We start from the raw sequence: 65,950 nt of genomic DNA, 5'->3' as shown, positions 1-65,950 counted from the left end.
CAGCAGCATGCCTCAGCTCCGCCTCTGCATAGTTCTTGTCCTTTTGCCCACCCCAGTGGCCAGGCAGGGTGACATCAGCAGCTCTTGGCTCACCTCTGTGGTCAGGAAAATGAGGATGCTTCTTGGAAGGACTCCAGAGGCAAGGGGAGAGCCTGGGGAGAGCCAAGCGCAGTCTGGATCATGCAACATCTTTACTAAGTAATCCACCTACCAGTTAATTGATTTTGAAGTACATTCTTTCTCGGCAGCCGGGCTGACCCTAGACCTGCAGTGCTGCTGGCCCTAGTCTCCCAAGTGCTGCGATTCTCCGTGTATTCCACCAGCTTCCTAGAGAATTAGGAAGTTTTAACTCTAAGCACGATTCAGCGTGCTTCAGGACTCTTAAGAAGTTTAGTCAAATGCTCCTCAGAAAGCCCCGTGGGACCCAGCTTCCATCAGAGGCTGTCTGTATTCTCTGTCGTGGCCCAGTCCCTGGCTGCAGCCCCTTCCCTGAACCTCACTGTGGTATAATAACGTTAAATAAAAGAGAAGAAAAACAAATATTTGGTCTCTGTCACCAATTCCCAGAAAGGTTCTCCAGGGACTGGCCACATTTACCGGTTGTCATATGCTAATGAGATGACTCAAAGCATGAACCCCGCAGAGCTTCAGATGTGGGCCGGCTTCAGAAAACCCCAGCCAGGTGATTAAAGCTTTAGCAATTTCAGCCCCACCCTCCATGATCTCCGGGCCAGTGGGTCCCTGAGATGAGTTCAGTTGCCAAGAGCCAATGAGGGACTCAGTCAAACTTACGTAACAAAATCTCAATAATGCTCCTAGCTTTCGGGACTGGAGACCATTCCTGTGGTAGGAGAGAGGCTCACCCGGAGATGGCGTGGGAACCCCTCCCTTGCCCATGCACCTTCTCCCTTGGGCTCTTTTAGAGCTGTGTCTACCAATCGTAATGGAGACAGTAAGCAAAGTGCCTTCCTAAATCCAGTGAGGAGATTATCAGCCTGAGACGGTTTACGGAACCTCAACTTTTAAATAACCAATAGGTCAAAACATCGAGCGGCCCTGAAAAACTCACAGCGCTACCTCATGAAGGATCCGGCTTCCCAGTGGCCCAGGTCTCATCACCCAAGGTGGCAGTGAGAGACCAAAAGATAAATTAGCAGCTATTATTAAGACCTGAAGTAGGTTCGTAAAGAAGTCTAGTAATACCCTGAGGGGAAGAGCCACCTCACTGCAGTCTTTCCCCACCCACTAGAGATACAGTTGCTAGGTAACTGGACCATCCCCCTAGGGAGGGACACCAGGTCATTAATGGTCATTAACCTTCCTATAGCCAATCGATTCATAATGTAGCATTTTAACCAATAGATGCTTGACAGGCAGGAATCGCCCCTGCCTTGGGCATGCTGGGATGGATGGAATCTTCAAATCACCCCACTAACCTGGGCACGGGGCGCTCAGCTCCCACCGCTTTGGCGGTGGGGCTGTGTAGGCCCAAGCTGCAGCTTGTAATTTACAATAAAAAGAACCTCATGTATTTACAGCGGAGTCTGTTTATTCCTGGTCTTTTGGGGTTCGTGAACTGGGCAGAACAGCAGAAGTGTGTGGCGGCCACTAAATCAGAGACTGGATAGCCTAGTGGTTTCTAAATGCTCCCTGAGGCCTTGGGGTGTGAGATGGGAGTAGCGGGAAGGGGCTAGTGAGCAGGCTGAGTATTCCATATCCAGGTCTTACCCAGAACAGTTCTCCTGGGTGTGACTTTATTTAAAAGAGAAAGCCTGATGATTACGAAAGGGCCAAAGCCACGTTCTCATAAATCACACGCATTTTAGTCCTTACAAAAGTAGGATGTCTTCACAGTGCGCCTCAGCCGTTTCCCAGTGGCAATAAACATGCCTGTAAACTTGGTCAATCTGCCACGGCTGTGTTGTGTTAAGTGTTCGCTTTTGAGAAACGTCTCACCCATGTGTACACGTGTGCACGCACGAGGTGAGTACGTGCACGCAGCACAACTCTGAAGACTCAACTTCCTCCTTTCACCGTGGGTCCTGGGGGTCCAACCCAAGCGGTTAGGCCTTTGTGGCAAGCCTCTTCACGCCCTGGGCCATCTTGTCTGCCATCTTTATTTAGTTTCGTGAGTTGCAAAAGGAACGCGCTTTGTGCAACCAGAGAAAGGACATAAAGCAGGAAGAAGGGCTGAGACTTCCTCCCAGGGTTCCACGACCCCGTCTCTTCCAGACAACCAAAGCGAGGAAGACAGGGTTTTCTCTCCTGCATGAAAGAGCGGCTCCTTCGGATTTCATCTTTCAAGTGGAGGGGTCTAAACGAAAGACAGCAAACAGTGTATCCCCGCGGCCGCCAGCTGCTTCTGCCTAAACCCTCCCTCCAGGTTCTTCGTGGAGGCCACCTCTGGACTCTGTGGGCCGTGCACATATGGGGATTGCAGAGGGAAGGAGGACCACTTCTGGGGGCGATGGGTGCTGGGGGGAGCAGGAGGTAAGGCTGGGAGTAGCTGGAGGGGAAGAGAGATGGAGTCTATCCACCCACAGTATTCACACTCAGACACCAAGTGAAGCTCTCCTGCCTTGGGAAGAGGAAGTGGTGTCATGTGGCCCGTGAAGTTATAAACTGTGGCAGCCAGGCAGGAGCCATCTTGAGATTTGATCAGAGCCATCTCATACTCCTTTACTGATGGGGCTATCTACAGGGGTTCTGCCGCGCTCCCAAGGCTTTACTGGCCAGAACTGGACTCCTCCATGTCAGCCCTGAGGGCCACAGGTGCTCATTTCTGGGATGGTCATGGACATCCTAGACTGATCTGATAGGCCTACAGGGTCCAGGGCAGGGGAGTTATGGTCACATGTTTCTTCCTTTTACAGAGACCTTGACATCTGTGCTGCCATAGATGCGGAAGTCCAAGGGCCCCAGGTCTGAGCTGTGGATGATTCCTGCAAGGTCCAGCCCTTCTCTGCCTTCTCCTCAAACTGTCCTTCATAGCAGACCCCACTTTTCTGATCACTCCAGAGTTCATTTGCTTCACATCATTTTATCCAGTCTATCACACACACCATGAGAACAAGAACTGCGAGCCTGTGTGTATATGTTGCATGTGTGTGTACAAATCCTCCTCCACGCATGTGCAGGTGCAGACTGGACTCAGATGGCATCCTTTTAGACAGTCCCTCACTGTCCTAGTTAGAGCTGTCAGCTTGACACAGCCTAGAGTCACCTGGGAAGGGAGTCTCAACTGGGGGCTAGCCCAGATCACATGGGTCGGTGGGCGTGTCTGGGAGGGATTGTCTTATTAGTTGATGGGGGAGTGTCTGGTCCCCTGTGGGCAGCACCATCCTTAGGCAGATGCTCCTGGGCTATGTAGTAAAGCTAGGTGACCATGAGCCTTTGAGCAAGATAGCAGGGTTGTTCCTCCATGATTTCTGCTTCAAGTTTCTGCCCTAACTTCCTTCAGTAATTGGCTGTAACCTGGAAGCGAAAGCCAAGTAAATCCTTTCCTCCCCAAAGTTGCTTTTGGTCAGAGAGCTAAGAAGACTGGCATGTCAGCCAGCCCCAGGGATCTACCTGTTGCTGACTCTCAGTCCACGGTTATAGGCACACAAACTACCACACAATGCTTTTACATGGGTGCTGGGAATCCAAACTTGAGTCCTAATGTTTGGGCACACAGCATTTTACCCAGACTCATCTTCCTAGCTCCGGGGTGGCTTTTTCTTCCTCTAAATCATTCCCCCCAGTGTAGTTTTAAGCACAACAAACAGTCCAAACACACACACACACACACACACACACACACACACACACACATTTTGGAGAGTGCATGCATAAGCTCACACACTCTACACAGGACTAGCTGCAGAATTAGGGGGTTGCAGCCAGGACCTTAGCTCCAGCACTCATCCTCACTTTTGTCCTCCATCTGTGCCCATGCAAAGCTGGCAGAGGTAGAGTCTCCGGGGTCCAGTACTGAGCATCAGCTGATGCCAAGAAACATAGGTGTTTCTCTGGACCTATGCAATCCCTCCTTTTCTACCTTCAGACTGAGCTCAGGCTGGCCTGGAACTTACCACAAAGAAGAGACCAATGTAGAACTTTCTATCTTCCTGTGTTCACTCCCCAACTGCTGTGGCAGTTCCTGGCTTGGACTCTAGTTTTTTGTTTGTTTGTTTGTTTGTTTGTTTTTAGATGGCGTCTCTACAATGCAGACTGAGCTTAAACTCCTGGGCTCAAGGAATGCTCCTGTTTCAGCTTCCCCACACTACATTTGGCTTCTCCTTTATTCTAAAGAAGAAAGGACGGAATGTGGGGCTCAGTTCACCCCGAGCCTCACTGACCACGCAGTAGGCCTTAAAGGGGAGACACCACTGCTCCTATTTTACAGAGGCATGTGTGGAGGCACGGGGATATCGCGTAGCTGGTGTACAGCGTCTCAGGACTTCCACAAAGGCGTTCTATTAACTGAGGGGCTTAAGCAATGGGAACTTGTTCTCTTGTGATTCTGGAGCCCAGGAGTCCGAGAGTAAGGCACTCAGATGGCCACGCTCCTTCATACAGCGTGTTCTAGCTCCATGTCTGCCGCTGTGGTAGAATATCCTGACAGAAAGCAACTTACAGATAGGGTTTATTTTAACCTAAAACTCGAGGTTGTAGCCCACCACTGGGGGGCAAGTCAGAGTGGCAGGATCTTGAAGCAGCTAATCAAGGCCACCCCAAGAATAGAGAGACACCAACGCATGCATGACACATGCTAGCTGGTGCTGAGCTTGGTCTCTCCACTCTTATACAGTTCGGGATCCCCTGCCTAGGGAATGGTGCTGCCCGCAGTGGGCGGGGTCTTCCCACAAAATTAACTGAAGACAATCTTCTACAGACACGCCCACAGGCCAACCAGGGGCAGACAGCCCCTCCCCAGGGCGCTCCTCCCAGATGAGTCTAGGCTGTGTGAGGTTGATGGCTGAAGCCCTTATACTGCTATAGAAGATTGTGTTTCAGGCTGTTCTCCTAGCTTCTCAGAGTCTGTCGATTCATAGCAACATAACTCGCCTTCACAGAGGTACCGTGTCTGTCTCCCAGCATAAAGGCAGGACTAGGGTTCACCTTTGTGAGATCATTGCGATTGTCTCAGTAAAACGCTTTTCCCCAAATAAGGTCACAATCTGATGTCCTAGAGATTAGGACTCTATCGGGTCCTTTTGGGGGCTTCAGGACACAACAGGTCACAGTAGCTGATAAAGGGAGAACCCAGGCCTATCTGACAGACTGAGGTCTTGGTCCTTTGGTGGAAGGAAGACTGGATGGCCCGGGAGCTCATTCTATGGGCATGGGGCAGGTGTCCAGTGTTCCGTCTGTCTTAACCTGGGATTCCCGAGAACAGAAGAACAAGGGCTGTGAGGTGGAGATGAGGGGTGAAGAAGGAGTGGGAAGGCAGCCCGCCACAGCTATACCTGGGGCTCGGCCTCTCAGGCATGCTGGGAGAGAAGCAAGACACCTGTAGGAGACATTCTCCTTTTTTTTTTTTTTTTTTTTTTTTTTTTGTAAAATAGAATCATGATACAGGCCCCAGGAAATTCACAGGCTTAGGTGACTTAAAGGTCTGTGTTGACTGTGAGCCAACACACTTTGAACACTGCAGGCCAAAGCACCCACTCCGAAAAAAAGCACACACTTTGATTCCTGGCATTTTTCTCATGTTGTCTATTACTAAAGAAATGGGAAAAGTCCCATTATTTTTTATGTCATCTCCTGGAAGTAGGCCAAGGAACCCCGCCCCCACACACCAGGCATGCTACACTCTCTCTACTGAATGTGGATTCCAGACTTCCTTGGGAAAGAAGAACCCTAACACCCTTTTGCTTATAGGATAGATGGCCTCACCTGGTCCAGGCCTGGAAACACACTGCCCTTATTTGACCCTCTAGCCAGAGTTGGCTTAAGAAAGGCTCAGCCTGCCCTCTGGTGGCAACAGAAGAAACTGGACCATTACTGTCATCTTCCCCTATCAAAGGGAAGTTTAACTTGTTGGATACCCTCTATTTTTGGACCCTCCCTTCCTCTCTCTGTCCTCGCGGACCCCCCTTCTTTTTTCTTTCCTTTCTTGTTATTCTTCAGTGCTGGGGATAGATTTCGATGCTTTCACATGTCAGTAGAGCCTTCTAGCCCAGAGGCAGCTTCCTAGCTCTTTATTCCTTTCTCTTGCCGAGAAAGCAAGTTTCTAAAACGCAAGCTAATACATTAATAATTAGCACAAATATTACGTCATCAATACCTGTAGTGAGCTAGCCAGACACAATTTCCTCTCTCAGGCAGTGCGCTCTCTCGAAGATACTGAGCATGTAGTTAACAACCAACACTCTGGCTGCCGGTTGCTGGGGAACAGGCCTGAGGGTCTGATGCAGACTCAACCAGGAGACCTGGCTTCTGAGGAGGTGGCAAGGCTCGCCTGAGGGCTTTGGCACTCATGAGACTTACCAAGCGTGATGGATGGAAAGCCATCCAAGAAGACGAAAAACGAAACAAAGCAACCCAAAGATGATTTGAGCAAGAGAAGTGGGTTCAAATGGGGAGCTGAGGCAGAATGACACCAGGCATGGAAGTGACAGATTGAGCCCCGTGGGGCAAGCTAAGGGTTTGGGGTGTTATCCTAAGAGCAAGGTAAGTGCCAGGATCGCTGGGAGGGAGTGAAGGGGGCAGGGCCTGAGGTGACCATGGCCAGGGCAACTGGCTAACTAGGAGAAGTCAGTATTCTTGGCTCACCAGAGAACCATTAGGGATGCTTCACTGTAGACGGCACATGGCAGTGAGGAAAAGGCGAAAGGCGGTTGGCTTTTCTGGCCTGAGCAATCAAGGGAGTGGGCAAGGAGCTTGTCTTTGTAGGAAAGGCCCAGAGTTCACGTTTGTAATGCTGAGACCAAGGCACCCAAGGAACATCAAGGTGAGGGGTTAGACAGACGCTGATTCAGCCACGCACATGCTTAGGGGCTGTTACTAGGAAGAGTATATCCGTGGAGGCGGAAAGCACAGCCAGGACGGTACGGTGGCACCCACCTGCGGACTAGCCACTCGGGAGGCTGACATTATAGGCTTATTTGGTCCTAAGTATTCAAGACCGGCATGTGCAGCATAGGGTCATCTCGGCGACAGACTCCAGCTTGACTGCCTGGCTTCTGAGGAGGTGGCAAGGCTCTGCTCCATTGTTCCCAACTCACTATAAAACGGAAGTGAGGATGAGAGTGCCGGCCTGTTCGGTCGGCAGTGAGGACCCCAGCCAACACTTTACAATCGAGCCTTCACCTGGCGGTACTCAGTGGCCATGATTCAGGCATGTGTGTCCCAGGCACTTGTAAATTCAGCTGGTCACCCAGTCTCCTGTCCCGCTGTCCCAGAGCCGATGGCCTAGCTAGGGCAAGATCATAAGTAAGTGAGAGAAAGATACAGGTTTTCAGATTGTGGTAGCTGCTATAAGGAAGATGTTGTAGGCTGCAGAGCAAAGAGGATCTAGGCACCTGTGTGTGGATGGAGGAGTATGATATCCAGCACGGGGGGGGAATAAAAACAATCAAACATGAAATTCTAGGAGGCTACCAGATAATATCAAATGAAATCAGATACTGAAACAAATGAAAGGCAAAGAAAACAAAACAGAGTGGTAGGAAGTTTCTAAAACTTATCTATCTATCTATCTATCTATCTATCTATCTATCTATCTATCTATCTCTTGATCTAGGGTTTTTGTGTGACCAGCCCAGCCTCACCCTTGCTTTGTAATGGTAGAGAATGACTTTGAACCCCAGGGCCCTGAGGATGAAGAAGAGTGAATACACAAGGCTTGGAAGTTCCTTATTCTTCAGTGTAAGAGAAAGCAGGCAAGAGCTAGATCCCAGGCCAGGCTCAATTTCAGATAAACCAAGACACCACTAAAGGGCCCGGAGGTCAAATGATATTGTTTATTTGTTCAAAGACCCTCCATTCCTGTGAAGGCAATGTGGCACTGGAGCGAATGGAAGGCCATCTGCAGAGGGCTGCCCATTCTTCCAAAGGACCCTGGTTCGATTCCCAGCACCCACATCAGGCAAATCACAACTGTCTGTAACTCCAGATCCAGGGAAGTCTGCTATCTCTGGCATCCACAGGCACCTGCTTTCATATGCCCAGGCCCACATACAGACATACACATAACTAAAAAACAATGATAGTAAATCTTAAAAGTGGAGAGAGAGAGAGAGAGAGAGAGAGGAAGAGGAGGAGGAGGAAGAGAGAGATCTGGAGTAAGGGCAAACAGAGATTCTTTCTTTCCCTTCTTCTTCTTCTTCTTCTTCTTCTTCTTCTTCTTCTTCTTCTTCTTCTTCTTTTTCTTCTTTTCTCAGTTCTAAAAATCTATCCCAGAGCCTCGGGGTAATCTAAGATGTCCCAGTAGACTGAATGTGCTGTAACAGGGGCAATTGCTTTGGTCCTGGGTTACATACAGAACAGCAACAGAGTAAGGACATCAAGGCTACCTTGGGTTCTCTTTCACAGTGGAGGTGGACATGATAACCCTTGTCGCCTCGTAGTAATGTAGTCCCATTGCCCTAAAGGCCCATTTTATATGTATGCCTCTCAGGTGCTCTTGAGAAACCACCCACAGTCTGCCCCAGCTGTATACTGCCCCAGGTGACAGAGCTGAGCTGCCTGCTCTCCCAATGCGTGAAGCCTTTTATGTTTCCTCTGTGATGTGCGGTTGATAAACTCTACTCTGCTCAGGGCTCTGAAGCGACAAGGAGAAGATAAATTTACAGGGGGTTATGTGGGAAGAAAGAGGATTTTATTTTTCTTTTTTACATAGATTTAAAAAAATAAATTTTGTATCTGGACAGCGGTGGCACACACCTTTAATTGCAGCACTTGGCAGGCAGAGGATCTCAGTGAGTTTAAGGCCAGGTCTAACATAGTGAGTTCTAGGATAGCCAGGGCTACAGAAAGACACCCTATCTCTGGTGCACCAAGATTAGTCCTCAGCTCTGCAAAAACCTGTAACTTCATCACTTGGAAGGCAGAGGCAGCAGGATCAGGAATAGGCCATCCTTGTCTGTGCCACAGCCCAGAGACCAGGCTAGGCCACAAAAGACCCTGTCTCAAAGGTGAAACGAGGGGCTGGAGAGAGGACACTCAGCTGAGAGCTCTCGTTGTTTCTCTTGCAGAGGATCCGAGTTCAGTTCCCAGAACCCACAGGGTTCACCATAGCCACGTGTAACTGAATTCCGCTGATCAAGTACCCTCTTCTGACCTCCATGGGCATCGGGGGAATCCATGATACACAGACATACATGCAAGCAAAACACTCATACACACTAAATAAGATAAATAAACCTAAAAAGTATGAAAGTAAGATAAAAACACCGGAACCTTTTAGTCCCTCTTTAAAAATCCTTTACCTCATTGCCAGATCTCATTGGGAATTATTTGACGGTTTAGTAGAATTTCATGTTTATTTTCATTTTTAGCATTGGGTGTTGGCCAGGGTCTTGAGTTGGACAAGTGCTCTACATCACAGCGCATGCTTGGGTTTTGTAATTTATTTATTTTTGTTTGTTGATATATATATTTTTTTGAGACAGAGCCTTGCTATGTGGCCTAGACTGACTTCAGATTAATGATCCTTCTGCCTCTGCCTCGTCAATGCGGAGACTGTAGGCCTGTGCCATCACACATAATAAAAAGTGGCGTTTAAACCGGGCGCAGTGGTGCACACCTGTAATCGCAGAGCTCAGGAGGAGAAGCAGGCAGATCTTTGTGAGAGTTTGTGCTCAGCCAGGTCTACAAAGCAAGTCCAGGACAGCCAGGACTACACAGAGAAACCCTGTCTCGAAAAAAAAACAAAACAAAACAAAACAAAAAAACCAAAAACAACGAACAAACAAACAAAAACCGTGGTACTTATTGAGCTCACCCTTAGAGCTCACGGAGAGCTATTTCCCCTGTATGTTCATTCCCAAGGCAACTGGAATAAGGTGGAATAGTCTCAAGTCATCCCCCTACGACTCCCAAACGACCCTTCAAATCGACCTCTTAGGACCATATCCTTCTCTGTCTCCCTCCAAGCCATCAGGCCTCAGGGGCAGGGTTTGTGTCTTCATCGTGGCTCTGTCCCTAGCACTGAGTCCTCTGTATAATTCATGTTTGCCCAGTGGCTGGGAAATCACTGCACTCTCGTGAACCTCAGAGGTGAACATCTTGGGTTCTGCCTTCTCCAGATTCCGGGTTTTAGAATCTAGAAGTCTTCTTTATTAGACCTGGGTGTCTAGTAGCTCTCAAATGGCTGTAGTGTTACAGTATTTAGGAACCTGCTTCTGGGTTGCCTAGCAACCTATGATGTCATCATATGTCACTGGCCAGGTGGCCACACCTGGAAGGCATGGTTACCTTCCTCCTTAAAGGGACCAGCCTGCCATGTGTTCCTTCTCTTGGCCTCTTCTCTCTTGCCTCTTGCTCCCCCTCTGCCCTCTTGGCCCTCTCCCCTTTCTCTGTCAGGGAGCCCCCTCTCTCTTTCCCCTCATCATGTCCTGCTCTCCCTTCTCTCTCTCTTCGTCTCCATCTAATAAACCTCTTTCATATAAAATCTGTTGTGTGCCTCATTATTCATTAATTGTCCTCATCATGTAGCCCCTAGCTGAGCCTGGGCCCCAGGCACAGGAGGAAGAATGGTTTTTAGAACCAACCCAAAGGACATTTGTTCTTTAACACCTCAAATTTAGCCATCCAGCCAGGTATGGTCAGCACATGCTTGTAATCCAAGCACTCAGGAGGTTGAGGCAGGATGATCATGAAAACAAATCCAGCTTGGGGCTATAAAATGAGACTCTGGGGCGGGGGGGGGGTTAAAATATTTCAAAAATTGAAGAACAACAACAGAAAGGCCCAAACAAACAACTGAGCACTGAACACATCTCTAGCCTCTAATCCAGGCATCCTTTTTCTCTATCCCATGGCCTCAGCAGCTCCACACCATCACGACAGCAGCCTCTAGATGTTCCTCTGATTCTATCTTAGGAGTGCATCTGAGCCAAGCTCCTTCATCACCCACCTTCTCTGCAGGCCCAGCCCCTGGCCTCATCTCTCCTTCCATGGTCCTTTCCCCCTTCATCCCAAACCATCACAAAGTCCTCTTACTTCCTGCAAGTGTTTACATTCCTCTCTGAACTGTCGGGGGCTCCAGCCCAGATCAGCTCCCCTGGAAAGCCCTGCCTCACTTTCTGTGAGTGCTTCAGTTCAGTGCCTTTCAGTCCCTTCCCCTACAAGAAGCACAGAACCTCATTCTCTCTCAGTTTGTCTCCACACAGGACAGCAAACTCCTAGAGCCCTGTCTCTGGTACACAGAAGGCACACACCAATGTGGGTTAGAGACTCTAAAGGCTTGTGTCCTTGTGTCCCTGGACCAAGTCAGGCAGATACCAGCAGGAGTCTCTAGGCTTGGGAGACACATTATGAGGTGAACACGCTATTGTGGATTCAAGCCTGCTCCCCATTCTTAGAGAGCCCTCAGGTCAGCAGAGAGAGAGCAGTTATCTAAACGTTATTGCTGGCCCTGTGATGACTGATGCCTTTTGGCAAGCCATTGGGCAAGAGGCAGAGAATGAGGCAAGGCACACATCACCTACCTGGTGGAGCAGGACTGGACCTGAGGGTGCCACTTCTCCCTCAATTCATTGAAAAGACTTGAGGATGCAGCCAGGAGAGGAAGCCAGGAGCTGGGCTAACCCTGGAGCTTCCAGAGAATCTGCGGGAACAATCTGAGCTGAGAACACCCAACGGTGGTTTCCGTGATGGCTTGAGTTGTAGTTCCCCATCTTTGATTTTCATTTTGAACTTTGGGAGCTGAGAATGGGACCTTTGCAGGGAGAGGATGTTTCTAGAGGTAATCAGGTTAAAGCGTGGTTCAGGAGCAGGCTCTTGTCTAATCTGAATGGTGTCCTTGTAAAAAGAAAACCTTTGGAAGCTGACATGCCTCCAGGGAGGGCGACATATGAGGATTCGGGCATATGGGCCTGCACACCCAGAGACATCAGTGCTTTTCTGCAAGCCTCCGGGAAATAGGTGGTGGTGGGTCGGGGAGAGACAAGAAACAGGGTCCTCTTTACAGTCCTTGGAAGGAAGCAGCTCTGCCAACACCTTGCTCTTGAACCTCCAGCCAGGAAAACTGAATGAGAGTTTCTGCTGTTTAAATTACCTTGTTTATGGCATTTTGTTACAGCAGCCTTAGGAACCTAGTAACTCCTTATATGACTTAGGAAAGCATTGAGCCATGGAAAACCTGATCATGGATTAAATAAATAAAGGGTCTAATTGTCTTGTGTATGAAGCAGTCTGAGGTAGATGGTCCACATTTGGTTTTTGTTTGTTTTGTTTTCCCTAGAGACCAGGTTTCTCTGTGTAGCTCTAGCTGTTCTGGTACTCACATTGTAGACCAGGCTGGTTTTGAACTGACAGAGATCTGCCTGCCTCTGCCTCCCAGGTGCTGGGATTATAGGCATGTGCCACCATGCCTGGCCTGACATTTCTCTTGGTAGGACCAGGTGCTTCCTGTATTTCTAGCTCACAAAGTTTCTGTGTTCATGCTTGTCACCTCATGGTCACACAACAGCTGCTCTCTACACATCTGTCTCCATTCCCATTTAAATGGAGGTGCTTAACACTTCCTTTCTGCGAGTGTTCACATTTTCATTTGGAGGTGGGCATCCTCATTAGGAGGTGCAGCCTGGGTTCCACCAGCAGAGCTGTGAGCCATGGACACTGAGCTTCAGGGGAGGCTGGATGATCCTGAACTCTTCTGTGGGGTGCTGCTTGCCTCACACTGTGGAAGATGGAAAGTCTAAGATCAGACAGGGTGTTCAGCTCGTGGTAGGAAATGGAAGGGGAGTGATTCCAGGGAAAGGGGAGGACCACAGCATCCTTGCTTGGACAATGTGCTCCTGTGGATTTGCATGAGGGATGCTCACTCCAAGAGAGTAAATGGCACTGATTCTTCTTCTTCTTCTTCTTCTTCTTCTTCTTCTTCTTCTTCTTCTTCTTCTTCTTCTTCTTCTTCTTCTTCTTCTTCTTTAATGTTCATTGGTGTTTTGCCTGCATGTGTGTCTGTGTAGGGATGTTGGATTCCAAACAGAAGTGACAGTTGTAGGCTGCCATGTGGGTGCTGGGAATTGAGCCTGGGTTCTTTCGGAAGAGCAACCAGTGCTCTTAACTGCTGAGCCATCTCTCCAGCCCCAATGACTTTTTACCATTACTGTGTGTGTATGATACATGTGTCTGGCATGTGGAAGACAGAGGACCATTTTGTGAAGTTGGTCCTCTCCTCCTGCCTTTGTGTGGGTTCTGAGGATGAAACTCAGGTCTCTAGGCTTGTGAAGCAAACTCCTTTTCCAGCTGAGCCATCTTGCCAGCCCCATCTAATGTGTTTTACAGCTCTGCTTCATCTCATTGCTAATGCATTGTGACTGAAGGCTTCTGAATTCTGGGGGGGGAAATTTCAAGTCAAAGCATCAAGGAATAGGATGCTAAGAAGAGTAGCGATTGGGTAGATGCCTGGGGCTATTTATTACATCTGTCTCCCATGAAGACAGGCCCAGAAATCAACACACATGCAGAAGTGTATCCCAGGCACTGTGAGCTGGTGGGGTGTGAGTGAACAAGTGTTCGAAGCTTAGACCCGAGACACCTGACCTGCAGGCGAATGACAGCTTGGAGGAAGCTGGCCAGGAAGCAAACCAGCTGCTATACAACATACAAGCTATTTTCTTTGTAAAATGTAAAATTACATTTATTTACTTATTTGCGTGTATGTGTGTGTTCGCCCATCCATGCCATCTCAGGTGGAGATCAGGGGACAGCTTTTTGGGTGTTAGTTTTCCCCTTCACTGAGTAGTTTCCCAGAGGGAGCTCAGGTTGTCAGAGCTGACGGTGGCAAACGCCTTCTTCACCTGTGTTTTCAGCCTTCGTCACAAGCCCCTACGAGGTGTTTTGACCAAAGTTATTAATCAAGTGTCAGGCACTGTCTAGTTGCTTTGCGGCAAAACAAAACCTCAGAATTTATTGACTTTATGAGGCTAGAAGAAGAAACGGTGACCAAGGGAGCTAAAACAACCAGCCAAGGGTCATAGAGCCGGAAAGTGGAGCTGACTGCAAGACCTGGAAACCCAGACTTCAGTCTCTTGCCTGTTTTCATGGTCGTCATCCTAAAACCAAGCTCACACACCACTCAGTTCATCCTGCTAGTCGGTCTAAGGGTGAGCATTTGGAGAAGGCACGGTGGGCATGCCTTCTCTCCTCTGCCTGGAAGACTCCAACAGCTGCGACAGCTCAGGGGCTAGGCTTGGAGCGATTCAGCATCTTCTTCATGCATCTGCCTGTCAGGCTTCTTTGGATGAATTCCATGCAGGTTCGGGTTTCTAAGAACTGATGCTCTGGTGAAGAGAGTAGAAACTGCTTTTTTTTCTGAGCTTTTGTGAACTCAGAGTCACTTATCCGTCACTTGTGCTAAGCTCTGTTGGCCGAAGCAGTCACCAACCTCCTTGGGTCAAGGAAAGGAGAGAGATTGTCCACCTCCCTGCCCTCCCATCTGCAACACCTCATGCAGCCCTGGCTGGCCTCCAACTCTTTACATAACTAAGGATGGCCTTGAAGTTCATGTCCTCCTGCAAAGACTGCAGGTAGGGGTTACCAAACCTAGTTTGTGTGGTGTTGGGGGTGGGGCGTTGGGGGGTGTGGAGCCCAGGGCCTCATGCACACTGAGCAAGCAATCTGCCAACTGAGCCCCACCTCTAATTCTCAGCCTTGACGTCCTCAAATCACTGTACTTGAATTTTAAAACATCACTCTCAGGAACAGGAAATCTCCTCAGTCCTCAGCAGACTTCCTCTTGTTAAGGCTGTGGCTTTCCCTGAGGTTCTGCGTGTCCCCAGTCTCTCCATCACGGGAGAGGCTAACAGGATGAATTGGCGCATTAGTAAGACACGGATAAGTAACCACATCCTCGTAACTTCATCTTAGGGTGCAGTCCAATCGCTCAGATCTTTATTCTAGATGCAACAGACTTTCCAGTGTCAAATACTTCCTGTTCCTTTGGCCAATGAAAGGGTCATTACCAACGATCCTTTGCTAAGACTTCTCCCTTGTAATTCTTTTTTTTTTTTTTTTTTTTTTTTTTTAGAGCAATCATACGATTTTCAAACATTGCAAACTGGATGATTTTGTACTCTCACTTCCCTGTAGACGCCAGCCCACGATTTCCCTTTGCATGTAGACAGTGCCCCATGTGGTTCAACTCAGCCCTCAGGGCTCTACACAACCTGTTCCTCCCTCCCTCCTTCTTGGTTTCACATCCGTCACCTCTGTCCCAGACACTCGAATTTTCTTACTGTCTTTGCACTCACGGGCTCCCGAGTTTGCCGGGAAGCCTTTGGACTTGTTTTTAACCTTTTTTCTAAAAGGTGCAACCCCTTCCGAGATGGCTGTGCGATTATTCGGGACTCAGATCGAATGTCACTTTCAAGACCAAGACATCCCTTTCCTGGATTTCTTACCCCCAACTTACAGCTACGTGACTCAGTTTGTTTTCCTTATGGTGTTTGTCAGCGACACTGGCTTTCACTCAGGGATTGACTTGCTGATTTTCATGGGTGTGTGGTCCATGGGAGAGAGACCTTATCTGGTTGATCTCTGTTTTATTTATGGCTGGGCAGTGAGTCACCCCCGAGCTCAGTGTCAGACAACAACAAATTCACTAAAATGATGTCCAGCTGAATCAGTCTTTTCTGATTCTTAGGTCACGTCCTTCAGGGTTGACTCTGTCTGTTGAGGGTGTGGTGTCTACGGCCCCACTTCAGATCCTGCGCAGCCTCTAGGTTTATGAGGGCTCAGAATTGAAGCTTGGGTTATTGTCTTTGCTAGGCCAGCCTCGGAAGCAGTTTTCACCACGGAAGTTACTGAAGGCAGCCTTGTTCTTCCTACCGATCATCTACAAGTTTCCTGGTTCTCCAAGACACGGTGGGATGGATTTAGTAAAATTAGAGGCATCCTTTCAGAGAGTGTATTCACTTGATTTACTTAAATTCCATTTAGTTTCTGTGTACATGCATGTGTATTAGTGTTTGCGTGTGCATGAGTCTCTGTTTGTGCGGGTACATGTGTGTATAGGGTACATGTCATGTCAGTGTCTTCCTCAGTTTCTCTCTGCCTTGGATATTGAAGCAGGGTCTCTCGCTTGAGCTCAGAACTTGCCAATTTGGCTAGGTTAGCTGGCCAGCTTGCCCTGGGATCCTCTGTCTCCATGTCTTGTGATTAGAGGCAGGCTGCCACCCAGGCCCAGCATTCATACAGATGCAGGGCATCAGAACTCTGGTTCTCATGTTTGCACGGCTAGATGCCCTTTACCCACGGAGCCATCATCCCACCCCTTCACATGACTTTAAGTGTAGTTTATTTCTGCAGACTCCCTTAAAACCGATGTCTCTGTTCTCAAGCCCAAATAGATCAGTCATGATGAAGGAGAAGCTCAAGATGACATTGGTCCCATTTGTCTTAAGCCCTGGTACCATATGGATGACAAGCAGCTGCCAGTGAGGATGACAAATGATATATCCAAAGCAACTGCTGAATCTGCGTCACAGTTTTGATTTCTAAGCCACCCCTGAAGACAATCCTGTCTGGGACCACAGCACCCTTATGGCCATCAGTGAGGCAGCCATGCCACCTGGTAACTGCTGATAAGAGCAAAGGTTTTCTTTTGCCCTTTCTTTTTCTGCCTCTCTCTTTCCAGTTTCGTCTTGATGGATTTCCTGTTATGACAGGCAAATTTCCCGAGGGCTCCTTTGGTGAAGTTAGTTTTCTGCGAGTGGTGACTCATGATTTCCTTGGGAGTGCTGAGTCATGACTTCAGCATTTGATCACCATGTCTCTGTGTTTTCACACTTGGAGCTTTCAGCAGAGTGTTCCAGCAGGAAGCAGCTCACCCGCAGTACCCTACCCTGCTGACCTCTCCTCCATTTCCAGGCTCCACACACACTTGGTCTCTTGCTCTTTTTGTTGTTGTTGATGTTGTTATTGTTTTTCAAGACATGGTTTTTCTGTGTGGCCCTGGCTGTCCTGGAACTCCATCTGTAGACCAGGCTGGCCTCAAACTCTGCCTACCTCTCTTTCTCAAGTGCTGGGATTAAAGCTGTGCTGCACCATGCCTGCTTGGTCTCTGCTTCTTGCAAGAGGACATGGATGCCGATGAGGTTTCCAGGGCACAGGTGGGGATTCTAATGTGTGGTCGTGTTAGAGAGCTAGTCATTGCTGATCCTTGGCCATCAGTCTTGACTATTTAATGAATTATTCTGTTTTTGTTTGTTTGTTTTTCAGTGTGAGGGCTCAAACATGGGGTCTTGAATATGCTCGGCAAGTGCTCTACCGATGAGCTATCCCTCCAGACCTACTGCCCTGTCCTCTGAGTCTAAACAGTCAGAAGAGCCACCACGGTTCAAGTGAATGGAGAAGTCATTGTCACTCATCAAACAAACAGACAGACAAGCAAACAAAACAGTTTATTCGTTAAAAAAATGTTTTAGAGTTATGTGTGTGTGTGTGTGTGTGTGTGTGTGTGAGAGAGAGAGAGAGAGAGAGAGAGAGAGAGAGGGAGAGAGAGAGATTGGGATGCATGTGACAGTCATAGGGCAAATTGCAAGAGTTTCACCATGTGAGCCCCAGGGACCAAACCCAGGTCTTCAGGCTTCACAGCAAGCACCTTTAGCCAGTGAGCCATCTCCCCGGCCCCAGCTCTACCTCTTAAAGGGGGAGCAGCGATGGGATGGGGGATGTTGTTGCCATAGTCTTTAGAAAACACACTCTTACACCTTGCAGTTTCAACAGCCTTTCCTGTGTCAGAGGTGTTAAGGATACAATAAATATTTGTTTAATGAGTGAATTAAATGGGGAGGGAAAACTTCCCCATAAGAAAAATACTTAGTACATAGGTTTGAGGCAGTTCTACTTTCTTAATCCTGTTCTTTGGAGTCAGACAATAAAAAAGCAGAACGTCACTGTGGCTTATTGCATGGCTTCTGTATGCAGGGGCCATCTGCCTCTAAGTGTGTAAGAGCCTCTGGGGCTGTTTGCACAAGAAGACTGGTGTCAGCTGGATTAGGAGACCTTTGAGGAGATGGAGCCTCTGGGCAGATCTGCACCTCACAGAGCAAAGGCTATGGCTGGGAATAAAAGTCAGGATGAAACAAGAAATTAGACTAAGGACTGGAGAGGTTTCTCAGAGGTTAAGGGCACTGGCTGCTCTTCTGGAGGACCCCGGTTTGATTTCCAGCCCCCACCTGGTGGCTCGTGATTGCCGTTAGCTTTAGCCTCAGAGGCTCTGATACCCTTCTCTGGCTTCTTTGGGCACCAGACATGCATGTAGGGCATAGACACACATGCAGGTAAAACACCACTCATACATATATAATGTTCAAACATTGAAACAAACAAAAACAAAAAACCCCATGGCATCAGACTAAGAGGGTCAGTAAAGGGAATTCACACCAAGAACCGTGTTCAAGGGTGGTTTCTTACCCTGGAGCTGGAAGCAGTACAAGGCCTGATGGGTAACAGAGCTAGAGTTTCATCCCAAATGTCACCTTCAGGTCCTGGGCCCTGGGAAATGGATGTTCCTCTCCGTTTCTCTGAATCTCTTCTTTGTCTTCAACTCACAGAACAGTTAGTAACAGTCACCTGGAAGAACTGTCTAAAGGTTAGGAGAGAAGATCTGTAAATTGTGGTAGCCCGAGCAGGAACTGGGTAAAAATGAGAGTTATTTTTAGAATGAGTTATTCCATTCATTTATTCAACAAATATTGCTCAAGTGGTTATGACCAGAATGTACCTGACACGGACAGGTCTTAAGGAGATGACAAAGAACCAAAAACATTCCTGATGACTTACGAGGGCGAGTCGACTCACCAGCGAATCCATAAATGTGCAATGTGGCCGGCCGCTGGTGGTGAGTGCCGTGGAAGGAGGGAAAGCTGAGTGGAGAGTGGGTGCCGGCTTCCATGAGGCTGTCAGCCAACGCCTCTAGAGGAAATAATATTGAGCTGAGCCCAGAACACAGGAAAGATGCAAGCTGGTGGTTTTCTGGTGAGAAAGAATCCCAGGCAGAGAAAGTGACAAGTGCAGAGACCCCATGGGAGTGATGGGAGTAACGTGGAATGTTAAAAGTGAGTGTGGAAAGCCAGAGAGCTGGAGAGAGCGAGCAAAGGAGACAAGGCTAGGAAACTGAGGTTCAGAAGGAGACAGGAAGCAAGCTAGGTGGAGTCTGGGAGCTCACTTTAGGATTTTATTCCACAGGCGATGAACAGCCACTGGGAAATTTAGGCAGCAAAGTGACATAACCAGGTGACACCCCCACCTGTCCTGCAGAGAACAGACCCTGAGGATGGAGGTCACTGCAGTGTCTTGATGGGAGGCTACTTCTCACTCCTCCCTGTTACCAAGTCCTAGTCCATGGCCTTTGCCTTACCCTCTCCTACCCTCCCCTCTTTCCTCCTCCCTTCCTCTCCCTTCCCTTCTCTTCTCTTCTCCTCTCCCCTCCTCTCTTCTCTCCTCTGCTCTCCCCTCTTCCCCTTTCCTCTCCTCCCCTCTCCTTCCCTCTCCCTTCTCTCCTCCCCTCCCTTCTCCTCTCTTCTCCTTTTCTTGTCTCTTCTCTCTCTCCTCTCTTCTCTCCTCTCTCTCCTCTCCTACCTTTCCTTCCCCTCCCCTCCCCTCTCCTCACCTCTCCTCTCCTCTCTCTTTTTCTCTCTCCCCTCCCCTCCCTTATCCTGTCCTCTCTTCTCCCCTCCCTTTTGATTGTTCTCACTTCTTTGAGATGGGGGTCCCGTGCAGTTTCAGCACTCCCCAGATGGCCTCTCTATGTAGCTGAAGATGATCTTGAATTTCGGATCCTCCTGTGTCTACCTCCCATCTGCTGAAGTTTGCAACCTGGTGCCTGGTTTGTGCAGCACTGGCGATGAACACAGGCTGGGTGCATACCAGATAAGCCCTCTACCAATTGAGCTACATCTCCAGCCCTGTGCTTCAGACCTAGGATTCGGCTGTCAACAAACCAAGCCAACCTGCGGCTTCATAGACCTTACATTGCATCATGGGATATAGCCAAATAAACAAGCATGCACAGCACTCATGTCTGCTCACTTGGTAAGAACAGCTAAGGGGAGAGCCAAGATTATACAGACAGCAGAATAGGGGAAGCTGTAATTTGAAATTGAACCACCAAAAAGTGTTTCAGTGAGCATGTTGAGCAAGTATTGACAGCTTCTGTGGTGGTGGAAGGGGCCAAGGCTTTGGGCAGGAGGGAAGAAGCCCACAGAAGTGAGCTGGCAGGCTTCAGGAGACCAGGTCGCCCAGCCCTATTAGACAGTGCTGAACACCAGCAGGTGGGGCTGGGGCTACCAGGATGGTCCACCAAAGGCTTGGGCTTTTCTAGGAGCCGCTGGGCTGTGTGAGCAGAGGAGTGCTGGTCTGGGGTGCATTTAAAAGGCTCCCTCTGAGCCTGGTGGCACATGCCTTTGATCCCAGCACTCAGGGAGGCAGAGGCAGGTGGATCTCTGTGAATTCGAGGCCAGCCTGATCTACAAAGTGAGCCCAGGACAGCCAAGGCCACGAAACCCTGTCATGAAAAACAACAACAAAGATCCCACTGGCTCTGAGCAGAAAAAGGGCAGCAGAGATGGAAGGTGGTAGTTACTTTCTTGTTGCTGTGATAAATATGGTGACAAAAGCAACTTAAGGGAGAAAGGGTTGTTTGGGGTTACAGTTCTGGGGGGAGGGGAGAGAATAGGGGTGGGTGTGTGGGCATGAGTAGGCGAGTGGGATGGGGCAGGCATGACGACAACGACAAGGAAAGCACGGCAGCAGGAGCAGGGGCGGACAGGAAGTGAAAATCAGCAATGCGCTAAAACCTCAAAGCCCACTCCCAGATGACATACTTCCTCCAGCAAGGTTCTACCTCCTCAGATACAGGAGTCTGCACTTCTCATTCAAACCGTCGCAGCAGAGAAGGTGTGTGCACGCAACAAGACAGGGAGGTAGGAATGGTAAGAGGTGAAATTCTACATGTGTCCATATGTCTACACCCAGAGCCAGTGCCTGTGGTGGGTTAACAGGCAAAGACAGTAACCGGGACAGAGTCAAAAAGTCTCCATTTCGTGGGACCCGTGTTCCCCAAATCACAGAAACCCATGTTCTCTGTTCTGGTGTAGTCATTTTTCACTACCTGTTCCTTTGAGGTTCGTTAATGAGATGTCTTAAAACCTCTAGTTTCTGACCACTGTCTGATCTCAAGATGGCAGGCATGAGTCCTCCACCATCTTTCTGCAAGATGAGTACAAATGGACTCACTATGCAGATCGCTATGCCCAGTGCAGCCCCAAGAGCCAAAAGCAAGCTACTCCTGCACTGTGTCTATCAGAAAACAGGGCCTTTGCTCTTACAGTCTGAGCTGGACTGCTTCCTCCCCTCCCCTCCCCTCCCTTCCCCTCCCCTCCCCTCCCTTTCCCCCTCTCCCCTCCTCTCTCCTCTCCTCTTCAGACCCTGTAAAGCCTTGGTCTGTTGTTGTTGTGTGGTCCTTCACCATTTCTGTCTTCTGCAGAAGAACCTGAGCTGATCCAGTGACAACCGAGGATGCTTATCAGGCCTTTTGGCCTGAGTACCTGGGGAAACAGGGTTGCTGTTTACTGACACAGGACAAGCAGGTTAAAGTGGTGGGAATCAAGAACATGGTTAAGGGGGCTGGGGAGATGGCTCAGTGGTTAAAGCACTTGCCCTGCTAGTCTAAGTATCAGAGTTTGGACTTCCCAGAACCGGCATGTGTGTCAGATAGGCTGGGCTATCTGCCTGTAACTCCAGCCCACAGAGGCAGAGACAAGGGATTCCCAGAGCAAGCTGGCAAGTAAGCCTAGCTGTGTCTGTGAGCTCTGGATCTAAATGAGAGACCTGTCTGAGCGAGGATGATGCACAGACATAGACGCAGGCGTGTGCGCATGTACACACACACACACACAAATGAAAAAAAAGACAAAAATAATGTGATTTTGGACACAGAGTGGGCATACGATGGCATGGCGTTAAGGAGGCCACAGGGGGAGGTTGTCATCTATGGGTAAACTGGGCCTGCATGGCAGAGGGGGTAACAGGAATGTGAATAAGAGTGGAAGTTTAGAAGGAAGACTGGGTCTGTCGAGGTAGACAAGGAAGAAGAGGGAGAACCACCAACTCTGTCACAGGGATCGTGGCCTCGTCCCCCGGAGATGTTTACATGGGACTGCTACTCAGCTTCCCATGACTGTGACAAACTACCCGAGAGAAACAACCAAGGAGGAAAGCGTTACCGTGGTCCTTGGTTTCGGAGGTGGCCTCATTCTTTCTGGGCTCATGGTGAGGTGGAAGATCTCAGTGGGAAGGTGAGGTGGATCAAAGCTGCTCATCCCAGGCATCCAGGAAGCAGAGAGAGGGGCAGAGAGAATACCCTTCAAACACATGTTCCTGTGACCTGTTTACCCCAGCAAGGCCCCATGTCCTGAAAGCCCATTCGGCCATAAAACCATCCATTGGTGACATCATGATCCTCATCAATGCCACCTATTGGGGACCAAACATCTAGCACGTGAAACTTTGGACAAGAGACAACAACTGCTGAAGAGAGACCAAGAGTGAGTTCCACAGACCCAGAGGAGGGGTGGGGACGTGAAATGGCATAGCCTACGCTCACCATGTGCCTGGCATATGTTGGTGCCTCAAGGGTATGTACGGTCACAAGCAGCTCTTGAAATGTGACTCCAGGGGCTTGAGAGATGGTGCAGTGGTTAAGAGCACTGGCTGCTCCTCCAGAGGACCCAACACCTATATCAGATACAAGTCCAATCACAGGGGGTTCAACATGCTCTTATGACCTTCTTGGGCACCAGGCACACATGTGGCAGACAGACATATATGCAGGCAAAACACCAGTGTACGTAAAAATAAAACAAACAAGCAAACAGAAAAGGTGCCACTAGCGGGGATTGTTATCATTTTATTTACATTTGAGGTAACAGACCCAGAGAAGGCTAGGAGATTCCTGGACACTGCCAATGACAAACAGCAGCAGAGTGAGTTTCCTGTCGTGAGGCAATGGTGAAGGCCACCAAGCCAACGAGAATCTTCAAGGTGAAGAAAGGGACAAAGACTTACTGCCACTTATTGGGCCTGTCCTTCGGGCCGAGATCTAAAAGTCTGGGGGAGTTTTGTCCCCATGTAAGAGTCAGGCAAGGTGGAGCTCATAGGATGAATAACTTTTCCAAGGAGGCAGAGTCAATGCTGGTGGTGGAGGTGGTGTCTCTGGCCGTTAATATTGGGTGCTAGCTTTATAGCTGGTCTGATCTTGGAGGAAACAAACCTCTTGGTGAGTCTGTGAGGGAGTTTCTACATTGGGTTAGTTAAAGCAGGACTACTCATCCTGAATGTAGGTGGAGCCATTTCATGGGCTGAGGTCCTGGACTGAGCACAGAAGAGAAAGCGGTTGAGCCTCAGCACCCATCACACTCTTGCCGACAGCGGAGACTCAGTGCCTCGAGGCTCCATGCTCCCACCACCGTGCCTTCCCTTCCATGACACGCGGTACCTCCAAACTTTGATCCCAGACCAACCCTCCCTTCCTTAAGTTGCTTTGGTTGGGTATTTTGCCAGCTCAACAAGAGAAGTGAATAATACAGGCTTCAAACTCAAAACCACAATTTAGACCCTGTCCTGTGAAGAAGAGGCTTCAAGGTCATGTTTGTTTGTTTGTTTTGTTGTTGCCTTTCTGGGACAGGATCTCACAGTGTAGTCCTGGCTATCCTGGAACTTGTTATGTAGATCAGGCTGGCATCGAACTCACAGAGATCCTCCTGAGAGGCCCTGGAGATCCAGACTGAGAAGTCAAGAGACTTCAAAACAGGTGCTGGGCTTCTTGTGGACTTTCACTCCGAAACTATGTGGAAAATTTTATTTTTGTATAATGGGTTTGCTTTGAACATTATTGTATTTCTGCCATGAGGGCACTGTCTGTGACCCTGAAAAGGAGGGAGACTGAGACGCAGAGACAAATGAGGGGCTTGGCATCGACCTTGGTACAGGGTCCCAGATGTCATTGGTTACTAGCAACACAAAGCAAGTCCAGCCATTGCAGGCAGAGAAGGTGTGAAATGGAAGGGGAAAGTGTGTGGAAGCAGCCTGGCCCGTGCTTTCTGCTTCAGTTACAAGGTTGTTTGGAAACAGGACCTGTGCACTTTCCAATCAGCCACAGAGGACTGAGAACATCGGCCACCTTCCTTTGCCTGCTGGCACCCAGGCATCGTGATTACGTGTAGCCCAAAGGCTTTTCAAGACCCACATCAAGACGTCACAGGGCTCTGCTTTTCCAGATCCTCTGATTAAGTGTGTGCATTCTTTTCTGCCTTCTGGGCCAGCTGGTTCTTATCATCCCGTACTGTCTATGAATATCCCTACAAAGGAATCTCTGCACCTTTGTCCTTCTTGCCCAGTTAGCCGCCTCCCTTCCCCACCTTCCTTTGAACAGTGTCCCAGAGGTCTCTGAACCCACATTTCCTGATTTGCAACTCCTATTGGCCCCAAGAAAATCTTACTTTTTCAGAGGCTGAGTTTGGGTGAAAACCTGGAAAGTTATGAAAGTGATGTAAAAATGCAGTGGGCCCATTCTCCCTTCCTAATAGAACCGGGGATGGAGTCTACCGCCAGCAACTAAAACAGCACTGACTTAGTCCACAGACCTGAAGGGAAGGTTGAGAGGCACCCCACCTTGGAAAGGGTGGCAAAGCAGAAAGAACTGAGGCCTTCCCAGGACAACCGTGAAGGAGCTGGGGTCATCTACTGTCCTTTGTTCAAGACTAATATTCCCAGGTCAGCATCTGATGGGCTACTCTTTGTCCGGGGTAGAGAAGACACTATGGTTGACAGTCCTGGCCCCTGTCCTGCTGTAGGAAGAGCATTCCAAACCCCAATCAGGATGTTTCGTCAGAAAATGGATGGACACACGGTAGAGGACCAAACAAAGTAGCCAATATGTCCAGAAAAAAAAAAAGATTTTCATAAAACGAAAGAGAGTTTAACAGGGTCCACGAGTTCAGGAGGCGTGTCCCCGTCTATAGTCAGGACAGCCTGTTTGCTCTTGGGACTTCTCAAACCGTCACCAGTTTACAGGTGTTTTAGAGCGAGCATGTCTGCAGTGACTAACAGTCCTCCCATTGTAAATCTTTCCCTTCTCTCTTCTGCTTTCCCTTCCCTTTTAAGTATTATTTCATACTCATGGAGCCATGCCCCAAATTTTGGCCTTTTTTAATTCTTATTTTTTTAAGATTTTATTAGTGTGTGAACAGGGTGTGTATGTGCGTGTGTCATGGATGGAGGTCAGAGGACAACTTGGTGGAGTTGGTTCTCTTTCCACCCTGTGGTCTCTGGGGCTTGAACTCTGGTTGTCAGGCTTGTAGGGCGAGTGCCCTGCTCTCTGAGCCATCTCAGAAACCCGATTAATTAGCTTTTATTCCTTTTTTTTTTTTTTTTCTTTTTGAGACAGGTTCTCACTTTGTAGCCCTGGCTTGCCTGGAACTAAGTGTGTAGACCAGGCTGACAGCAAACTCAGCAGAGACATGACTGCCTCTTTTTCCTAAATTCTAGGATTGGAGGCGCGCCCCACGAGGACATGCAATGTATTGAAACGACCGAAACCGCAGGATCGAAAGGTACTGGCAAGCGTCTTTTGATCGGTGGTTGGGATGCCGCCAGCAAGTCACTCCGCCTTACTGAACCACGATTTTTTTCATCTGTAAAATGGGACTGATGCTCCTTAACCCTGGTTACTAGGAAACAACGGATAGCGGAGCACACTGGATGAGGAATGTTGGCTTAAAAAAAAAAAAAAAAGAAAAATGAAACATGCCAGCTTAGCTCATGTCATGGCACCCTGCCTGTGGCTGCTTCGCACCTGGAACCCTGTTGGAAGTGCACACTCTCACGTACCCCCACACCTGTTGTGGAGGTGGTCTCATGAAGCCCAGGGTGGCTTCAAACTTGCTATGTAGGTGTGCCTAGCTTACGCAGCTCTGGGGATGGAACCCAGGGCTGAGCGACACTCCTACGTCCCCACAAGCTACATTTCAGCAAGCTCTGCAGGTGACTGTGGTATAGGCCCAGATTTGAGAGCTATCTTCAGGCTGACGATTGCGTTCTGAGACTGAGGACTTGCTGCCAGATCCTGTACTATTTCTAAGAGCATTAAGGAGGTTATTTTCTTTAGGCAAAATTCTCCGCTTTTAAACACTGGCAACTAGTTCAAAATTTAGAAATGCACTGTGTGGGCTAATAATATACGTGCTCCAGCTGGATCTGCCGCCCCCCTGTTTTTGCTCATCTCTTTAATCCTAACAGTCCTGCAAGATGCTGCAGTCATGCTCACTTTGAGGAAGACACTGTAGACCCTCAAGGTGAAGAGCTGTTCTAGTCGCAGCCCACAAGCTGTTCACTTCTCACTTGCACTCCGGCCCCTGCTCTCCTTACGGATGTAGAAGAGAAGCTATACGACAGTCTAGCTCAGAGCCTGGCCCCCAAATAAAGCTAAACATCTGTTATCACCGACCTTGAGGACTTTCTTTCCCATCTTCTACCTGTCCCCTGCGCACCATCCTCCCCCCATCTGCATTCCAGTAAGAGAGGGCCAATCATTGAGGGAGCCTATGAGAGCCTAGGAGGGGTTGGGCCTGATGATACCCTGCCCAAGGAAGCTGGGTAAGTTCTGGAAGAAAGCTGTGTGCTGCCAGTGCCCAGGGATAAAGGTCCAGTAGCCATCTGCTCCACAGGCTAAACCAGCCGTTGACCAAAGTGTCCTCTGTGTGCCCTGGGTTTCAGGAGCCTGCCCAGGACTGTGACCCCACCTAGCTCTTACCCTCCTTGCTGTTGACTTTCTCTGAGCTCAGAGTAAATAGGCCCAGCCCCTCCCAACAACGGCATGTCTCCAGTCCCCAAGGCCAGGCCTGCAAAGCTGAAGGAGACACTTTCAGCTGCTTTTCCCTACTTCCTTCGTGGGCTCAGTGGTTGCAAGCATTCATAGGAGCAAAGCATGTCTCTGACATCCCATTTACAATGTTGTAGCTGCCTCTTGCCTCTGGCAGCGAAATCATCCCGGCCTTCTTACAGAAACCTGGATTGCTGGAGCCAGCAGCCTGCTTGCAGGCACTTCCCATGTGACTCCCTGGGTCATTGTTTCGGTATTTGCTGCTCCAGATTCTGGAGTTTGACATACACAGCTGTACTTAAGTATCTCCAGGACTCCCACAAATAACCCAAATCCACAGATGCCCAAGTCCCCCGTTTGACACAGAGTGGCTCCCCACATCCTGACATTTTCCCCTGGCAATATTTGTTTTAATTTTTTTTTTTAAAAAGAAATAACGTATTTTATCACATTCTTCCCCTCCCCCAACCTTTTGAAGATTCACACTACCTGCCTACCCCCCAAAAAAACCCCGAAAATGAAAATCAAATCAAATTGAGCAAACAAACAACAACGAAAACCCAGTAAGACATAAAACTACCAGAACAAAACATGTACAAAGAAGAGTCCATTTTGTCTTGGTCCACTACCCCCAGGCATGGTGCCCGCCCTGGAGTATGGTTGGTATACCCAGTGGCAATCCACTGGAGAGAACAGGCTTTCCCTTTCCCAGCAGACATCAACCGCAAACAGCGTCTTGGTTAGGGCTGGGACTTTGTGTCCACCCCTGATTCTTGGTACAGGGATTTTTGTCTGGTTTGAACCTGTGCACGTCTGCCTTGTGCGGCCACAGTGTCTGAGAGTTCATATGAACCGTCTGAAACACGTTACCACTGGAAGATGCTTGAAGTCAGCTGAGGCTGCCGTGGGTACCACTGTCCTCAGAGTGTCGTCATACTACCCAAGGACGGCAAGAGAAAGATGCCAGAGAGCTGGCCAAGAAAGATGAAGACTCAGTAGCAAATCCTGGGGCGATGCTAACAAGGAGCCCAAATTGAAGTCTGTGCTCAGCAACCTAGCCCAGCGTGACAGAGCACTGGAAGAAAGGTTCTGACTGGGAGCTTTTCACTCCACCGTGGTCTCTGAGAGGTTGAGATTTGGGGTTCCCTGGCCAGGAAGCCCTTCAGGAGCAACTTGGTAAAAAACTTAACTGTTGTGGATGTAAACATGGTTTTGTTTTGATCCCAGGTGTAGGATATGGACTCATTCAGATGGTCCACAGCAGGAAACTATTTGCCTCCTGCAGGCTCTGAGAGGGGCCCTTTGCCAGCTGCGGATGGTTTAAATCGAAAGACTGCGAGAGGGAATAAATGCCAGGCCTGAGAGAGAGAGAGAGAGAGAGAGAGAGAAGCGCTCTGAGAAAGAACAAGGCTGCTGGTGCTTCCTCCCCTTCTACCTGCTGCTCCTGGTTGCTGTTGATGCAGTATGACAAGAAGTTGGCGATATCCTGAAATGAAGATCAGACTTTCCACAAGGAACCCGATGACCCTAGCTGGCAGGAAGTAGCTAAAGAGAACTCCTTCCCCTCTCCCTACTAATGTTCTTTCTCTCCTACCCTGTGTTGGGGTGTTGGATGGGGTGGAGAAGGGAGGAAGAGGTATAAGAAATGTAAATAAAATAGTTTAAAAACTAGCACTAACACGTGACACCCAGACGTAGGGCTTGCAATAGAAGCATTAAGAAACAAAAATAAAATAGCATAAAAAGTAATAAATAAATGAATAAGATAGAGTTAAAAAGAACGCCAACACTTAAAGTGCTTCCAAACACTGAACCCCAATAACTTACACCGGAGACAAAGTGTGGAGAAGGCCGAGCCCCTGGCAAAGATTTGCGGACAGGTTCAGTGGGCTGTGCATTTAGAAAAAGAAAATGTATTAAATAAAAACAGAGAGTGGTGTTTGCTAGAACACATGTGGATTCTGTTGAAATCTTGTGAAACACCGATTGCCACGTGGATGGATGATGGTACGTTATTAAGGGACAATGTCAAGAAACAAGAGTCAGTGCGTGCTCTGTACAGGTGCAGTTTGCTGCCCAAATATTTTCCATCAGAGGCTGGTTGAATCCCAGGACACACGACTCGGGGACGTAAAGGGTAGACTGTACTCCTTGGGGTCCTTCATAGCAGTAGGCATTTGTCATTTGCTGGGTATTCATGGCTGTGTATGTGGTGGTCACACACCCAGGCCCCGGGGTTCCTACGTCAGTAAGTATGGACTTCACGGCTGTTTCAGGGCAGAAGCATGGCATTCTTGTTCTCATCAAACAGGACTTTAAACATTATTCCCCCTCTCTCTCTGTAGCCCTGAGCATTGAACCTAGGGGCCTCACACATACTGGGCAAGTGCTGTATCCACTGAGGTATCCACCCCCAGCCCTCCACTCATCGTTTTTACAGATGACAAAATGGCTCTTCAGAAGAGGGAGCTGCTTCATCCAAGATCCTTCGAATAGGAAGTGGCAGAGGTGGAGCCTAGTCCCTGTCACCCCTCCCCCTTCCCCAGAGCACCACACTGCAGGACAGCCCCCTTTTGATTATGGTAACCGGATGCGGTACTTCAGATCACGGTGGGTGCAAAGCTAAAATTAAAAAATATACCCAGCCAAGCCATGAAAGATAGGAGTTTCAGTTGTCAGCTGCCAGGGGAACAAGGGAGTCAACTCCACAGTGATACTCTTGGCCACAGAGGAAGGTACAGAGGCCTATACCAATCCATCTGGGGAGATTCCCAGAGAAAGGTCCATTCCTGCACAGGCCCGGTTTGTGCTGCTAAGTTTTACCTGATAATAAAGGGAAGGATGTCTTGACGGTGCGTTAGCCAGGGAATCTGCCCTGAAGGTACCAGCTCTCTACCATCACTCTCTGTGTGTGTGTCCTACAGTAGGCACCCAGCATGGAGGGAAGAGAGCTTGCAAGAAGAGATGTGGTCTCAACATCGTGCCTGAGCAGCTTTGGCCCCGGAGCTTAGGTGGGGGAGAAGCCTCTGAAGGTCTAGCCTGTGTGTCAGACACAGTTAACTGTAGCAACTCTCCAGTCAGAGTAAAGACCCCATTCTGCCCTAATGGTGTGTGGTGGAAGGGGGCAGAAAGACGTGCCTGAAAGGCTGGAAACTTCACTGGTGTTTCTCCTTTGTGGACTTATTCTTCGTGAGATGGATTCCTTTGTTAGTGACTGCCATTTCTGCAGCCTCTACTACACCAGGCTTCTGCTAAACCCTCAACAGGGCTCTGCATCACGCCGCTGTCTGGCCCTCGTCTCACCGCTTAATCCTCTGCAGCCTTGTCATTTCCTCCTCAACCAGGGCCTCCAGTCGGTCCAGGAAGGACCCCAGACTTTTAAAAACTGGGCCCAGGAGCCCTGGGTCTGGGCCCTTTGCTCCTACTGCCCTGCCTTGCCCTCAGGCCCTAGAAAGGTAGGGAGAGAGGGAGGGGTGGACAAGTGTCCGGCTGCAGCTGGCTCGGAGGCTGTCTCGGTTCCTGGTTCCCACCAGAGCCAAGAGTGACACCTGATCCCGGGGGATTGTGAAATGGCATGAGGTGGCAGGGCGCCCGCGCTGCCCGCTGCTCGCTGTGCTTCCTGCACCCCTCACTCGGCCCCGCCCCCAGCTCGAGTGGTTAAATCCCCCCCACCCAGGCTGCAGCTTACACCTGCACCATGCCTGCCTGTCGTCTCTGCATGCCGGCCTCAGGCCTCCTCCTTGGGCTGCTGCTTTTCACTGCCACCTCAGCCGCAAGTAAGTGCAGTCGGGAGCGCGGGGCCCAGAACGAAGTCTCAGAACATGGGGCTCTGAGGCGAAAGTGGGGAGGCCAGTGAAAATTTAAGATTTGGAACTCTGGGGCCTACAGCTAGCGATCCTTGGAGCTTAGGATTTGGGGTACAATGTACTGGAGGGAGGGGGAGACCAATGAAAGTTTAAAGTTGGGAGGGGCAGAGGCTCTTTCTGTGCTGGAAGCAGAGGCCAGATGATTAGGAGCGGGAAGCTTCCAGGCTCAAGTTCCCCAAGAACTGGGGGCTTTGAAACCAAGGATCAGGGAGTTCCCAAGTGTCAGAGACCCCTGGCCAGGGGATGAGGCCCTCTGGGGTGTTATGAGGACCCCTGAAGATCAGTAGGCCTTGAAGTTGAAATTTGGAGATCTTGGAGCAGGGGTTGGGACTGGGCTCGGTTCTTCTGGCAATTGTCTGCTCCCATCCACCCCAAGGCACCAGAACAGAGAAACCGGGCGAGTGCCCCCAGCTCCAAGCGATTCCGGGCTGTGTGAAGGACTGCGCCTCGGACAACGACTGTGCTGACAACCGCAAGTGCTGCCAGGCCGGCTGCAGCTTTGTCTGCTCCACGCCTAATGGTAACCCCGCAGCAACCTGGCCGGGACAGGGCGGGGCCGCCGAGGGCTGCGCTAGATGGGAGTGCCCAGGTTAGGGGAAGAAGGGCATCCTAGACTCAGAGACCCCAGAAGGCTGAGGCAGTGGAAACCCGATCCACCTGTGGGTGGATGTAGGGACAAAGGCGTCCCTGGGGAGCGGCCCAGGGGGAGGAGGGCCTCTCCCTTTCCCTCTCCCCCCGCCCCCCCCCCCATTCCTGGCTGAGCTCGGTTCTCTGGTGCATGACGGGCTTCCGGGCATGCACAGCGCGACTTTGTTCCGGGACCAGGGTCCAGTGGCTTCCTAGGCTGGAGATTGCGGGTGATCTCTGGGTGGCGTCAGGGTTAGGATCCCGAGGGGACCCCTTGCCTCCGGGAATGCCTCCCGCAGTACCTTCCACTGTCTGGCCTGGCAAGATTCAGATTTGTCCTTGAGGGAGGTAGAGAACTTTGGAAGTGTGCCGCCAAAAGAAATGTTCTTGCACAAAGTCACACCGCCATCCCGTGGCTGGCAGAGGTTCCGTTTCTCCCTTTGACACCCTTGGCTTTCCCTCATATCTTTAAAACCATCTCCTCCACCTTCAGGACAGAGAGAGGGAGAGCTCTCAGGTACCAGTACCACGACTCTGTCAGCCAACCTTGCCCATACTACTCCATTATCGGGAGGTAAAGTCTCCACAGAGCCACCAGCTGTGATCAGCGAAGAAGGTGACGAAGAAGGTGACCGAGGTATGGAATCTAAGCTTCTCATTTCCAAGAGGGAAAAGCTGAGGCTAGGAGGTGGGGATGGAGGCAAGACGGGTACACAAACAGAGGCTTGTAATTGCTGGCCTTTGTCGTGGGGACAACCCCTACCCCCCATTTTGCCTCTTACTTTTTCCCTCAGAGATGACAGGAGAGGATGGGAGCATTTACACTTAGGAGCCCTAAGGTGCTATGAGCAGAAAGGTGGGAGACAGGGGGAAGAAACCCCCATGGGGGGCAGCTTATAGGTGTGGAGGTGCTGTGGCCTGGAAAAGGAGGACCAGGAAAGGTGGACACGAGCCAACTGGCACATCAAGCTCTGTCAGGCAGATGAAGATACTGTTTCCTTGTGTCAGATGGACAGGCCAAATGGCCTTCTGAGCCAGGGAGGAGCCTGGAGATTTGAATCCTAGCTCTGCCATGTCCTAAGCGTGTGAGCCTGAGCAGCTTGGCTCTTTGAACCTCCACCTGCCCATCTGCAAAGTGGGCATGATAACCTCAGCCTGTAGGGGTGGGGTCGGGGCTAAATGCAATGGTACTCAAAAGCATCTTTTCAGCAAGCGGACATTCCAGTACGAACTTGCTTTGGTACTCAATCTTCTGAGTATTCTCATTTTGTCGCAGGGTAGCCGCCCCAGAACACCTGTACTAGCCAGGATGCTGGCAACCTCTCCTTTCACGCTCCCCTTATCTCCTTCATTGCATCTTACCTTTCACAGCTCCTGCCTGGTGATTCCACTGAATGGGAAATGGTGTGGGATGTAGGGGGAGTGTGTGGGGGGGGGAGGGAGTGGTTTTCGAGCATGTATGGAGGGCCACGGCACTGAGTAATTACAACTGGCAGTGAGTCCATGGGAGTAAGTAAAGAGAATGGGTGTCACCTCTCACGGGTGCACTGCACTTTACAGCTTATAAAGTAGCACAGAGCCTGGTGGCAAGTGAATACACCTTAGAGCCAGCTCTCCTGTGGTTCAAATCCTGCTTCAGTCCTGCATGGCCTTAGGAGAAGTACCTTGCCCCAAACTGCCATAGTTTCCTCCTCTGCAATGCAAGGAGATAAAGCAGAAACTTTCACCCCTTTTAAGATGCTTATGAGAGTTGGGTGAGCTCTGCCTAAGCAATGCCTGACTCACCGCACTCCCAGTCAGGTGTTAGTGCTTAGAATGACTCACTGTTGCCGAGTCTTTTGACTTTTTTTCAGGATGGTGCATGGGGGGTGTGTGGATAATTACTTTTATAACAACCCCACAATGCAGTGACAGGGATTCCATGGGACAGCTAAAGATTGGGGCTCTGGGAGATTTGGGTTGAAGGTCTCAAAGGGAGAAAATGGCAGAGCTGGGACTCAAACTGAGGTCCTGAGATTTCAAAGCAGTACCTCAGTTTGGAGCAGGAATAGGGCTTTGCCGATCATCTCCCCAGGACTCCTGAGAGCAGCCCAGGTTCCCACCATCAACCCAGGTAGGCAGCTCTGCTGGTGACGAAGCAGTGTGCGACCACACTTTGCTGAGTGTCTGTGCCTCTCAGCTCACCTCTCCTTCCCCCCTGGTCTTCCCAGAAAAGCAGGGCACCTGCCCCAGTGTGGGCTTCCCCACGCTCGGCCTCTGCGAGGACCAGTGCCAGGTGGACAGCCAGTGTTCTGGCAACATGAAATGCTGTCGAAATGGCTGTGGGAAGATGGCCTGTGTCACACCCCAATTCTGAGGTAGGTGGGAGCAGAAGAGAAGGTTCGGAGATGCCCAGATACAAGGCTACTTGCAGCAGTTGAACAGGAAGAGCCTGGAAAGCGATAACTGTCTGTGAGTCCATTCACTTTCATTAGTTTAACTCATATTTATCTATGATACGTGGGTGATGGATGAGCCAACAAACCAGGCAAGAGGCTGGGGTGATGGGTTTTATTGTCTAGTGGTGAGGAAAGAACCCAACAAGCTGATTTTACATGTCCCAGGGAGGTTCATGCTGTGGGGTAAAGAGAACAGCAGGCAGGCGTTGCGGGGGAGGGGCGGGCAAGGGCGTTAGTGTAACTTTTACGTGGGACAGTGAGTGAAGACTTCACCAGGAAGGTGCAAACTGAGAGCAGGAAGGCGAGCACGTCCAGGCAGAGGTAGCAGCAACGTGAAGGCAAGCGCATTGCTGGGGCTTTTAAGGAAGAGCCCGAAGGTTGAGCGGAAGTATGAAGGGAGGTGAAAGGGTATCTGGGGCCTGAGACAGCTCATTTGGGGACCTCAGAGGCCGTAGTCTTCACCAAGAGGTGTGTTTCCAGAAAGAGGCTTGCCCTGACATTTTCAAAGGACTCTCCTGTCACGTGCTGCGCTGTAGCTAGACTGTAGAGGGCAGGAAAAGAGTCACAGGTTCACCTATGAGTGGACAGATGGGAGGACCCTGACCAGGATGGAGGCAGGGAAGAGCGGTGGTAGCCTGTTCACCACTTTGTGGAGAAGAACAGTGGTGTCTGCTGATAAGTGTCTGACAGGAACTTTGGTAAACTCAGGAAAGGGGTAGCTGTGTCCTAGGGGAGGGGACAGTGTCTGCAGGGGAGGAGACAATGGCTGGTGAGGTTGAGGAGAAGGTACCTCTTTGGCACATTTAGTGGGAGGCAGAGGGTTGGCCTTTATTTACTCCAAAGGCCCATCTTTGTGGACAAATGTGGTCAAGGTGGCTAACTTCAGCTGCATTTATTAGTCGTGTCTGAGATGGGCTAAGTATTTACTCCAAGCAAGCCAGGACTAGATTTCAGTGCCTTTAGTACCTCAGGCCCCGAAAGGAGAAATCTGTGGAGCCATCCTTCTCTTTGTATGTGATTAAAAACTAAAATACTGTTAAATTGGGGCTAGAAAGGTGACTCAGCAGTTAAGAGCACTTACTACTCTTGCAGGGGACACAGTTTGGTTCCTAGTACCCACTTGGTGGCTGACAACCATCTATAACTCCAGTTCCAGGGGCTCCGATGCTCTCTTCGGACATCCAAGGGCACTGCACACACAGGAGGTGCACATAGATCCAGGCAGGAAAGGCACACGTACACATAAAAGAAACGCTTAATACAGCATTATGCCGTACCGTAGGTGTTAGAAAGGGTGAAACTGAGACAGATACTTGGTTGGCCCTTTGGGTGATCCTGCAGTGTGGCTGTTTGAGGTTCTGGGACAGAAAGGTGACCACCCAGCTGAGCCTGCAGTGCAGTGGTTGATGACATCACCTGTGCCCACTGCCGTGGGGAACAGATGAGGAAATATGTCACCAGGCTTGAGGGAGGGAGGGAGGGAGGGAGGGAGGGAGGGAGGGAGGGAGGGAGGGAGGATAGAGTAGGAGCAGCTGGAGAAAGCCACCCGGGGGTGACCCTGAGCTGGGGCCATGACTGGTGGTTTGGTGCGGTGCAGGGTGGGGATGCTCTTTAAGGCTAAGGGAGCAGGATGAGCAAGAACTTCAATAAGGCTTCGGTTGCAAGCCCAGCTTGCTGGCGGAATCCATTAGTGCACACAGAGGTAACTGAAGCCCAGAGAGGGGGGATGTGCCCAAGGTCTCATGCTTGTTAATCCAAAGTATGCTTTTCAGTGGCTAGGAGACAACTATAGTCTGGCCAGGACCCTGAGCTCTGCTGTGATGCCAGCTGCCTGGTGGGCATTGCAAACAGGATGAATGAGATTCAGCTTTCAGCCCTGGCCACTACCTAGCCTCCTCATCTCCTCGCCTACAACTACTGGCTTACAGAATGGGGGCATCTTGATCTGAATGAAGGCACACTGGGTCTTTCTGGTGCTAGCAGGAAGATTCTTAGACTAATAAATGTTTCTGGGTCTCCAGAGACGCCGCAACCATCATTTGGGAGCATGGTATATCCATGTAGGTCCTGGAACAGGTTTTACTTGAAGCATAAGAGATGAGCCTAGAAGCTGCTGGGCGATGCAGGCAGAGCCCCCCAAAAGGCGGTGCTGTGCTATGCTGTGTGCGCAAGTGTGACGGGAGAAGTGGGGAGCTGGGTGATACTTGTCTAGTGTGACAGATGTTGATTGTACTCTGGTTTTCTTCCTCCAGCTTCAGCCGCCACCAGCCTGAATGGGGAGAAGTTCTTTCTGCTGAACTGTGCAGCTGGCTTTGTTCCTGTGGCCTTCCTTCTCTCCCGCCTTCATGTTTCTTCCCAGACCCACAAAAGCATCTCCTTTTCCCAACCAATAAATTGATTACTTTCAGCAATGGAGAAGCCATAAGACCTGCTCTCCTCCTGTTTTCCCTGACTTGGATTAGGTGGGCGAGAAAGTAGGGGACAGCTGGGGTCACCCAGGTACAAAAATCTAGGGAAAGATTAGTTCTGGAGTCATGTGTCTCTGCTGGGTCAGCCTTTCTCCAGTGGATCCTTGCACCAGTCCTGCGAGGCTGGCCATTCTCCAGGGGTCACGGAGCAAACAGGGCCTCACAGAGATGTAGGAACACCTCTGAAACCACTCAGAATGGTTGCATGTCTCTCTGCCAGCCGTACTGCTGGGAGACATGCTCACGAGGCCTCCTGGCTACTCAGAGCGCTCAGGATAGTCGGTAACAATCCAGGAGGTTGGTGAGAAGGCTGTCAGTAGAGCGCCTGCTACACAAACGTGAGTTGGAGTCCCGGCACGGCATCCATGTATAAAATGATTAAGTGCAGCAGCATGCCTGGGGGTGGGGGTGGGGGTGGGAGTGGGGCTGGAGATAGATCTTTTTGGCCAGCTAGTTTAGACAAACAGCAAGCACCAGATGCAGAAAGAGACGACTGTCCGGAACTGGTTCTCTCTTTCCATCATGTGGGTTCCAGGGATCATGCTCAGGTGGTCAGACTTGGTGGCAAGCACCCTTACCTACTGAGCCATCCCGTTGGCCCCACCCCGTGGTTTAATAAGGAGTTCCTTCCTGTCTTTGTGCCCACCTACCCTTGATATAACAGAGCAGACCAGCTCCGTGCCATCGCCCATCCCTTCAGAGAGTAGTTTTGCTTAAGGCAAACCAAAGGACCATGGGATAAGGCTCTTCAGTTCTCTCCCCTTGTGGCAGGAACTAGATAAACACTCCCTATTTTTAAAATTAAAAGTGGTCTGAAAATCTTCAGGTTTTTTTTTTCCCCCTCCATTCCCCATGATAAGTTTCTGCTTAGCACAGAGCCTGGCACAAATGTCTCTTACATCAAGGGTCATTTCCTTAATCCAGTATGGGTCCTTTTACTTCCAATTCACCTCCCTCACTTTGAAGTTTTTATCTTCAGATGGGTAGAATGAGTATTTTGTACAGTTTCGGAGATCTAATTAATCTTGGGAGAATGTATTTAGAGAAATGTTCTTTTTTATTCACACACACACAGACACCTTAAGGGGCCCTCAGGAAGCTTGACTCCGCGGATGGCTGGGCTGGCTTGACAAATCAGGTGCCTCTGCAGACTATCTCACACTGCTCTTTGTTCAGAAAGTTGTTTTTGTTGCCTCTGCAGCCGCCATAGTAGAACTGCTCGCACCTCTCGGCATAGCTGTCATAGAACCATCTTGTGAAGATGGCTCGGCAGTTGCCTCTTTTCATAGGAAGTTTGCACACAGGCAGTAAGGACTTCCTGGGCACTTGAGGAAGAAGAGTGGTTAAGGAGGCCAAACCCATCACCGCACCCTCTGCTGCTACTTCTCTCCTCCGCTGGAGGTTTCCTTGGCCACAGGGTGCAGGGCTGAGGTCATCCATGGCAACTTCCTCTTCCCACCTAACCTTATCCATTCCCATAGAAGCCAAGGTTTGTGCTTCTGCAAGGAGCGAAGCGCGCTTGCCTGGGATTTCCACTCAGGTGGATTCACATCCCCCCCCTGCCACCCATGACTGCATGAGACTGCCGGAGACGGTCCCTTCTCGAAGTCTCCAGTTTGCTGCCTGTGAGATGCTGGGCTCTGTATCACCTTTGCCCCCTCAGATGATTCCCTCTAGTCAGATCCCTCAGGCTGCTGCCTCCTATCCCACAGGCAGACTATAGAGAAAGGGTGAACCTTGGACCTGAGAGCAGGGCTTCAAGCCTGACTCACTCATTTACTGGCTGTATAACCTTGAACAAAGGACCTATCTTTTTTCCATTGAGTTTTCTTGACTGTAAAATGGAGTCTAGTGCTCATACTTTGGGGTTAATTGAGAGCTTGAAGACAACTGATAAGGGCCGAGGGAGGTGGAACAAGATTTTAATGTCAGCGTTCAGGAAAGGCAGAGGGTAGGGGGGTGGGTTTCTGTGGGTTGGTGGCCAGCCTGGTATACACAGAGAGCTCCAGGCCAGGCAGGGCTATGCAGTGAGATCCATCTCAACATGACAGAAACACCAGCACCATCACAACAAGCAGCCAATAACTCCAGACAACTGAAAAGTCAGCCCCCGAGTAACAGTGAACTGCCTCCAAGTATCCTCTTCTTCCCAAGCAACTGGACCCGGCAACACAAACCTTGCTTACCGACCCTGCAGCCCTGGTACCCAACTCAGGCCTGCCTGCCCCTGAGTTCTCAGCAAATACTCTCCAAAGCCGCAGTAACAGGCTCTTTCTATTTTTTTCTCATTTGAGTCAGGTTTCTTCACTAGCCTGGAACTCACCAAATCCAAATAGGCTGGCTGACAGGGAGCCCCCTGGCTCCGCCTCCCCAGCTCTGAGATTACAAGCATGACATCGTGCCTGGCCTTTTCCTTTCTTTTTTCCCTGTTCTCTCTCTCATTTTCTCCCCTCTGGCGATCAAACTCAGACCTTTATGCTTTCAAGGAAAGCACTTTACAGAAAGATTCATCTTCTTAGTTCCTGCAATTACTCCTCATAGTAACTTCGGGGCAAGTGGAAGATGCCAAGGGCCTTGTGTGTACCCGGCAAGCGCTCCATCGCTGCACTGCCTCCTTGAGTCTCTTTGCTGAAGCTGTCATGGCTTATAATGCTACGTGAAGAAACTGCAGTCAGGGAGGTGAAGCACCTGACCTAATGCCGGGAAGTGGGGACCGAGACACAAAGCCAGCGCAGCCCAGTGGCCAAGGTCTGTAGGTTTTCAACCTGTCCCCTTTGTTGTAGAATGGATGGTGAGTGAACACACCTTGGGTGGAGTTTGGTGGAAGAGCCTAGGCAGGGAATGGTTTAGGTTCTCCCCTGTCCATGCCCCGTAGGGCTGATGCTCTAGTACAAAGGGTAATGGAAAAGAGCTAAATAGCTTATCCAGTCAGGATGGAAATGGATGCTGGTTCCATGGCAGGGGAGGGGCATTGCTGGCATGGTCCTTAGACATCCTGGTCACAGGAGCATCTTCCTTGACCCCAGGTGAGCCAATAGGAGGTGGAGTCCCATCTACCTACTTCCTATTTCAGTCTTGCTCCCCCTCTTCGTTGATTCTATTAAAGCCAAGAGGAAATTGATTGATCTATTTACTTTCATATGTAAGAAAGGTGACGTGACCCCCTCCCCGTGTGCGAGTGTGTGTGTGTGTTTTCTGAATGTGTCTGAAGTGTTTCATGAGAAACTGCTGAGAACTGTTACACTAACACAATTATACACATCAGATTCGGTCAATAAAGCAGACACAACCATTACTCTTATCTTTCAGAGGCAGAAACTGACATTCTGGGAAACCAAACAACATCCAGGCCTCCACCTGACCCCTCATGTGCTTTGAGACCACCTCACACCCCCATTCCAAACCAACCTTTTCTTGGTTCTGAGCAAAGCTCTTGGCAGAAGGTGAGGATCAGAAAAAAGGAGAAGGAGGCCTGGAGCTGCATGGTGTCTGCCAGCAGTGGGCCAGCCTGGGGCTCTTGTATTTAGGGAGAAAAGAGGCTGAGAGGAGGGGCTGATCCTGCATCCCTCTCTCTCGCCCCTAACTGCTGCTGCTCTCGGGGCTCGCTGCTTCTGGAACAGAGAGTCCCATCAAAGCACAGTTTCGTCTCCGTCCTCCTAGACATATCTGATCTGGCCTCCAAGGCCAGCTTGCCACCTCTTCAGTGTAGGGGCCCCTTCAACAAGAGTGCAGCAGCTGCTACCATCAGTCGTATGCTTGTGTGTTCCCAGGCACCGCACAAAACACACGTCACGCACTGTTTGTCTATGAAGCTCCCACAGGAACCCCCTGCTACGATTTGGATGTGGTGTGAGCGGATCAACAAGGAGCCCATACCCTGGAAACTTGGTTCCCAAGGTGTCAGTGTAGAGAGATGGTGGAATCTTTAATGGATGAAATGTATTGCAAGGTCCTCAGGTCACAGAGGTGGCTGTTCTTGAAAGAGACTGATGTCATTCTCATGAGACCCCAGTTAGCTCCCCTGAGAGTGAGTTGGTATGGGGCTAGAGAGGCAGCTCAGTAGTGAAGAGCAAACACTTTAAAAAAAGTTTTTATTTTATGAGAATAAGTGTTTGGGTTTTTGTTTGTTTGTTTGTTTTTTCCTTTCTGTATGTCTACACCACATGCCTGCCTGGTACCCAAGGAAGCCAGAGGTAGGTACTGGATCTTCTAGACTGGAGTTGCAGATGGCTATGGGCTGCCATGTGGGTGCTGAGACTTGAACCCAGAGCCTCTGGAAGAGCAGCCAGTGCTCTTAATCAAGGAGTCATCTCTCTGGCTCCCATGAGTGTATATGTTCTTGCAGAGAACCTGACTTGGATTCTTAGCATCCATGCTGGGCAGCTCAAGTCTGTAACTCCAGCTCTGAAAAAAAAAAAAAACAACAACAAACAAAAACAAAAACTAACACCTCTGGCCTCTGTGGGGACCTGTACACATATGAGCAACCCCCCCCCCCACACAACTAAAAGTAAAATAAGTCATTGAAAAGAACAAACCTAAGTTTCTCTGACCTCTTATCTTCCCATATGTCCTCTTATCAAATATACTCTTGCCATAATGCCACCAGCCATTCCATGACAGTTGATTTGGTCGGGTGTGGGGGGCGTTCTCATGGAAAGTCAAGCTGATGCAGCCACCTCTTCTTGGACTTTCAGCCTCCAATTTTTTTGAAGTAAGTAAGCCCCTTTTAAAAATAAGGCATCCAGTCTTATTATAGTAACAGAAAATACACAGAAGCACTCCATTTCGTAGTGGAGTGCAAGAAGATTAAAGTACTGTCACCACAGTTGTGTGGAGAGCAAGTTTCAGAGCCACAGCTGTGTCCCCAGTCTGTTTGGCTCCAATGACTGGGCTGGCTGTACTGTCAGGGCTGTCTTCACAGCTGGGTGCTTCCAGGGAATTATGGGAACAACACACACTTGGTGTAGAAGTCGGAAATGGTCACCCGGCTGGAGAAGGAGCAGAGTCGGCGTATTTAAGCAAAAATAACAAAAGCTCAGTGTAAGAACGAGGTGTGGTTTAGGCTTTCAATCCCGGTAACTTGGGAATTGGGGCAGGAGGATCACAAGTTCAAGGTCACCCTGGGCTAAATAGTGAGTTCAAGGCCAGCCTGGAGTATATGAAGCCCTGTTTAAAAAATTTTTTTTTAAAATGATCCCCAACCCCTACATGTTTACTTTTTAAAATTAGTGTGTTCTTTTGTAAACAAAATTATTTTGTTATTTTTTACCTTGTGCGTAGGCATGTGTTAGGGGACATACACACGTGAGTGTGGGTGGCTGTGGAGGCTAGAGGCTTTGGTTCTCCTGAGCTGGAGTTACAGTTGGTTGTGAGACTCCAAAATGGGGGCCGGAAGTCCAACTCAAGTCTGTGTAAGAGCTGTGCATGCTCTTAGCTGTCGAGTCCTCGCTCCAGCTCCTAAGTTTGCACACCCTTTTAGGAAAAATGCCTTCTCGGGTCTTCGTTGGCTTTTCCTTTGCTTTCCTTCCCTCCATTATTATTTTTTTTTTTTTTTTGTCTCCTTCATTTTGTTCTGTGGAGGACTAAACCCGGGTCTCAGGTACTCTACCACCTGAGTATATTATATCCTCAGCCCTATCTTTTGTTAATTTTCTTACTGCATCATTTGTGTGTTTTTCTTACTGTGTTATTTAGGAGCTCTTAATGTATCATAATAATATCTATTGTTGGTATGAGTTATTGTCTTTATTTACTTTGGGGTAGGACCTCTCTATGTAGACTAGGCTGGCCCAGAACTCAGAACTCTCTGCTTGCCTCTGCCTCCTGAGTGCTGTGGTCAAAGATCTGTGTCACTGTGTGTGGCTATTGTCCCTATCTATCTATCTTTCTATCTATCTATCTATCTATCTATCTATCTATCTATCTATTTACTTATTTTGAGGCAAGGTCTTATTGTGTGGCCTTGGCTAGCCTGATACTTTTAACACTTTTTAAATCCACAAGAATTAGTTTTTTAATTAAAAAATTTATGTGTATGGTTCCTCCCCCTGTACATACATCTGTGCACCACATTTATGCCTGGTACCTGAAGGGGCCAGAAGAGTGCATCGTATGCTCTAGAGCTGGACTTACAGACAGTTGTGAGCTGTCAATGTGGGAGCTGGGAATTGAACCCAGATCCTCTCCAAGAGTTGCCAGTGCTCTTCAACACTGAGCAAACCCTCCAGCTCCTGGTGTCTTTATATTTGGAAGGTAGTTAACCTGAACTCGACATTATTTTTGAATAGCCGTTTTCTCTTTAATCAGTTTGACTATATATTCTAATACTTTCTGACAATCCTTGGTTTCTGATGAAAACTGAGCTATTATTTCTTTCCACATATTAGTTTATCATGACAATGAATTCATGTGTAGTTTTCTTTACGCGTGCTGGTTCACGAAGCTTCCTGGCTCTCCCAGTGAGTTTATCATTAAAATTACTTTGTCGTTCCTCCAGCTACACCTTTTTATCCATACATCACCATTTGTTTGTTTGTTTGTTTGTTGCAACAGTGCCTCTCTAGATAGCCCTTGCTGTTGTGGGACTTCCTCTGTGGGGTCTTAGAGCTAAGAGTCAGAAATGGGCCAAGCTATAGAATGTGATGAATTATGAATGATGTGCTCCGCACTTCATGATACCAGGGTAGGATGCGGTAGTGGGCGCCAACAATCACAGCACTCAGTGGGCAGACACAAGAGGATCTGAGTTTAAGGCCAGCTTAGGCCACATGGAGAATTTGAGGACAGTTCGAGCTACATAGTGAAATTCTTATTTCAAAAGAAATCGAACCATAGCAGTATCTGAGATGGGAGAGTTGAATTGATCGCCTGCATTGAGCGCTTAATTCCTCCTAGCTGCAAGGGAGGCTGGGAGAGTGACTATGCTGATTACTCACCCACTGTCTCTTAGCAACAAGCCCGTCTTCTCTGAGACGTCGGGGATGGGACTCTGCATGTTAGGTCCTTTCTCTGGCTCCTTCTGGCAGTCTCCAAACCTGCTTTCCTGCATTTCCTTTTAGACACCATCTCCAGGGAACCATCCCTTTCCACCCAGCACTCCGAAAATCGTTAGAACTCTCAGAGGTCCGAGCCCAGCCGTAGCACACTCTAGGAGGTAGAGTCTTGGTATACACACGCCACTTTCTCTTCCTCCCCTCGTGCGAGCTCCAGTTGTACTACATGATCCCTGTGCTTCCGAATCTAGAAGCAACAAAGCCTCAAGTTCCCGTTCTTCCTCCTAACCCTCAACAGCCATGCAACTGTAAACCCCTTGTTTCAAATCCTTAATTTTTTGTGTTATTTATTCGTTTTCTGTTTTATGGTATGGGTGTGTGTCACATGTACTCGAGTGTTCTTCGGTGCTCCTGTGTGCTGGCCATGGTGCGTATGTGCTCATGGTGACGGCCAGAGAATAACCTCGGGTGTTGGTCTTTGGCACCTACCTTGTTTGAGACGGGTTTCTCGACACTTCCTGCTGTGTGCACCCAGCTAAACTGTCCTGCCACCTTCCAGGGATTCTCCACTCCCAGTTCCCACCTCTCTCTCGGAGTATTCGGATTTCAGGCATGTGCCTGGCTTTCCGTGGGTTCTGGGGATTCAAAGTGAGCTGTCTTTATCTCCCCAGCCCAGCTGTTTCTGCGTTCTTTACTGTACCCTGCTAAGAGCCTGATTATTTTCCGCCCTAACAGCCCTAACTTCAAGCAAAAGGATCTGCGAGAGAATCCTTCAACTCCAGGAGAGAGAGAGAGTTGCATGCTGAACATTAAAAGCAGAGTAACAAATAGCCCCCCCCCCCCCCAGTCACCTGTATTACCACAGGCTACAGGATTTGGCGACACCCTCCAGGTCTGAGTTTCAGCTCATTCTGCTACGACACGTGGTCTCAGACAAGGTCATTCTCTATTAGAAGCCTGCATTTGTACACTCTACAAACAAGGAAATACTGGTTAGGTTAGCCCGGATGCTCCCTGTCTCCAAGTCACCTAAGCTCCCCACCATGCATTTCTGGGTCTGGAGGTAGATCCAAGGGGAACATCAGGAGAGAAAGATGAGGGGTCCTAAACCTTGGAAACAAGCAAAGAGTGTCCCCCTGGGGTGTCAGCTAGGGCCTGATGAGGAAGTAATAGAGAGATGAAGGGCCACTCAGTTCCAACTCAGTGCTCCGAGGCAGGGGTTCTCTGCACCCGCCCTGAAAGCTCCAGGTTCATTCCTGAGCAGAACATGTGAGCAGATGCTATCGGCACAGGGCACACACTGGCCATTTCGAAGGGTGTCATTGGTGCAGGGGCAGGAGCAACTTGTTCTGGTCGTTCACTTATGGCAGACCCAACCCGGGCTGAAGGGTGTGAAGAATGTGACAGAACAGCAGGGGGTGCTTATCGGATCTGGCAGGAGTCCTTCCACGCTGTGGTTTCTCAGGAGTGGAAATACTGTTTGACATCATTAATCAATCACCTTCCTGGTTTGGGGTGGGAAACAGCCCCCCTCCCCCCAAGGAGATCCTTCCACCCTACCCTGTCCCAGCTAGGGTGCGCCAGAGTGTTGCCAGGGGGCAACCGTGAGCTTTAAACTTGGGCCTTCTCATTCTCACACGTGAGCCTTCTCTCAGCACAACACAAACCAGTTGTGGCTAGTGGCGGATTGGGTGTGGATCACAAGGATGCGGAGAGCTGAAACAGGCTTCCTTGGAGAGTGGTAACACTCAGAGACAGAACAAAAACACAGCAAGCACAGCAGGGCTGTACAAACAGGAAAGGTTTCCAGGGCCCTCACCACCACACACCGGCATGACCCTCCCACTCCTCCCCCCTTGGTGATTTTATAGTTTCCTCTAATTCCCTCTGTGGTAGATCGGGCACCAAAACGTATTTTTTTTTCTTTTTTTTTTTAAATATGTGTGAGTGTTTTAATATGTGTGAGTGTTTTTAATATGTGTGAGTGTTTTGCTTGCATGTCTGTGTACCGCATGTATGCAGTGCCTGAGAAGGCCCAGAGAGGGTGTGGATCCCCTGGAACTCACTTACAGGTGGTTGTGACTCACTATATGGGTGCTGGGGATTGAACCCATACTCTCCAGAAGAGTGTGTGAGTGTGTGTGTGAGAGAGTGAGTGTGTGAGTGTGTGGGTTCTGAGGATCAAACTTCACTCACTGTTCTTCTGTGGCAAATGCTTACCCACTGGGCCAGCCCTGTCAGTTATTTTAAAAGTATGCCTCATTGTCTAACATTTGCCCCAAACCTCGTTTTCTTGGGAACTGTTTGGACGCGGCCGTAAGTGGTTTTAAACGGCTTTACGGAAATGCTGTTCAAACGAAGACTGCATAAATTCCAGGTGCGCTTGGAATGTCTGCACACCATCCCCTCCTGAGCAGTTGACACAGCCATCACTTTACACAGCCACTCTTGTGTTTTCGGTGAGGACCTCTTAGCAAATCTCAGAGGTACAGTATTACTGTTGACTATAGTTACAGTGTTGTACATCGGAACTCCAGAACTTGTGTGTATTTTGCACAACTTGAACTTAAGCTTTGTGGTAACCACTCACCAGCCCTTTCCCGGGGGTCATCTCTGCTCTGTCTGAGGGTGTGGCAGTTCTAGCTTAGATTCCACGCCAAGCGAGAGCGTGTACAACCTGTCTTCCTGTCTGGCTTGTTTCAGCATTCCCTTTGTCGTCAAGGCTGAAGACCCCCCTCCACCATGTGTGCTTGTCCGTCTGTCTGTCCATGGACATCGAGGTTAGTTCCACACCCTTGTTGTGCTGGTGTATCACCAATCTCTCTTCCCAGGAATCTGTTTCGTTCATTCACAAAGCGTTCATCCCTTTGAGCCCTCTTTTGTGCATGAGGAGATCTAGGAGTCTGGTTTCTTTCTTTTACTCCTGTATATTTATTGGTTTTCCGTGTACAGCCATTGAAGAGATGAGCACCTCTCTATTGTGTGTCCTTGGCACTCTGTCAAAGATCAGCTGTCTGTAAGAGTGTGGTTTTAGCGGCTGGCCCTCTATTCTATGCTGTTAGTCCATATCTGATCCCTGGCAGCAATGCTACAGTATTGGTTTTGCTTATTATGCTTTGGAATAAAAGTTAAAGTCAAGAGATGTGATACCTTTACATTTGTTCTTTTTTTCCAGAGATGGCTTTGGCTGTTGGGGTCTTTCGTGGCTCTGTGTGGATTTTAGAATGCTTTTTCTTTTTTCTATTAAAATGCTTTTGTTGTGTGGAATGTGCAGACCATTGGAAGTAGTCTAGATGTTTTGACAATGTGAATTATTTTTATTTATGAACCTAGAATAGTTTTTATATAGCTATTTGTTTTTAATTTTTTTCTTCATCAATATTTGATGACTTTTGGTACACACATACTGTGCCCTTTGGATGCTTTGAAGTACTTTGTGCTTTTAGTGTTACTGAGGCAAATACTTTCCCCTTTTGTATAAATTAATTGGCAAATAAAAACACCACACGTTTGCATATTTATTTTTTACCCTGAAATGAATATAATGAATATACTATTAATGAATATACTATTTGTAACTCTCTCTCTCTCTGTGTGTGTGTGTGTGTGTAAGTATAATTCTTAGAGTTTGTCTCTATATAACAACATGCAAATGTGCACACAGGGCTGTGAACAGATGTGAAAATCTGCATACAGAGGGCTGTGGACAGATGTGAACAGCTGCAGACAACAGATGAGTTATTCAGACTCTGAGACACATCAGAACTCACAGGATCCTTTATTGGGAGGAACTAGAGCCTTCACAGGAATAAACAAGAGCCCTGAAAGCTGAGGTGATGGGGCCTTACACTGAGAAGGGGGTCAAAGGTTGAAGGACATTACATTTGAAGAGAAGCTGGGGTGCGAGGAGGGAATGAACAAACTCTGGAGTTGTTTTGGGAGCAGCTGAAGTCTGAGTGGCTAAGACAGCAGCCAACCCAGAGCGCAAGTTGAGAGCCAAGACCCGGAGCTTCTTCAAGCTTATCCTTATTATATCCAGGAAGGTATGTCTGCAAGACACAAGGGTAAGGGTGGGCAGGCTTGGCTTCAGTCATATTAGGAACCAGATTTTTCAGTTAATAAAAAGGGGGATGGGATCATTTTCACCTCCTCTGGCAAGCAGGGAAACCAGAAGTGCTGTGAGTGCAAGACTCAGAGCGATCACTTCTGATTTGCTGTTCTATACCCATCATTTCAGGGTGGTGAGCATGGCAGCCCTCGTGCCCCTCCTCTGAGTTGGTCTGGGGGCTCAGCATTCGTTTGTACTCTTAGGAATCACCTTAGACTTGCAGGCTTCCCTTTGTCTACTGCCTTCCTCCCATCCTCCCCATCCCAGGTTCTTCCATTTGCACCCCCAGAACTGCCAGGTCTTGGAAAGGACCAATGCCTTTAAAATTGGTGAACAGGGGCATGGGGGACCTTTAGCACTTACTGTTTTTTTTGCAGACAACTGTGCAGATACCTTCAGATTGGAAGTTGTTCGCATTCCCTTGGCAACCACCATAGATGAATTGGGTACAGAGCTCAGTTTCTTGGTCATACCGCCAGCGTGGAAAGTAAGCCAAGCAGGGGCCAGAATCCTGTGGCAGACTGCATACATCTGTGGGGAAATCACAGGAGACAGATATGTGGATGGCTGTCTCCCTAGGGGAGAATCCTGCCCTCTCCAGCTGTCCTGCTCCCCTTGTCTAGCTCAGAGCTGTGCTCCCAGGTCTGTGAGAACTGTGACCAGTCACAGGAACCTCTTTGGTCTCTGTTTTCTTATCTGCAGATGATAACACCAAGGGCCACTGTGCTTGTGGGGACAGGACCGTCTCGGGAGCAGATGCAGCCATGGCACACAGCTCTCTCCCTGCTTCTCCTCAGCATCTGAATGATGACATCTTGATGGTTTTGCCTCATAAATGGTCCTCCTTTCTTTCCTCTCTGCCAGGAATGGCCACCATCTAAATTCAAACTTCTCCAGTCTGCTGGATGCCGGGGTCCATAGAAACTGATCCACTAGCTCAGGACAAAGTTGTCCCCAAACCTCAAAGGGCATGTCCTCCACTTCCACAGCTCCCCTCTTCTGCTGCTCCCAACGCTCGTCCTTTCAGCCTCATGTCTGGAAGTCACCATGTCTTCCCATGTCCACAGCAACACACCTGCTCAGTGCTCTTGCTAACAGGGCACACAGCTAGTCACTCTTCAAAACCGTCCCACAGCCAGGCATGATGGCATTTGCCTGACATCCCAGCACTTGGGATGCTGAGGCAGGAGGATTACAGTGGCTTCAAGGCTGCCCTGAGCTATGTAGAAGACCGTGTCTCCAATATCAAAACTCTCCCAGGGGTCAACGCCTTTCTGTCACCTCCTGCTGCACTCTTTACCCCTTTCATCACACCATGCATGCCTTGTATGTCTGTGATGAAGGCTTATCATGGGTTTGCTCATATTTTTTGATGACCTGAGAATGTGAGCTTTTCAAGGGCAACGGCCATGCCTTAGCCCGGTGCAGCAGTTCTGAGCAGACCTTTTGGGAGGAAATGAGTGTTTCAGAAACATTTTCTCGAGAATTCTCAAGGATATGAGGAGAGAGAAAAGAGTATAGAAAGCCATACATGATCAGGGAGAGCATCCTGGATTTTATATTAGCCAGAGGCCTTGACAAGCAAGTCTGTCTCATGCTTCTACCCCTCCACCTGCCTCATGCTTATCCTACAGCCAGACATTGTTGGTGGTCAGTGAGTCTTTTGCAGCTCCTTGGCATCTCAGAACAGCATCACAGAGTAGCCAAGGGATCACGTGACCCAGGACCCACCTCTACCTTGAGAAGGGAAAATGAGAGTCAGAGAGGAGAGACATCAATCACATCATTTACTAAGACAGATGAGAACTGTTACAGTACAGGTCTCCCTGCTGGGTACCTAAAAGATTTGCACCAAGTGGAAGATTCCATGAGGATCTTGGTGAAACACTCCACTTCAGTCACTCGGGGGAGGGGTAAGACAGTGTGGAGGAGAGGGTGGGGGAGTCCAGGGGGTCAAGAGGTTACCATCTCTGAGGTCTAAGCACTTCTTCCCACAGCTGAACAGGCAGCACCTTTTCTTGTCTGGACACTGCTTGTGCCTTGTGCACTCGTTCCTCTCTTGAACTTCACACTTCACTCTGACTCTTGGGCATGATCCTATAGGAGGAGAAGGGGGGTCCTTTGAGGTGTTGAAAGAGATGCTGTTCTTCCTTCCCACTTCCAGGGCACCGCTGCAGAGTCCAGGAAGCTTACTGGCCCCTCACCTGTCACTAGGAGGAGGTAACCCTCAGAGGCTCAGCTGTGATGATCTAACCCCCAGGACCTTCTCTATTCCTCTCTCTGCCACCTCTAAGATCCCCCAGAGAGGGACCCACCCCTTTGTGACTGTTCTGAGCCCTTGGCTTTGTCCTTGCTGGCTCCTGTAGCTCTCACTGCTTGCTAATGGGACGTTTGAAAAGCCTTGCTCAAGGTGCCTGGGTTAAATGAGCAGTGATTAATTTTGCTGAAGTCCATCCTGGGCACTTGGCCTTTCTCCCCCCTCCTCAGGACACAGTTATGAGTGAGCACTGTCAGCGTTTCCCAAGGTGAACAGAGAGTCCAGGGTGTGGAGGCTCTGTGTTTTGTGTGACCGAGGAGTGGACCCAGAATTTGCTCCTGTCACATGGCCTCCTAAGCACTCACTGTCCACCACTACCTTCAAGTGCTCAGAATCTCCTCACTTTGCCCTAAGGGGCTTCTGGGGGCTGCTCTTCAGCACACAGGTAAGGTCCCTGTGACACAGGGAAGCTTTGGGGAGCTCCAGTGTGCAGGTTTGGATGCTGATGGGGTGGTGCTAGGAAGAGGCTGGTCCTTAAAAGGAAATGCTTTTGTGTGTTTGACCCCCCCAAGTCCATTTAACACACACTAGTTCTGGCACCCCCGTGTAGAGTTTCTTCTAATGGTGGGGAGTCAACTACCACAGACCAAGGACCCTGTGCTCACCCAGGGCATCATTCCAGGATGATGGAGACACTGACTCCAAAGATCCACCCCATCCGGGGTCTGGGCTGAGGCGGGGGAAACACTCTCATCTGCTGTGTGTGCTCTTCTCTAACCTGCTCTCATCTGCTGTGTGTGCTGTTCTCTAACCCATCAAGTTTCTCTGGTACTTACTGATAAAGAACCCCTCTGCCAGCTCAGGCTCCTGGATGCTCCATGGGAAGATGAAGGGGGTCAGGAATGGCAGGAGTGCCCAGAGTCTCATTTTGGGAAGCCGTAGCCTGTCTGGAGGCATTAAACCCGGAGGAGCTGCTCAGTGTCTCCGGCTTCTGCTCCGTGGCTCTGTGCCCTGATAGTCCAGGAAGCAACTCTGGACAGGAGCCAGTCACATTCTCTCCCAGAGGCCATGAGTGGCATAGCTGTACCACAGGGTAAACTGTTGGGGGAGGGGCTCCAACATGCTGGTCTGAGGTTTTCTGTCTCTCTGGCCTAGCAAGAGGGGAGTGATTGCTTACTGTCTTTTAGACTATCTTAGCAAGGTTACATAAATTCCAGAACCTTCCTTTCCCAGGGGCAAATTGCAGAGTGGGAGTTTTCTAGGTTGCTTTCCTGTTGCTGAGACTAAACCCTGATTAAAAGCATCTTAGGGAAGAGAGCGTTTATCTCAGCTCACAGGCTCCAACCTGTCATGGAAGAAAGCCTGTCATGGAAGCTGGAGGCCGGAACTGAAAAAGAGACCCTGGAGGAATGCTGCTGACTGGCTTGTTTCCTCTGGCTCGCTACACAGACCAAGATCACCTGCCCCATGGCGACACTGTCCACTGTGGCCTACGCCTTCCACCATCAATTAGCAATCCAGAAGATTCCCCACAGACATCCCCACAAACCAACCCAAAGAGGCAATTCTTCAACTGAGGTTCCCTTCCCACATTTGTGTCTATCTGACCACCAAGACAGTAAGTACCCTACTCCTCTGACTTTGTGATTTCATCTTTCTCCTTCATTCTCATCTTATTTTTTTTCTGTTTCTCTTCTTCAACCCTCTTCCTGGCCTCCTTTCTTTGCTTCTCTTTGCTTTCCTTCAATCCTTATCCATTCTCTCCCTCCACCATCTGTTTCTTGAGACAGAATCTCATCTGTCCCAGGCTGGTCTCAAACTTCCTATGTAGTGGAAGACTTCTGATCTTTCTGCAACAGCCTCCCTGTGCTGGGATCACAGGCCTGCATCCCCTCACCCAGGTTACTCAGACAGAGATGGGGATGGAACTCAGGGCTCCACGCAGACTAGGCAGAGGCGCTAGACCACTCCAGCTGCATCCTGCCTAGGCCGCCGATTCTCCTCATCTCTGGGCTCATTGTCTGTGATTTTTGACCCCATGCCTCCCTTCTCTCCTTTTCAAGGACTCTCCACCCGGCTTTCTTTCTCCTTACCCTTCAGCTCCCTTTGGTTGTCCTCTCTCTTGTCTTTGGCCCAGTCATCTTCTTTAGCCACCACCCAACGGTAAAGGCTGTCAGGTGGGCATGAACCCACCTTTCCCAGTGAGCATCAGGCCAGGTGACAGGGCCTCAAAGGCAGGAGAGAAGCTGTGAGCCTCTGTCACACGTGCAGGTTAGCAGGGGCCACGAGGAACGCTGGCTCAGAGTCAGCTGCAGGAGGGGCTGAGAGGGACTTGCTGATTGCTCTGGAATATTCCCTCAACTTAAATCTTGACCCATCAGTGAGGGAGCAGATGCAGTGTGGACACCCTGCGAGCAATGCAAGGGTAGACCGAGGCAGGGACAGCACCTGCTGCAGCCAGCTCTGCTGCCAGATACCCTTGAGTCACCGAGGGTTTCATTTGCCACTGCAAGAGGCAGTTCCACGGTGACTGCTTTGCAAAACCGTGGCAGAATTCCAATAGAGCAAATTGGTCATTTTCATGTCAACAATATGTAGTGGTCATTTTTTTTTCCTTAGCACATTCGTGAGACTGTGTGTCGTATCTACTGGCTCCAAATGTTTTTCTCTCTCCAGCTGCACACCCCATTTCATGAGCAATCACCCTCTAGCTCTAACCCACTACTCCAGCCCCTGAGACTGCTTCCTGTCTTACAGATTTTTCCGCTGTCTTTTTCTTTTTGTGTGTGCCGTTTTCTAACTCCAGTCCAGAGCCTCACACAAAAGCTCTGCCTGCAAGGTATATTCATTCCCCTACTCCCCTCCACTTTAAAAAAAAAAAAAAAAAAAGAATTGACACAGGGTTTCACTCACTTGCCCAGGAAGGCCTTGAACCTGTGATCCTCCTGTCTCTGCTTTCTGAGTATCTGTCATTACAGGTCTGACCCACCATGCCCACCGCTTGCTCTGGGTGTTTCGTGGAAATGGAATTACACAGTACGGTGTAACATGTGCGCGCGTCCAGGTTTCTATGGCCCACGTGTGGGAAGTTAGAGGACAATCTCTGATGTGGACGTCCCTCTTCTACCTTGTTTGAGGCAAGGTCTCTTTGTGCCCCACCCCCGCCCCACCCCACACTCTGCAGTATCCTCCAGGTCAGCTGGCCCACACCACAGGCTTCTGGTGATTCTTCTGTCTTCTCTTCCCATCACAATGTAGGAGTGCTGTAGCTACAGTTGTGTGTTACCCTGCCTGGCTTTACCTGGGTTCTGGGGATTTGAACTCAGGTCCTCATGCCTGTGTGGCAAGCTCTTTACTCCCTTAGCCATGTTCCCAGACCCCAGTTCACCCACAGCAGGGCACTGTGTTGATTCCCGGTGTTTTTGGCTGTATAGCATCCCGCCACATGCTAGAGTTTTACTCTACTCTCTCTCTCTCTCTCTCTCTCTCTCTCTCTCTCTCGTCCCTTGGTGCCTACTCAGCTTGGATATAGAACATTCATGGGTGTGAGGGACCCAGGGGGTAAGTAGGAACACTGGACCGATATCTCATTTCCCTCTCACTGGAAATAGATGAGGAAAATTTGGAGGCATGTTTTTATTGGTTCATACGGCTCCCTAAAATGTACCTAGTGGGAGTATGTTACAATTTCCCAGCAGCAACTAACTTCAGAAATCACTGCTTTTAAAAAGTTAGATTGAAAAAAAGAAAAAGTCTGCTGGGACACATTCTCGCTGGTGGAAGTGAAACTAGACGGAAATCAAGTATGTTGGGATGTGGCAGCAACAGTCCCTCCTGCAGTCTACCCACCATCCCTCAGCAGCGAATCGCTTACCACAGTCTCCACCACGTGTTTCTGGAGGACTTCCTGAGGAAGCCACCTGAGCCCCTTCCCTTTTCCCAGAGTCAGTTTCTGGGACAGCTAAACCAAGGCGTCGCTCACAGGCCTTAGATGGAGGAGAAACATACCCCCTACCCCCCTGGCTTCCCAGGTTTCAAGGATGTTTCTGTCCACATGCCCATGGTGTCGCCAGAAGCCTGGCATGTGTCTCACTCTCCCCACACTGAAGACGTGTGAATCACTCAGCATCAGAGGCACAGTGTAAAGCCAGATACTTTATTGAATAAAGTTGAGAGAGTACACAGAAATAAACAGGGAGCTCCTGATGGGGGGGCTGAGCGGGCGAGGCGTAGTTAGTGATGGGGATCCGAAGAGGAGGGGTTAGGAATAGGAACTGGGGATGGTGGGAGGAGGGGAGGTACCAAGGGATTCAATGTTGGGAAGATTTAGTGTTCAGAGTGGTCAGCAGAAGCCAGCAGGACCCAGCAGGTACACAGAGCTTGGAGCAGAAGCCAAGTCCCGATGTTTTCCCCAGTGTGTCCTCTGTTCAGGAGTGGCCTGTTGAGAACACAGATATAAGATATAGCCGAACTATCTTGGGCTAGGCTTATTTCCGCAGCCTGAAGTCCTGTTTCTACATCTTTTCATAAGAGGAGATTCAAAGTGGGGTTTGTCAGTGGGAGTTGAATGGGTTACATGTGAGCACAAACGTCTAGGTACGAAAATACAACGAGACTTGGCACTCTGTACGCTCTCTCAAAAGAACGTTGAAACGAAAGTCGGTTTGCTCTTTGGAGGAAAAGCGGCTAGAATTGGACTGCTGGGAAAAGGAGGCGAAGAGGAAGCTGATGGCCTGGGATGGTCCCTCAGTCTGAGTGTCTGGACGGAGCACTCTTTGGCCATTCTGCAGCTGGTCTTAGGGACCCTTCGACACACCCTCTCTCTCACCCCTCCTAAATTAATTCTTGTTTGCTAATCTCCTGTACCTTCCCATTTTCAGCTTCCAGGAGGCCACCGTCTCCCCTCCTGATCAGACATAGTTCTGCCAGGTCTGAGGACACAGCTGCCTCGGGACGGGCCAACCCACACCCCACCTCCCAGGACGGCTCTGGTGAGGGTGTTAGAGGGAGACTCCGAAACTCACTTTTTTTTTCGCAGGCATTCTGGCACATACTTCGGGTTTGGAAGTTGTTATTGTTCCCGTGGCAGCCTCCGTAGATGAAGAGTTGGCACGTGCTGTTTTCCTTGTTATACCACCAACGACGGAAGTAGGCCATGCAGTAGCCAGGGTCTTTTGGCAGGCTGCATATGTCTGCAGAGGGACCCCAGAGTCGAGAACTCAGGACCCCAGACAATACAGTGCCATCCCCTCCCCGGAGCGCCGGCGTAAGCGAAGTTGGAACAGGCTCCTTTTCCCTCTCACACTCTAGGGGTTCAACACCCCGAACATTGTGCATACTTGCTGGGAGACGCTATGGGGGTTATCCGCATCTCTGGAGGTAGGATCCTCAGGGGTGGTTATGATCTGAATGTGAAGCGTCCCCCACAAGCTTACATTTTAAACACTTGTCACCCGTTCAGGGTGATATCTTGGAAGGCTGTGGTGTCTGCGAGGAGACCAGCTGGGGGAAATAGGTCGCTGGGGGAGGGCTCTTAAAGGGTATGACGTAGCCCTGAAGCTCCCTCTTCCTGGTCTGAAGCCACCAGGTGTCTGACACCGTAAACTCTGCCATGCTCTCTCCAAAGCAGTGTTCAGGGGCCCTTTAAAATCATGAGCCAAGAGAAACCTTTTGTTAGTTGTCCCTGTTCGGTATTTTGTCGTGGCAAGGTAAAGGAATTAACCTTACAGTTGACCCTGCCCCCTGCCTTGGTTTTGGGGACTAAGAATGGACTGGGGGCCTCATGTACACTAGGCAAGCCCTCCGTTATTGAACTGTATCTTCAGCCTGTAGATGTAATCAGTTAAGGTGCTTTCATGTTGGAGCACCAAGGGCCTTTAGTGCAACAGGGCCGGGACTCCTTGAACAGGAGAAGGTCTGGCCTGAGGTGCACACACAGGGAGGATGATGTGTGGACTTGAAGGCAGAGATGAGAATGATGTACCTACAAGCCAAGGAGTGCCAAGGATTGACAGCAAGCAGCAGATATCAACAGAGAGATGTATAATAATGCACGAACCAGCAAGATGGCTCAACAGATAAAGACATTTACCGTGTAAGCCTGATGACCGGAGTCCAAGTCCCAGAGCCCACGTAAAGGTGGAAGGAGAAACTGACTCCACAGAGTTATCTTCTGACCTCCTCTTGTCTCTCTGTCTGTCTGCCTGTCTCTGCATCTCTGTCTGTGTATCTCTGTATGTTTGCTTGTCTGTCTCTATCTGTATCTGTCTGTCTCTCTCTCTTTGTTTTTTTTAAGATTATTTATTGTGTATAGTGTTCCGCCTGCATGTACACCTGCACAACAGAAGAGGGCACCAGATCTGATGTTTGTGAGCCATGATGTGGTTGCTGGGAATTGAACTCAGAACTTTTGGAAGAACAGCCAGTGCTCTTAACCTCTGAGCCATCTTTCCAGCCCACCTCACTCTCTCTTAAGCGTGCATGCACACACATACACAGCAAATATTTATAAAACTCTCACAATCCTGAGAAGGAACCTCATTGGCTCCTTACCCTCATCCTTTTAGCCTGCAGCACTGTCGGACAACACATTACTATCACTGAAGCCAACAGCCAATGCTGTTTTATTCTTGTGATGCCCACCAAGCCACACAGGCTCCAGCTGGCTACAAGCTCCATGATTGTAAGCGCCCACCACAGTCGCCTTCTACCCCCTCATGGCTCACTTCTCTGCCAAGCTCCTCAAGCCTGACTCTCCTGCCTAGTCTATTGAGGCAGCCTCCATCCCTGGCTCTTCCAATCAAATTTGTCACGTGGCCCACCAGGAAGAAGGACCTAATGGATGTGAAAACAAGCCAATCGTATAGTTTCATATGTAAGACGTTGGCTTCACTACGATGTTTTTCTGTGACTCACAGGGTCCTTCCATGTCTGGCTCCTATGCCTGGCTCTGGGCTCTTTTGCCATGGAATCCCTGTAAGCCCCATGCTATGGCAATTTTTAAGTCAGCATGCCATGCTGCACTGTTCCTCCCTACCTTTTCACATCCATGCCCATCATGTCTTGCTTGTTGGCAGAATGTTTATTATGCCTTCAAAACCTTTCTCAGAAACCAGTCCCCTGTGACATCTCTCTTAACCCCACTCCATATCCCACACCGTGGTGGTTGCCTGATTCAAACCCAGATTTCCCCACCTTCTTTCTGAAGATTGCGTGTTCATTTATCGTTTTAAAAAATACCTCTAGTCTCATTCCTGGGTTCGTGACTCTCCAGTGTGCAGGGATTGTGCCTGATTTCATTCTGGGGTTTTGACGCCTAGCACGCTGCCTGACTATATAGGGCAGAGCTTTATGGAGTGTTAAAGGCAGAGTAAGGTGTGCTCCAAGGGCATTAAAAGAGCCTTTAGCGCTGGTCCTTCCATCACGTGAAGAAGTGGAGGCAGAAAAATTATATTAACTTGTTTCAAGATTTTTAAAAAGATGCTAGGAAGTCTCGAGTCAGACCCCTGGCCTATCTATCACCTTTTTGCCTGCCTTCTCTGTTCCACCGCCACACCCCACGCTCCTCCATAATTTTCGACCATCGCCCACTCTACTTAGCTGTGTCTCTAGCTGAATCCACCACTTCCCTTCTCCTGGAAGTCCTCTAATATAAACTCAGTCCCCTCAGTCACCCCCCTCACACTCTGGAGGGTCACACACGTTGGTCATGTCACTGACTCACCTAAATTGGGAAGACCAGGCTTTTTCTTTGTCTTTGAGCCCATGGTTCCTAGGACTAAGATGAGAGTCCTTCTTCTGGCCCACCAGACTAGGACTCTTTATCCTGATCCACCAAGGGCCATTTCCAACGACTAGCCTCATGCTCACTCTCAGTCCTTTTCTTGCCTGGTAGGTCTTTCCATCCTCGCTTTAACTATTACCCTTTATTCTGAACTCAGCTCCATGTTTGGTTGCCTGGAGACCTTTTGCAGTGCCCCTGACCACAGAGAACGAGTCTGTAACAAATCTAAACCACAGGATCCCAAACGCAGCAATCTCTCCTAAAGACCACCCCTCAGGGACCCAAGTAGCAATGGCAGCCCAGGCAGGAAGAGGAAACGTGGGTAGAGCCTGGGACACCGAAGCCCTTTGCGGTACCTTGTTGGGGGTCTAGACATTTCTTTCCGCAGCTGAAAGTGCAGCACTTCTCTTTGCTCTGACAGTTCCGGTCCTTGGTACACAGGTCCCTTTCTTTGTAATCACACTGCTCTCTGAATCTGGGGCATCTCCCTGGGGAAGAAGCAATCTTTCAGCCTGGGGGCCTTCAGTTTGGGGAGTCCAGGGAAGCTCACCCTGAAGGAGTACTTTCCTTCACCCCTGTTTCCCACACCAGCTCTGTGCGACCTCTTCACCCACCCCCGACTCTCTCGGTCTCTCTGTAGTCTGCTCCCACCCACTGAAGCAGAAACTTCCAACACTGGTCATATTTAGGCTGGACAATCACCTGTTGACCGTGGAAGCTGACTTGTGCTTTGTGTGACCTTTAGCAGCGACCTCGGCTTCGTGCTAGCCATCCCGAGTACCTCATCCATGTTCTAACAACCCAGACTGTCTCCATATGCTGGGAATGAATGCCTCCTTGAGAACGGCCTAGAGCCACTGGTTTAGGCCGCTCTATCCCTGTTTCGAGTTCCTCTAGAGGGCGACATTGCACGGGCATTCTTCTCCCAGCCAGAGTGGGATGGGAGGGGGGGTGAGGGGGGGTGTTGGAATTCTAGCTCTGCCGGGGTGTGTATGAGGCAGGATAAACATGACCATCCATTGTATAAAATTCTCAACAGATTAATAAAAATGTTATCTTAGAAAAAGATCTTTGGTGGGTTGGATGCTGGTAGCCCTGTAGTCCCGGCGAAATTCTTTAAATTCCTTGTCCTCCAGTTTCCTCATCTTTGAAAGAGAGAGGGAACTTATGGACAAAGCTATATGAAACTAAGAGATGGTGAGAGCAGGAGAAATATTCTTTCCCAGGGAAGATTCCCCTAATGGTCAGCCCTGACATACTATACATACAAAAAAAACACTGAACAGACACAGCAGGCTGTATTTATTTATTTAAGCACAGACACTCACTCTCTCTCTCTCTCTCTCTCTCTCTCTCTCACACACACACACACACACACAGGCTGATACACATATATACATATAACAACAGTAATTAAAGAAAAAAAAGGCCATAAATTTGAGACAGAGCTGGGGAGGGTACATGAGAGGAATTGGAGAGAGGAAAAAGAAGGGGCGGCGAACGATGTCCTGATATTTTGATGTTGAAAACTTCAAAAATGTAAAAGCACAAGAACAGACTAGGAGTGCCAATAGGACTAACCCTCATAGAGCTCTTAGGAGGATTAAATAAGATAGTACATACAAACAAATGTCAGGTACTGACTACGCGGCAGTCACCATGATGGAAGCTGTTTTGTTTCTTCATCACAAAGCTGTAGGACTGAAATTCTTTTAAAATGAAGACATCAAGTTTCAGAGAGGCCACACAGAATGTCAATATTTTGTTCAAGGTCACCTGGCTACCAACTCTTTTCAACCCAATTCTTGACTCCAGAGATCCTGACAAAGGGATCTGCTCCTCTCGAGGGGTGAGGGGTCACCCCATAAATGCTGGATCCATGATTCTTCTCCACCTCCCCAAGGAAGACACCTCTTCAAAGGGACTTTGCATAGTGTTTCCCCAGACCCATGTCCCTATAGTAAAACAAAGGACATCCCAAGAAGAGGGCTTGTGTCTCCCTCCTGTCCCAAGCTACCTCCAGGAAAAAGACGCAGAAAGGCAACCTAAACCCCAGGACTTGCTCCTTGTCTCTTCCTCCCAGAGAACTTCCCTTTCTCCCAGACAACAGCAGAAAACCAGTACTTACTGGGAAACAGCCAGTCAGTTAGACCAGGTCCCTGGACATTTGCAAACAGGCCAAATAGCACCAGGATGCTCACAAATCTGGAAAACTTCATGCTGGTAAGGGTCTGGCTTGGCTGGTAGTTCTAGACCATGGAAATGTCTGGCTGCCTTTGCCAGCTGATTCTCTGAATAGTCTGTACCTTGGCTGTGAGAACTGGAGAAAAGCCAGTCACCTACTATCTTGCTGGGAACACCAAGTTCTTGAGATTGCAAGTGGAGCTAATGAAATTCACAGCCCACATCTATGGAGAAAGCTCACATCTTACTGTGCCCTTGCTGTTTGGACTACATAGGACTGGCCTTCTGGTCAACCAGCGTAGTGAGCAAAGTGTACTCTACACTGTCCGTGCTGCATTAAGAGTCAATGACACCCTCCCAGGTCTTCATCTTGATAACTCAAAGTTAATGTGGAACCAAATCTACCATTTATTTACCACGTTTTAAAACATTTACCCCAATAAGACAAACCTTCTGTTGGTCTCTGACAATGTCTCTATTGTCTTGGTATGTTTTTATGTCACTATCTAAGGTTTACTCCCATGGGAGGACCATGGTTTCTGTGTTCCCTTCTCCCTCTCCTACAGTTTCTTCCCACCGCTTTCCCATTTATTGTCTCTTTGGGTCATTCTTTTTTTTTTTTTTTTTTTTTTTTTTGACTAAGGCCAGAAAGTAAAAATGTTGCCACAGTGAACAGGGCAACGTGGGAACATCAGGCTGATGACAGCAGAGTCTTTAGGTAGGACTTGTCACCGTGTTGTTGAAACGTAAGGAGCCTCTACCGTGTGACACAAAGTCTGCTGCCTGAGGAGACACTGAAATGGAGACGCCTATCTGAGAGACAACAGCTGAATCAAGGTCAACAATACTGTGGAGCTGCTGGATCCTAAGTGTGCTGTTGGAAAGAGAAGGCCAGACCCATGAGCCGCCCCTCCTAGCTCTGAATCCACAGAACCAGCTGCTCAACCTGGGCTAGAAGGGAGAGGGACACCCTGCAAAGGGAAAATGTTAACAATAGGACTTCTGCTTTCTCTAACAGGGTCGTTAGCTGGGGCAGGTCATTTTCCTCAACCTGTTTTCCATGGCAGAGAAGCCAGACAGAGCCCACAATCTCATCACTAAACAATAATATGACCACAAAATTCAGGATCGTAGGCAGAACCCCCATGGCAATCTCATATCAGCAATTTTGCAATGTTACTTAAGGATGGTCCCACAGAAATGCTAAAGAATAGATTTATTGGGGGGCTGGGGATCAAGCCCAGGGTGTATAGACTAGGAAACACTCTCCCACTGGCCTACATCTCCAGTCTGGGAAATAGAGTTTCCACTAAACAACCAAGATGTCGTAGGCCAGCCTAACCTTCTTATACTTCTGTATTCTCTCAAAATCATCCAGAAAGAGTGGAAACCTGATGTTCCTAGGCAGGAAGAACCTGAGGTATTTCCTTTTGTAGACAGGGATTATGTGATCTGGAGAAGTGAGGATCCTGACAAGCGTCATCCATCGAGTGAGCGTGAGACAGGATTCCAGGACACGAAGTATGTAAGTCTCCACCACTGGCCACTAGGAAATATTCTGATGTTGGTGTGGACCTAATACTTCGTTGTAGGCTTGAAGGGAAGAGTTGGAATGCTAATTCAAAGGGAGCAAAAGTGACATGTGCTATGGAGATAGGCTAAAGAATCACAGTCAATAAACTTCCCAGTGTCCCCTGGGCCCCCCAGCTAAGTCTGCCTTCCTCCTTAAACTCTCTTGGGAAAATTTTCAACATGTCCTGGTTATTGTTCCACATTCTGTCAGATGGGTCTGATTTGCAAGTCAACACATATGAGTGTCGTTTTCCAAGCAGCTGACATGAGATTTATGTCTTTGGAGCCTAGGATGTATCTTGGGTTTGGTTGGGCTCCTTCTAACACTTAATATATGGAACAAACTGGCTAGGACACACACACACACACACACACACACACACGCCTTTTTTTCCCTCTTCTACTCTCATTGAAGGACATAGCCTTCACATACCTCTATTCTAGGACAAATCTTCTGCTCAGAATGAGTGATTCAGGGAGAACCAAGGCACACTGACCTGTATCTAGCAGCTCATGCTTCTTCATCAAACCAGGACCTTTTACTCGGATGACTCTAGTGCATCTAACTGAATTGCTGACCAGTACATCTGTTCTCTCAAGTGGTCCCTGAGGTCCACTAAACAGGTCAATGCCTAGCAGCTGCTTCTTAAAACAGGAGGAGGTTCAAAACAAACTCTTGGTTCACCTTTCTGCTTGAGAAAGAGGTAGGGTAACGTGATAGGTACGTAAGCATATACACGGGTGCGTGGTGGCTAGCAGAGTGACACACGGAAGGATGTTGGGTGAGTAGAAAGAGGAGAGGAACACGGGGGTATTTGGATGCATGAGTACATGGGTTATGGATAGTTGGATGGATGAAAGGCTAGGTTAAGTAGATTGACGGGATATAAGGTTGACCAGCTTTTTGTTGCTGTGGCAAAATATATAAAACACTCAACTTAAGAGGGGGAAATTTGGGTTGGTGAGATGAAGGTCCCTGCTGCTAGACCTGGTGGCCTGAAGTTGATCTCCAGGACCCACAGGGCAGGAAGAAAGAACTGACTCCTGAATGTAGACCTCTGGCCTCCACACAGGCACACACAAATTCTAAGGTATTTGTAATTTTAAATAAGCAAATTTTATTTTGGCTGTTTCAGAAATGTCAGTTCACAGTTGTTTGGCCTCATTGATTTGGGCTTGTCCAAAGGCAGACCATCATGTGGGGAGCTAAGTGTAAAGGAGCTAAGAAAGCTTCCCACTTCTTCATCATGGCAGCTTGGAAGCAGGAACAAAGGGACACATCCATATGTCCCTAAAGAGAACACTTCTAATAGCCTTATTTCTCCAACTAGATTCCTATCTCCTCAGACTTCCCAACAATGTCAAGTGACCAAGGTTTTAAGCTAGTTTTTGGGGAGGGAATTTAAGACCCAGCACATAATAGTTAGTAGCGGCATGGGTAGGACTACCAATGGATGATGTTTGATTGGAAGGTTGGCTAGTGGGTTGATAAGAGGGTTGAGTGTGGATGAATGTAGAAATGATGAATAAGTTAGCTAAGTTAGTGTAGGAGAGAGAAAATAGAGAGAGGAGGTAAAGATGGACTTGGTGGTTTGAATAGGAATGGCTCCCTTTGACCCATATGTTTAAATACTTGGCCCATAGGGAGTAGAACTACTAGGAGGTGGGGCCTTGTTGAAGTAGGTGTGGCCTCAAGGGAGGAAGTGTGTCTCTGTGAAGACTGGCTTTGAAGTCGCATATGCTCAAGCTATGCCCAGTGTGGTTCGTGGTCTCCTTCAAGATAGAACTCTCGGCTCCTTCTCCAGCACCTTGTCCGCCTGCGTGTACCATGCTCCCCACCATGGTGATAATGGACCAAGCCTCTGACCTATAAGCCAGCCCCAATTCATGGTCATGATGTCTCTTCGCAGCAATAGAAATCCTAACTAAGGCAAAGGATTAAAGGCTGGCCATGAAGTGGAACCATAGTTTGGGTAGGTAAAGGAAGATGAGAAAGACTGTAAGGCAAACGGACACATGGAAGGGATTTGTGAGAAAACTGGTAAGTTGGAAGATAAATAAGGGGAAAGATAGGTAAGCAGAGATTGTGGACCTGGGTAGATGGTGCGAGACTGGCCAAGTGAAGAAGAGGACTGAGTGATTAGTGGGTAAATGAGTGACTAGAAGTGTGATTGTATGAGACAAAACATTAATTAACGTTAAGACGTGAAATTATACATATTGTAATTTATATTACACAAAGTAAGTGCATTTGAAATATACAGAAAAATGGATTAATTTAAGAAAAACATACAAGGCTGAAATCCACAGAGGAAGAGGCAGCAAAAATGCAGACTATTATCAGATGAAGAACTGAGTGGCACTAAGCCAGACCCACTGGCAAGGAGTGAGGATGCCATAAGGCTCAAGTCATTGTGTCCGACAGTGGTGTGTTGGAGAATCCGTGAGGAAGCTGCAGGGGCTCTGGGTGCAGGAGGTGGTGGGCTCCACAGTGCGCTGTGAAGATGCAGGGCTTCATTGCCATGTTCTGGTGCAGAATCTGGAGCTGTGAAGACAGGCAGGTATCTGTGCAAGAAGTGTGACCGTGCATCAGGCACTGCCAGGGACTTCTGGCTGAAGCCCAGCCCGTGGTGACTAGTGAGTTGGAAAAGTCCCAGGACCACCTGCATCACAGTGACAAAGCCAAAGTTTCCACGGATGTAGTCAGAGGAGTGTCAAGTGAAGTGACAGTTAGGCAGTTGTGTCACCAAGTGTGTGGGTGACCGCCTGCCCCTCGTTCCAAAGGTGATTGGAAAGATGAAAGAGTCTCTCTTGTCCATTAGGGAAATAATAGTTTCTTCCTGGTTGCTGTCCAGGTTGAGAGCAGGAATCTGTATAAAAAGAGAGATAGGAGTTTAGCCTTTTAAATAAGCCTCTGTGTGTGTGTGTGTGTGTGTTTATCTGCTTTTTGTTTGTTTTGTGTTTTGAGATGAGATCTTACTATGTATCTCCAACTGGCCTGGATCTTGCCACATAGACCAGGCTGTTCTCTGCCTCTTAAATGCCGGGAATAAAGGTTTAAGTGAAGGGTCAAGGGCACAAGAGAACCCACAAACCTGGTCTCATAGGGGCTCACTGAGACAACCTACACTCAGGGAGCCTGCATGAGTCGAACCCAGGCCTTCTGCATGTGTGTATAGTTACGGAGCTTGTGTTTTTGTGGCCCTCCTAGCAGAGAGAACAGGGATGTTTCTAACACTTTCGCCTGCTTTGGGGATCTCTTTTCTCCTACTGGGCTGCCTTGTCCAGCCTTAGTATGAGGGGAGGTGCTGAGTCTTCTTTTTTTTCAATACAGGGTTTCTCTGTGTAGCCTTGGCTGTTCCTTGACTTGCTTTGTAGACCAGGCTGGCCTTGAACTCACCATGATCTGTCTGCCTCTGCCTTCCAGAATGCTGGGATCAACAGGTGTGTACCACCACACCCTGCTGATGTGCCTACCCTTACTGAAACCTGATATGCCGTGTTTGATATCCCTGGGACACCTGCCCTTTTCCAGAGGGAAAGTGTAGCAGGCTTTTGGCTACTTTATTGGGTTCTTTTCCATACCTCCCTACACCACCCTGGTAGGAGAGAAAGAAAGTTAGAGGGAAAAGGGGGTGTCAATATAGTTAGACCACTTCCTGCTGAGTAGGGGTATCAAGTTTTTTGGGGTGAATTTGATCTTTGTTGTCTCCAACCAGAAACCCAGCATACAGCAGCAGTAGCGGGAGCAGCCAGTAACCAGTAAACAGGGGCAGCAGCACTGGAAGGGAGAGCATTAGCCCCTCTTGGGGTTCTGGAATCTATACATCCTCTGAAGATTTCCCAGAATTCCAAAGGTAAACTATCCTCAACTGGCAAAATCACAGTGCTGCCAGAGCACGAGGCAAATCATAGTCAGCTGCTGTAGACAAGCTGAAGCAACTCCATATCCCACACTTGCGATTAAAACAACAACAACAACAACAAAAACACATTCCTGTAACATTTCTGTGTTTTTAAAGAAACCAAAAATTCTCACTACTGGAGAGGGATGAGGAGTGGACGGGAAGAGGAAGGGTGGGAGGGGAGAGATATAGAGGAGAGGATGTAATACATAAGAGAATAAATTAACAGAAAACAAAACAAAAAGAAGGAAGAAAGAATGAAAGAAAGCAGGCTGAATGAGCCATGGAAAGCAGGCCAGTAAGCACCACTCCTTGATGGCCTCTGCTTCAGTTCCTGCCTTCAGGTTCCTTTATTGAGTTCCTGCCCTGAGGTCCCTGAGGTGGACTGTGATGTGGAACTGTAATAGAAATAAACCCTTTCCTCCCGGACTTGCTTTTGGTTATGCTGGTTTATCGTGGCAATAGAAACACTGGCTAACTAAGATAGGAGGTAGTTTCCAGTCCAAACGCTAACATCGGTGAATGATGAACATTCATAATGGCTACTTATGGCAGATTTTCCTCTCTTACCTGCTTTTCTTCTATGTTTTACTTCTAGAAAGTGAAATGGAAGGGGAAAAAATGGTCATAGGAAAGTGTTTTAGAGCCACACTTCACATGCTCAGTGTGAAGTCTTCCTTGTTTGTACCCGTCTTCCCTGTACCAAG

General features: G+C 49.1%; 4 protein-coding genes across 4 annotated transcripts; 1 reads left to right on the top strand and 3 right to left on the bottom strand.

Annotated features, from left to right (window-relative positions):
• Positions 1-30,660: 30,660 nt before the first annotated feature.
• On the top strand, positions 30,661-36,396 carry Wfdc2 (WAP four-disulfide core domain 2). The gene is made up of 5 exons (XM_021660447.2): positions 30,661-30,816; positions 31,283-31,426; positions 32,027-32,170; positions 33,744-33,890; positions 36,224-36,396. Exons 1-4 carry the CDS (start codon positions 30,738-30,740, stop codon positions 33,887-33,889), a joined length of 513 nt encoding a protein of 170 aa, XP_021516122.1. The 5' UTR covers positions 30,661-30,737; the 3' UTR covers position 33,890; positions 36,224-36,396.
• Positions 36,397-37,573: 1,177 nt separating this feature from the next.
• Positions 37,574-39,923, bottom strand: Spint3 (serine peptidase inhibitor, Kunitz type 3). Its single transcript, XM_021660452.1, has 2 exons — positions 39,848-39,923; positions 37,574-37,764 (listed from the first exon to the last, which is right to left on the bottom strand). The coding sequence occupies exons 1-2, from the start codon at positions 39,921-39,923 to the stop codon at positions 37,574-37,576; spliced, it is 267 nt and encodes an 88-aa protein (XP_021516127.1).
• Positions 39,924-47,223: 7,300 nt separating this feature from the next.
• LOC110565581 (WAP four-disulfide core domain protein 6A-like) lies at positions 47,224-50,806 on the bottom strand. Its single transcript, XM_060381312.1, has 4 exons — positions 50,636-50,806; positions 49,508-49,639; positions 47,906-48,073; positions 47,224-47,483 (listed from the first exon to the last, which is right to left on the bottom strand). Exons 1-4 carry the CDS (start codon positions 50,754-50,756, stop codon positions 47,464-47,466), a joined length of 441 nt encoding a protein of 146 aa, XP_060237295.1. The 5' UTR covers positions 50,757-50,806; the 3' UTR covers positions 47,224-47,463.
• Positions 50,807-53,941: 3,135 nt separating this feature from the next.
• LOC110565582 (eppin-like) lies at positions 53,942-60,074 on the bottom strand. Its single transcript, XM_021663285.2, has 4 exons — positions 59,711-60,074; positions 57,939-58,070; positions 54,824-54,991; positions 53,942-54,237 (listed from the first exon to the last, which is right to left on the bottom strand). Exons 1-4 carry the CDS (start codon positions 59,799-59,801, stop codon positions 54,227-54,229), a joined length of 402 nt encoding a protein of 133 aa, XP_021518960.1. The 5' UTR covers positions 59,802-60,074; the 3' UTR covers positions 53,942-54,226.
• Between the last annotated feature and the right edge of the window lie 5,876 nt (positions 60,075-65,950).

This window comes from Meriones unguiculatus, chromosome 4 (genome assembly GCF_030254825.1).
Source record: "Meriones unguiculatus strain TT.TT164.6M chromosome 4, Bangor_MerUng_6.1, whole genome shotgun sequence".
Lineage (NCBI taxonomy): Eukaryota > Metazoa > Chordata > Mammalia > Rodentia > Muridae > Meriones > Meriones unguiculatus.
The sequence above is the reverse complement of the archived record's forward strand: the minus strand, read 5'-3'. Positions and strand labels throughout refer to the sequence as shown.

Bases quoted from the DNA above. Each gene is read 5' to 3' on its own strand.
- Wfdc2 (XM_021660447.2), top strand. From the start codon at position 30,738: ATGCCTGCCTGTCGTCTCTGCATGCCGGCCTCAGGCCTCCTCCTTGGG. The intron at 30,817-31,282 runs GTAAGTGCAGTC...ATCCACCCCAAG, and splicing joins CACTGCCACCTCAGCCGCAA to GCACCAGAACAGAGAAACCG. The intron at 31,427-32,026 runs GTAACCCCGCAG...CTCCACCTTCAG, and splicing joins TGTCTGCTCCACGCCTAATG to GACAGAGAGAGGGAGAGCTC.
- LOC110565582 (XM_021663285.2), bottom strand. From the start codon at position 59,801: ATGAAGTTTTCCAGATTTGTGAGCATCCTGGTGCTATTTGGCCTGTTT. The intron at 58,071-59,710 runs GTAAGTACTGGT...CTTCTTCCCCAG, and splicing joins AACTGACTGGCTGTTTCCCA to GGAGATGCCCCAGATTCAGA. The intron at 54,992-57,938 runs GTACCGCAAAGG...GTCCCTCTGCAG, and splicing joins ATGTCTAGACCCCCAACAAG to ACATATGCAGCCTGCCAAAA.
- LOC110565581 (XM_060381312.1), bottom strand. From the start codon at position 50,756: ATGCCTCCAGACAGGCTACGGCTTCCCAAAATGAGACTCTGGGCACTC. The intron at 48,074-49,507 runs GTAACCTCTTGA...ATTTCCCCACAG, and splicing joins GTGCTTAGACCTCAGAGATG to ATGTATGCAGTCTGCCACAG. The intron at 47,484-47,905 runs GTAAGTGCTAAA...TGTGTCTTGCAG, and splicing joins AGTTGTCTGCAAAAAAAACA to ACATACCTTCCTGGATATAA.
- Spint3 (XM_021660452.1), bottom strand. From the start codon at position 39,923: ATGCAGCTCCAGGCCTCCTTCTCCTTTTTTCTGATCCTCACCTTCTGC. The intron at 37,765-39,847 runs GTTGGTTTGGAA...TTCTTCCTCAAG, and splicing joins TTGCTCAGAACCAAGAAAAG to TGCCCAGGAAGTCCTTACTG.